The 72,089-nt window shown below is 38.0% G+C and overlaps 4 protein-coding genes, 2 long non-coding RNA genes and 4 pseudogenes across 7 annotated transcripts; 8 read left to right on the top strand and 2 right to left on the bottom strand.

Moving 5' to 3' along the window:
* Nucleotides 1–7,331: 7,331 nt before the first annotated feature.
* On the bottom strand, nt 7,332–8,953 carry LOC103409185 (GLABRA2 expression modulator-like). Of its 2 annotated transcripts, none has more exons than XM_008347993.4 (4): nt 8,680–8,953; nt 8,247–8,348; nt 7,778–8,022; nt 7,332–7,701 (listed from the first exon to the last, which is right to left on the bottom strand). In XM_008347993.4, the coding sequence occupies exons 1-4, from the start codon at nt 8,777–8,779 to the stop codon at nt 7,519–7,521; spliced, it is 630 nt and encodes a 209-aa protein (XP_008346215.3). In that variant the 5' UTR covers nt 8,780–8,953; the 3' UTR covers nt 7,332–7,518. The 2 variants fall into 2 exon arrangements, with proteins under 2 accessions (XP_008346215.3, XP_008346214.3); XM_008347992.4 differs by having other exon boundaries at nt 7,778–8,046; nt 8,680–8,938.
* Nucleotides 8,954–20,226: 11,273 nt separating this feature from the next.
* LOC139196479 (uncharacterized) lies at nt 20,227–20,796 on the top strand (annotated as a pseudogene).
* Nucleotides 20,797–23,086: 2,290 nt separating this feature from the next.
* LOC139196305 (uncharacterized) lies at nt 23,087–23,656 on the top strand. The gene has a single exon (XM_070821996.1). The coding sequence runs from the start codon at nt 23,087–23,089 to the stop codon at nt 23,654–23,656; it is 570 nt and encodes a 189-aa protein (XP_070678097.1).
* Nucleotides 23,657–25,612: 1,956 nt separating this feature from the next.
* On the top strand, nt 25,613–26,182 carry LOC139196478 (uncharacterized; annotated as a pseudogene).
* A 2,283-nt stretch (nt 26,183–28,465) lies between these two features.
* On the top strand, nt 28,466–29,035 carry LOC139195941 (uncharacterized). Its single transcript, XM_070821638.1, has one exon. The coding sequence runs from the start codon at nt 28,466–28,468 to the stop codon at nt 29,033–29,035; it is 570 nt and encodes a 189-aa protein (XP_070677739.1).
* A 2,265-nt stretch (nt 29,036–31,300) lies between these two features.
* Nucleotides 31,301–31,915, top strand: LOC139196191 (uncharacterized; annotated as a pseudogene).
* A 1,519-nt stretch (nt 31,916–33,434) lies between these two features.
* On the top strand, nt 33,435–34,004 carry LOC139195942 (uncharacterized; annotated as a pseudogene).
* A 6,613-nt stretch (nt 34,005–40,617) lies between these two features.
* Nucleotides 40,618–42,188, bottom strand: LOC103435893 (uncharacterized). The gene has a single exon (XM_029102477.2). The coding sequence runs from the start codon at nt 41,734–41,736 to the stop codon at nt 40,804–40,806; it is 933 nt and encodes a 310-aa protein (XP_028958310.2). The 5' UTR covers nt 41,737–42,188; the 3' UTR covers nt 40,618–40,803.
* Nucleotides 42,189–57,018: 14,830 nt separating this feature from the next.
* LOC139196485 (uncharacterized) lies at nt 57,019–62,317 on the top strand. The gene is made up of 4 exons (XR_011581459.1): nt 57,019–57,333; nt 59,768–59,816; nt 61,621–61,979; nt 62,077–62,317. It is a non-coding gene; the product is annotated as an uncharacterized lncRNA (long non-coding RNA).
* Nucleotides 60,544–61,572, top strand: LOC139196486 (uncharacterized). The gene is made up of 2 exons (XR_011581460.1): nt 60,544–60,869; nt 60,965–61,572. It is a non-coding gene; the product is annotated as an uncharacterized lncRNA (long non-coding RNA).
* Nucleotides 62,318–72,089: the final 9,772 nt, after the last annotated feature.

The raw sequence follows: 72,089 nt of genomic DNA on the forward strand, positions 1-72,089 counted from the left end.
AACTAAGTAGCTTGTGAACTTGGAATTCCATGCCCTGAGAGCTTGCTTTAAACCATATAGTGACTTTATCAATTTACAAACATGGTTTGGTTTAGCAGGATTAACAAAACCTAAAGGTTGTTTCATATAAAAATTTTCCAGTAAATCACCATGTAAAAATGTATTTGTAATGTTCAATTGCCTTAGATCCCAATGATTCACTGCAGAAACTGCTAAAATTATCCTCACTATTGTGTGTCTTACCACAGGACTGAAAGTATCCAAGTAATCAATTCCATGCTCTTGATAAAAGCCTTGAACTACTAATCTGGCTTTGTACCTTGATACACTTCCATCTGGATTTTTCTTAATTTTGCAAACCTATTTACTTCCAACTATTGATCTGTCATGTGGTGGGAATACCAACATCCATGTGCACTGTGCACTGAGGGAATCATATTCTTCTTGCATTGCCAATTGCCACTGCGACATACTAACTGCTTTTCGAAATGTTGGTTCTGTAACATCACTGATCTCAGAGATTAATGAACACCCTCTAGTAAATAATTCATCTTCATTTAACTGGAGTGATTGCAATTCAGGAAATGAAGCAATCATAGCTATATAGTTCTTTCTTTCAATAACTCAACTTCTTAGTCTAGTCATAACATAATGAGAAGAACTATTAGGACAAAAATTAGATTCTGGTTCTGAGTGTATAGGAAGAATTACCTCAAGCTGTGATGGGGAATGGACATGCACAATTTGATTTATACCTGAGCGATGATGACTTGGAGATTGATGCTAACTTTGAGATACATATTCCATAGCAATTGAAATACTGTCATTAGGCTCACTATGACTTATATTGGTACTAATATCTGTCACTGACTCAATATTAGTCTATACCCTTGTTTCTTCATTAACCACTTGTCTATCAATACATTCATATCCTTGCCCTCGACCCTATTCACATATTTTAGGTAATTGAATCACAACATGTGATAAAGTTGGCTTAGACACCTCTCTTGTATTACATGAAAATGTACGCTTCTTATTCTTGAAAGGGTAAATGTCCTCATCTTGAATAACATGTCTGGACAATATGAAATTTCTGGACTTCATCTCAAAACATATAACCCCTTTGTATCCTTGAGTAAATCCAAGAAAGACACACTGAACTGACCTTGGTTGCAACTTATTCTCATTGAAAGGCCTGAGTAGAGGATAAACTGCAGTGCTAAATATTTTTAAACTGTGAATGTCAGGATCTTGATTAAACAACACCTGATATGGAGATTTCATCCCAAGTACTCCATAATGCATCCTGTTTCTAAAAAATGCAGCATGTGAACATGCATGGTACCAAAATGACACAGGGACTTATGTTTCAATCACCATTGTCAAAGCTGTTTTTAGTAAGTGTCTATGTTTCATTTCTGCAATACCATTCTGCTGTGGCGTATGTGGACATGATAATTGATGAACAATGCCCTTATTCTGTAGAAATTCCTTAAACACTTTACTTACATACTCTCCTTCACCATCAGATTGAAGACACTTAGTAGCTTGATTAAATTGAGTAGTCACAGAAGCATAAAATTTGACAAATATTGGAAATGCATCTGATTTATTTACCATAGGGAAGATCCATACAAACCTATAATAGTCATCTATAAAGCTGATATAATACCTATAGCCTTCAACTGACATTTGAGGTCATAGATCCCAAACATTAGTGTGAATCTTATCAAACACAGCTTTGGATCTTTCTGATCTTACATTAAATGGTAATTTGTTCATTTTACCTTGAATACAGGCTATACACAATGAAGAGCATTCATCTACATTAACTGGTAACTGATTATTCTGTAACATAGACTTCAATATTTCTTTAGATGGATGTCCCAATCGTTTGTGCCATATAATAACTTTAACCTTTCTTCCCAAAAACACAGCACATCTTCCCAATCTTGCAGCAAATAATTTTGAAAAACACTCACTGGAATATTAAACAGTTCTCCATCATCACTCTTTCCTTGGTACAAAATCAGATGCGTTGCCTTGTCCTATATAAAGAAAATCAAATCATCGTAGATAAACCAACAACCATTGTCTCTACATAACTTCTTTACAAATAACAGATTCATAGTTATCTTTGGCACATGTAATACATTATGTAAAATGAGAGAATTAGAAGATGTTTTAATGACAGATGAACCAATACCTTCACTAATTCCAACAGTGATTTTAGCATCACTAGTATATGGAGTTACTTGACTATATATCTAGATTGGCAATTATGTGGTGGGTGGCACTTGTGTCAACCACCCAAGTGTCTGCAGCTGAAAAATCATGAACAATTGGATTTAGATTGAAACCTGCAAAGATTACTAGAAGTTGTCCTGGATTAAATATATCTTTCTGAACCAATAAGTTGTGCTCGAAAATCTTTTAATGAAATACTAGAATCCCTTGCCAAGATTACTGTTTTAATGACTTCAAACTCTGGTGGCAACCTAGATATTGCATCAATTATGAAATCATTATCAGTGATCTTTTCTCCAGCAGAAACAAGTTGATCTCTAATTCCTTTCACCTTCAACAAGTACTTATCCACCGAATCTGTGCCTTTTTGTATAGTGTGAAACTCAGACTTCAATTGATTCACTTGAACAACAAAGACCGATGCAAATCTTTCTTGAAGACAAACCCAAGCCTCCTGAGATGTTTTACAACCAACAATGTGATCCATCGCCTCATCAGAGAGTGTAGCAATTAGCAAGCTCAACAATGCCAAATCTTTCTTCTCCCATTCTTTGTATTCAACTGTTATTTCCTTTGTAACCCCAGTTTCTGTGCTCATAGAATACTTTGGTGGACATTGAGACTCACCAGTAAAGAACTCAAAAAGATCATAACCTCGTAACACAAATTGAAACTGATAGCTCCACTTTGTAAAATTGTCATCTTGAAGCTTCACAGTTATCATTCCTAAAAGACCTTGAATCTTGACTGAGTTTGCTGCCATTATATCCAATTTTGAAAAATTTTCTCACCAAGATTCCTTAATTCTTCTTCAAATTAACAACTTTTTAGATAGAATTCACAACCAAATAACAACTAAGACAACTTGTATCAATCTTGAAGATAATACTTTTCACCTTTTGGCATTGGCCTTCAACAAGTGTAAAACAAGAAACACAATTATATCAATCCAATCACACTTTGGCATTGGCCTTTAACAAGTGGATAGAAAAAAACTACTTCACAATTCTATCAATTTTGCCAATAACGGCTTCGACCTTGTATTGATCAATCACATAGAAAACTGGCATTTACACAAACACATACAGTGCAATAACTTCAAACATACCCTAAAATCGCCATGAATCTTTAATCGTAGACCCCGGATAGCACATTGCAGACTCCATATCCGTATCAGAAAACCCTGATCCCATAGAACACTTCGCAAGAAACATCAGCAGAAGAAACCACCAAAGATCATCCATTCGAACTACCTTCAGTACTTGCAAGAAACACCAACGGAAGAAATCACCAACGATCATCCTGGGTGATGGATACCATGATAACATATCAATTGTTCTGCCATTGATGAATGCAAGAAAAACAGATATTGCAGAAACCTATGATTGAAGAAATGAAGAGAGTGAGGAGGAATTTTCGATCTCTAATATCTTTTGTATTTGTTTAGAATGAATTGATACAATGAACATTACAATCTTATATAGTAGCTAAACAAACTTAGGCCTTAAGCTAGCTAACAATTACTAACTACCTAGCTAACAACCTATTTGAGGTGGCATAACAAACTAGTTGAGATGGTATGATGTGGCATTATCTTCAACAAACACTTTATTTATCACTATTAAATGAATTTAAATTTCTAGATATGTCTAGTACTAGACATAAATCTCAAAATTTAAATACGTATGGTAGTGAGCCACCACTTGAAGGTGGTAAGACCCTAACCATAACACATATGAAATTCTCTATCTTTGAAGGGTAATTCTAGGGAGATCAAAATTTAAACCAAATTTGTTAACCAAATTATGTGTTACCAATAAGAAATAAACACGTTAATTAACACTTAAATAATAATCCAATCATCAACAACCACATTCACAAAATTTGAATTACCCATCTTTGGATTCTAATGTGTTTCGAAACAGTGGAATTCTATCATCTCGACCCACAGTTCACAAAATTTGACTTCAAAATAGGATCCGAGCAGGGAACCCTCAGTCAAAGGCACCTCGTCTCCGTCGCCTCTCAACTCCATTCCCTTGACACCGTTCTGAGATGATTCTTCGGCAAGAAATATTACTTTTTGAACCGTGCCCTCCAAGCATCTTAAGTTTACTTACCTACTGGGCTCCATCAATGATTTCGTATTTGTATCTGTTAATGGTTACTGTGACTTGTATCTCTGGAGCCCATCAACAATATCTGTACGCAAAATACCGAACTCCAGTTTTATGGAAAGATAAAAAAACTCTACGAATGCAAGTTCCAATTTCGGGTTTGGATTATGTGTCAGCTATACTGATGACTACAGCTTTTATTAGTAGCTAATCTTACTAGGAATTTTGAGACTGGTTTGTATATGGAGATGTTCTCATTGAGAGCGAACTCTTGGATAGGATTTCATGTCCCTGACCAAGAGAGTGATGAATATAGCTTTGTAGATCTCGTCAGTCTTTTCGAATTCATATACAACGAGTCCAAAACATGCATGCCAAATCACAGTTGCCTCAATCCGGACATCACAAAAAAGTCAAAAAATTTACTTTCGAGATATGACTACAGCAAATAATCTTTTAATCCTTAAATTGCCAATACTCCAATCACTCTTCTTCATTAAATGTCGCTTCCTCCGTTTAGTTTATTGCATGTAAAATAACTAAATTTCTGTCCTACATAAGAGGGTTCAAGTTCTTTAAGGAGAATGCTTATGTGTATCGTTTTGTAGGAGAGAATGAATGGAATTTTGGGTCATGAAAGAGTATGAGGTGCGTGAATCTTTTTTTTGTTAAACAATAGATTTGTTAGGTTAGATGTTAGATTAGTCACCGATGGAGTTTGAACACATCCCGTCATGCAAGGGCTCGACTCCTTTCCACCATTGTGATAAAAGGTCCACTCGCAGGTGTGTGAATCTTGGACTATTTGCTGACGTACATGTGCTGACCCATCGGAAATGGAATTTATACGGTGATAAACCCATCTTCATTACTGAAAACGTATTTGTCATAAGCGGATTTCAAAAGGAAATTGATCAGGTTGAATGTGTTAAAAAAGAGAAGCCTGTTTGCAGTCGCTCCTATAGCCTGAATGAGGTGCCGTTAAGTATATTATCTCTGACGCGGTTTGAATTCATCACCCTATGTGTTAGTGTATTTTTGTAAGGAGTTTAGTTTCATTTGTTTCTAACTACCTTGCTTTATGTAGATTTGGTTGTCTTTCTATTCCTGCAATTCTGTTATGAAGACTTCAATTATCCCAATCCTATTTCTTAATTCTACATCCACATCTTTGATCCGATCGAAATAGTATTTGGTTTGTTTATATTTATTTCAATGGTTAGTAATTTTAATTTCACCAGGTGGTTTGCTACTCCCCCGTTTTGGGTGGGGCATACCTTATTAACCTGAGAGCTTAAGGCGTGCTTAATTTGACCTAGAGGTGACAATGAATCAGTCATCCATCGCATAACCAATTACTTTAATGTCTTGTTTAGTTACAAGTCGACGTACTAGAAGTATTTCAGTATATTTTGCTGCAACAGATAACTTGGATTCCAGATGATTAGAAAATCTGCGCTACATATTTAGACCTAGATAGCGCACCTAGCATAAGGTTGCTTGTAAACATTTGGTAGTTTAGGGATTTTGGAGCTTGGATCAAGAATGCTTTAAGACACAAGAAATTCAAAATGGGATCGCATTTCAGCAACTCATCTTTCTTGTCGCCAATAGCTAAGGAGGTGTCGTATGGTGGCTTTTACAGAATCACCTTGTAGAGTTCCAGTAGCAATACCCGAAAATATTGAATCTCATTTTCCACTTGGGTATATAGCTTCGAGAGTTGTAACCCAAGTTCATATTGACAGTATCTTACAGAATTTCATTTGTGGGCAGTGAGTCAAATCTTCATGGTGTTAGATTTGAAGAGTGTTCTTTTAGTTCTTTAGTGCATTTTTTATAAGACCGTTTTATTATTGCCGTTCCTTCTGTTATAAATCGAACAACTGAATTGCTAGCTGACAGTAAAACTAATGTATAACAAATGGCCAAATGGATTGGATGAAATAGACCTAAGCAATACAAAAGGACGCAGTAGTAATTTACAAATTAGGCGTCTGAGTTCCGTTTTGGGCCCATGATACATTATCGAAAAAAGTATGGTGCCCAGTTTAAACTCACTGGTTTGCTATGATATATGATGAATTTTAGCTCCGTTTCGGCTTCCAAAACTACATTTTAAATTTTGTAATAAAAATTGGATCCTTCTATTTAAGTCCGATTAATCTTGTTCTCATTCCCAAAACCCTTGAGCCTTTCTGAGGTTGTTTTTAAGTCTATTTATGCCATTTGGCTCCCAATGTAATGCATCACTTCAGAAATAATCAAGACAACCTCTCGATTTATCCCAATCTCTAGTGGATTCCACAAACCTTTATTCTTGAAGATTTACATTTGTAGTCCTTCTATGCTCGTGCTGCATCAAAGACTGTTTGGCTGATTCGAAATAAAATGGAAGCCACATATAGAATTGTGTTATTTGGGGGTTTCCTCTGCTTGTTTTCAAGGGGTGTTGGTGTAAAAATTAGGAAAAGTGATTTCTACACACATCTTTTCTCACCTTACATATGCCCTTGTATTTCTAATCTTGGGAAAATAATTCCGCACGCGCATTTCTCCTTCTGCAATCCTTGTTTATATATGGTCCCTTGATTCTCCTATATTTTTTTTTTGGTTGAAAAACGGGGCTAAAAGCAAAAGCCCAAACAAACATACTCAATAATAAATCTAGACCTGGACATCCCAAGTTGATTCTCACAGATGAAACTAATTGAACAATAAAGAGGAGTATCAAAATAAAAATGATCTAAATCTAAATCAAGACTATAGGTCGCTAAACTGTCTGCCACAAAGTTCTTTTCTCTATAGACACATCTTTTCTCACCTTACATATGCCCTTGTATTTCTAAAGATACTCTGTTCTTGTGTCTTATGTATAGAGCTTCAACTAACTTTAGGAACGTTAAGTTCTCATAAAAAGTTGAAGAAAATGGCAGATGAGCAAAACCAGATTATGGGAATGTGTACTTAAACTTTAACAGGGGTGGTGTACTTAAACTTTAACAGGGGTGTTACAGTTTTACACTGCAATCTGTTTGAAATAACTCGAGTTACTATCCTTTTGGATCCAACTAATATAGCTAAATTACTTCATACTCATTAGTTTCATAAACAAAAAAATTGGATCCAAGATGGATACCAAACAACCGTTCCTTCAGTTATTCTGAGATAGCCGTGGAGCTTGGCTTAGATTCCTGAGGGCTTTGTCATAGGATATGAACCCCATGAACCAGAATTCATGACCATCCCTTGTGACAATCTGTATATATTTTTCTGAAGGGTTCCATCTGTTTGCTGAAGGATTTACTGTTCTTAACTGATCAAGTGGCACCACCACCTACGTGAGATTAACTAACTTGTTAAACGAATGAAAAACTTAAGAATTCGAATTTTATGTCCACTAGAATATCTACCTTGTAATGCATGAGAGTTGGATTTCCTGGGCACAAATAGTAAGAGAAATCGCTGCAGAAGGCTATTCGTTTATCGGAGATGTACATCATCCCAATCACAGGTCCATGAGAAGTTGATAGATGGCAAGCATATGAATGTAAGAGCTTTTCTCCTGTCACTCTTTCAAATGTCTGCTGAAACACTTTTTCTTCTCCTCCGGCAGTAAGCACCTTTGTTCCGGTACTTAGCCTTGCCATCATTGCTTCTGTGAAACTCGGGCACATTCTCACTGTCATGAGAAAATTCCAAAATTTGTTTGATATAGGCTACTCGTATGATATACGAAACGAAGATCGATTAAGATCAATTAATTCAAAATTTCTGTAGGCTCTACCAAGAAAGAAAACTTAACAAATTGGCATTTTTCTTCTATTGAACTTTATAGCAAGGGAGAAATTAACATAGGAATTCATTTAGAGAGAAACTCACGGTGGTTCCAGACATTGTCCGCCTTGGCCTCTGCTCTTTTGGTGGCAACTTCAACCCTTTTACCGCACTGGCACAATGCCTCAACCATATTTGCCAACGGATCTGCAACAGAAAGTAATAAAAAATAAAAATAAAAACGATCATCCGAACATATCTGCCTGAGACTAAATGAAATAACGTAAATACAAAAAAAAATTATCCCCCCATATATCAAACTATAATTGAAAAGGTTTTTACATGTAAGAAGTCAAGTAGCATCTAAATTTAAAATTTAGTACTTTTATAAGCATGGATAAAACTAGAGCACAAAAGTTTCCCACAAGAAATTTCTTTAACAGTTAAATTAAGGCTAACTAATGATCATTATTATAATCGAAGGATTGATTCTTAAGAGAACTGCGTAAAGAAACAAGGGAACAACGGAAACACTAACGCTGGGTAGAAGAATTCGATGTGGCCGGAGCAGGAGAATAATGGACATAAGGATTGTTTGCCTGGGCTGTGCCTTGAGTTTCAGAGGGACGACTATCCATGTCCGTTGTTGCAAGAGTAGAGAGTAGAAAATGGCGGACTCGATCAGGTTTATATTTATCTGGTTTTTTTTTTTTTTTTTTTGGTTTATATGATAAGGGTCTGTCTCGGTGTACAAGAAGAAAAAAGAGAGAAAAGAAATGCCGATGAATGGTTAGGAAAAGGTGATGAAGACCTCTAGACGCCGTCGCACTTAAAAGCAACAAATCATATACCAACATATGTCTAGCAAAGGTTGGATATTGTTTCATATATTCTTTTCCGTTTTCGTTTATGATAGACGCACTCCAAATATATAAATTTGTTGAGATTCTTCAAAAGTCTATATATTACATTTATCGAGAAGTAAATATGGATGTAGATGAATTTGCAAAAATTAAGCAAATAAAATGGCTTAAATTAATCCTACCGATCTAATAATAATAATCCTTTTGTTGAGCATGCTGTGAACACGGAAAATTCCTGAAACGAAAGAGACAGGAACACGGAAAATTCCTGAAACGAAAGAGACAAGAACAACGTGCACAAACAAATATTTGTATTTTTGATGATTTTGGGTTACAATCTCTCTCTATTTTGATCCTCTGATTCGATCTCCGTAAAGTGTGTATTTGTGGATGTGTGATTGATCCAAAGGGCCGTTGGGCTTGATCTAAGAATGAACGTTCTTCAAGGGCCGTGGACTTGATCTTGAAGGTGGATTTGAGCGGATCTTCAAAGGGGCTTTTGGGCTTGATCTTTGAAGAACAGTGATGAACGGATCTCCAAGGACTTTTGGGCTTGATCTTGAAGAACAGTGATGAACGGATCTTCAAGGGCTTTTGTGCTTGATCTTGAAGAACGGTTGGATGTGTGGATTTTTCGACGTTGTTGATCCAAAGGGCCGTTGGGGCTTGATCTTGGATGAACGGATGATGAACGATGGTGCTTTCTTCAAGGGCCGTCGGGGTTTGATCTTGAATTGGTGGATGGTTGATCCAAGGGCCGTTGGGGCTTGATCTTGGAAGAACAATGAACGAAGAACGAAGAACGAAGAACACTTTCTTCAAGGGCCGTCGGGGCTTGATCTTGAATTGGTGGATGATTGTTGATCCAAAGGGCCGTTGGGGCTTGATCTTAGGATGAACGATGAACGAAGAACGCTTTCTTGATTCTTCGGGAACCTGGATGCTTGAGAGCTTCGGAGTTTCAGAGCTTCAGAGCTTCAAGGTGTAATATGAATTGGTTTCCCAAATGAATGAAATGGGCTTGTATTTATAGAATTTTCCAAGGCCTAATTTTGAATATAATATTCCAGATGAAATAAGTCGTTTCTGCCAGGTGTTGACACGTGTCCTATTTGATGACTTTTCCAACTCATTTCAATTTTCGTTGAGTCACACGCTACGTGTAAAATTTATGTAATACATGAGCGTTGACACTTTGATTTACCGGTCAACATTTATTTACCGAAATTTCGATGTCTACAAATGCCCCCACTTCAAGGCACGTCGTATACATGTGCTTGTCACGTGTAGGAGATGCGTTTTGAAGTCCCTTACTGTAGATGTCGATCCAAGGGCCGTCGAGGCTTGATCTTGAATTGGGCTGGAGATTTCTTCAAGGGCCGTTGAGACTTGATCTTGATTTGGGCTTGAGATTTCTTCAAGGGCCGTTGAGGCTTGTTCTTGAACTTTTGTTTGAAATTTCTTCAAGGGCCGTCGAGACTTGATCTTGAAGGTTGAAATTGGACCACAAGGAGCTTCATGTGGTAGATGATCTTTGGCTTTGGTAGTGGGTGAATCGGCACGTATTTTGTTGCGCTTGTTGACTTTCCACAGCTTTGATCTTGAACTGGGTTGAAGGATTTTCTGGATTCCTCCAATTGTTGATTTTCCACAGCTTATTCTTGAACTAGGTTTTGATTCAAGGGTGGTAGACACTTAATCTTGAATCGGACTTGTGATTTCCTCAAGGGCCGTCGAGGCTTGATTCTTGAAGGTTGACTCGAACACATGGCAAGCAGGCACGAGGTAAAGGTGACAACCTGTTTCTTTGTTCAATCTTTCTAATTCACACCTGAGCAGTTTGGTCAACGGCATGATCTTCAAGATTGATGAACTCTTCTTCCAGTTGGTGACTTGATCTTTAAGGATTCGATTCAAGGGTGGTGAATCAGCACGTGCAGCTCACAACGCCTAGTAAGCCGTTTGAGGGTCAAAACAAGCTCACCGTCCTCAGGCAGATGAGGCATCTTCTCGAGTTCTTCATCTCAGACTCTTTCTGCTGAGTTGACTGTGCATGCTGCATTCTTCTCTGCTTGTTTCTTCAGGCAGATGTGGCAGCTTCTCGAGTTCCTCAGTTCGGACTCCTTCTGCTGAGTTGATTGTGCAGACTGCATTCTTCTCTGCTTGTTCCTTCCGCACCTTGTCTCCACATGCTGCAAGGTATCATTTTCACTTGCCTTATCTGTTCCCCAAGCAGATGTGGCAGCTTCTTTGAAAGTACAGCAGCATTGGAAGGCGAGTACTCGAGAGCAGTGCTAGGTAGGCAATCAGGGAAGGGTTCCAAGCAGTCGGTTCCTTACCCGAGTTTGAGTGGAAGTTCCGGCATATTATTTTCTTTATCCTTGTCTTTGTAGGTAAGAACAAGGACAAAGGAAAGGACAGGGAGAGCGCATGATATGAGATACTCTTGCTTTCTACCCTGGTGATATGAGATACTTTTGCTTTGGAGTCATTGGCTTGCAGAGGTACCCCAAGGAATAAGGAACATTGAATGACTCGAGAGGCTTCGTAGGGAAAGCATTTTTTGGAGATGAAGAAAGGCTCTGTATGTCTGCCTTGCTATGGAAGGCGAAGGTAGACAATTATAGGAAGTTCTTTGATACTTGTAGAGGTACTATTCTTTCACTCGTGTCGGCAACCAATGCGTGATTGATCTATGTGGCTTCACGTGCTTTCTTCTTTATCAGAAATCTTCGACAAATTGTCCGTAATTTCCGCCAACCTGAGTGTGCATGTGACAGCTGTTGACGCGGCTGAAGAAGACTGGCGCTTCTTCGATAACTGGGATCGGCGCTTCGACAAATTACCTGTGATTTCCGCAAAGCTGAGTTTGCGTGTGATGGGTGCTGACGTGTCTGGAAAAGACTGGCGTCTCTTCGATATCTGGGATTGTCTCTTCGATTTTTTGAATTGGCCTCTTCGAATTCTGAGCTTGCCTCTTCGATCTCTGAAATCCCGTTGAATGCTGATTTTTATAGAGGCACGCAGTTCGTTTCAAAGCACACTTGAATTTTCGCTTGCAGAAACTCCCTTCTTGCACTTCTAAGATCTTGATCTGTCTGACCTCTTCTTTCTTCAACACCTTTGAAAATGTCTGGACCCTCTGACCGTCGTTTTGACTTGAATCTTGGTGAAGAGGCAGTCCCGTCTTTTCCAGATAACATATGGCGTCCATCCTTCATATCCCCTACTGTTGGGGATTCGGTGATGAAGAATGATATGACCGCTGCGGTGGTGGCCCGGAACCTTGCCACCCCTAAAGATAACAGACTAATTTCCAGGCGGTCTGATGAGTTGGCTGTTAAGGAGTCTCTGGCTCTCAGTGTGCAGTGTGCAGGTTCTGTGTCTAATATGGCCCAACGCCTATTTGCTCGAACCCGTCAAGTTGAATCTTTGGCGGCTGAAGTGATGAGTCTCAAACAGGAGATCAGAGGGCTCAAGCATGAGAATAAACAGTTGCACAAGCTTGCACACAACTATGCCACAAACATGAAGAGGAAAATTGACCAGATGCAGGAATCTGATGGTCAGATTTTACTTGATCATCGGAGGTTTGTGGGTTTGTTCCAGCAGCATTTACCTTCGTCTTCTGGGGCTGTACCGACTACTGAGGCTTCAAACAGCCAACCTCCGACGCCTTCTCTTCCTAGAGCTCTGCCGAGTTGTGAGGCACCACCTGATCGTCCTTGAATATCCCCTCTTGTAAATTTGATTTGATTTGATTTTTTTTTAATTTATGTATAATGCAAATTTATGTAAAATTTCCAGAAAAATAAATAAAATGACCTTCTATTTCTCTCTATGCATTTGTTTTTTTTTTTTTTTTTCCTTTTCTTTGTTTTTTTCTTTTTCTTTTGGTGATGGATGCACCAAGTTCCATCATTTTTTTTATTATTTATCAACACCAGAAACTTTTGATCTGCCATGGGGCTGTACCCCATCTTTGATCCACCATTCCTCTTTTTTCACGTGGTGCCAGATGCACCACCACCTCTTTTTTTTTTTTTTTTTTTTTTTTTTTTAATTGTATTTCTTTCTGTATAAATTAGGATGCTTGGCGGAGGGATTTGTAGGGAAGGAGCAAGGAGGACGGAGAAGATGAGCCACTGCAACCTGCAGTTCTTTCCGGTTCTTTTCAGACATGCGTACGAGCGAGGGAGTTCCACCACCGCATCTTCCAACTCTTCTGTAGTACTGAAGCTCCAGCAAGATCCGCAAGGCTCAGACAAGATCCACACAAGCCTTGATTTTTAACGGTGGTGACAGCACCTTGCTCTCTCTCCAATCAAAATCCTCAGGCAAAGTCGAGAGACATGGAGCCTCGGTTACGTCGGCGGGCAGTTTCAAATGCTGCTTTCTTTATATCTTCAAACTGACCACTGCTGCCATTCTCTTGTTTCGAGCCTCCTCAAATTTGATGATGGTCTGTACTGGCGCGCCCTACTGCATCGCCTGGTTCATTGCCTCGGGATCGCGGATTGCGCTGCCCTTGGGCTGGAGGATTGATGGAGACAACGGAATGAAGAAGACGAGGTGCTGACTGCTGAGTTCTTGTTGAGCAGAGAGAGAAGGTTGAGATCAAATATTCATCCATTGAACCCATTATATGCACCTGCCTTCCTTTTCGTCCCCCAAGTACCGATCTTTCCGTCCAGATGAGCGCGGTAGAGGAGGACGATGATGATCGAGGCGGCGTTGTCGCTGTCGCGTAGCAGGAGGTTGCACAGGTGTGAGGTTGGGTAAGGGATCAGGCGCCGGTGAGGGAAGTGACGGAGGTGAGGATTGCTTCGGCGAAGAGGTTGTAGCTGAGGTCGAGCGTTCTGAGTTTGCTGAACTGGTCCAGACTTGCCGGAATCTGACCGGAGATGAAGTTACGGCTGACGACGAGGAACCAGAGGCTCTTTAGCTGGGAGATTGACTGGGGCAGAGCGCCGAAGATCCGACCCGGAACGATTGATAGCTCGGCCGGTGCAGAAAGCCTGCCGATTGTGTAGTTCCTTCACGGGCCATGATTGCTCTATGAGCAGGCTGCACATTATATTTAGATCTCACCTGTTCTGGTTCAAACTGAGATGGGTTATTGTCATTTTTTCTCATGGCGCATTCCGAGCGGTACTTCAATAGCCTTAGACAAAAAATCTGCAAGTTCTGCCAAGATGTGTGCATCCGAGTCCCATAGTCCAGGACCACATGATCTTTAGCAATACCAGTCACTCCGAGCTTCAGTCCACATTGTGGGTTTGTATGGTTTGTTGGGAGAAAAATAATCGCAATAAAAACCATTGCAAGTGTTTATCACTGGATCAGGGGCATCATCTTCCTTGCATTCATGTGTTTTGGGAACTATGTATCCCTTGCTATGTAAGCTATGGTCCTCATGAGTTTCAGGTTCCAGACGATTGGTTGTCTCATGAAATGAAATTGTGCAATGATCATTATCAGAACTCTTGAACCTTATATCCAATTGCTTTGAAGTTTCTCCAGCGAAATCAACTGAACCATTCTGGTCAACAATAGTAACTTTCTCCTCTGCACGTTTGCTCCCCTCAAGTAGCAATGGCCTTGAATCATTAAAATTGGACAATCTTTTCCCCGCAAGTCCTTTAGAGCTTCAACCTTGATTCTCCCCACACTATTAAAGCACAATAGATGTTCATGTTCTATTTTCCTTTTGAGTGCGAAAATGGTGGCGTTGGGGTCGATGGTGACGGCGATGTAGGTGCCGAGGTTGGTGTCGACGAACACCGTGGCCTCCACCGCATCGGAGACCAAACTCGAGTTCTGCTTCCCCATTGATTTCGACCCAGTAACTTCCTATGAGTTAAACTTTGAAAACGCAGGAAACCCACATACCAGTTTGTCTACATAGGTATTTCAATGGCGACAACAGAAGGTGAGTGGAGGACATGGCAGCTTGGCTTTAGAGAGCAAATCAGGTGGGTAGTTCTGACGGAACTGTATCGTCGACGATGGAGACTCGGCGGCAGCTGCGGCCGCGGAAGCACCCATTGGGAAAAAAGGACTTGATGGTGTCTGCAATGGCGTCCGAGTCGAGCGACGGTGGGAGGAAAGTCGAGTTGCTATTTGGGTTCTGAGCAAATTGCTGCTCCGAAACTCCACTCCCCACCATTGTTCTTCGATTAGCAGACCCAATTACGTCCACTGCATCGAAGCAGTGGATGTCGGTGGCGGACGGGTTCTGTGTCTCCATGGCTGGAGCAGCCGCGGTCGTTACAGCGACAGGTCTGTGGAGCGTATGGTAGAGGTTGCTGCTGAGCTGCAGTTGCGTCGCGGGGGAAGATGATGGCTGACAAGAGAAGACGAGAGCAGATCTACCATTTTCTCTGAAGCTTTGCAAATCTATTTGATCCCAGCACCTTTGAACCCTAATCCTGAACCATTGCATCTGAAGGCTTTGTGGAGCTCCGACCGAGAGAAGACGAGAGTATGCGGCGGAACGGTGGAGAAGGAAGGACGATTGTCGAGACCATCGATTCGCTCGGTTTCACATTCCCCGCAGCCATTTTAGCAGAGAGAGTGAGACTTGTGAAGATGGGCTTTGAGAGCTGGGCCCGGTTTTGTAATTGGTGGACAAGGAAGGAGATGGGCTTGGTTTGATTTGGGTTTCTTCTTCTTGGGGGCTGGATTTGGACAATAGGCTTTGGGCTTGGCCAACCTCTTTTTGATGGGCTTACTGCTGCTAGATAGAAGACATATATATATATATGTATAAGGAATTTTTTTTTTTGTAAATACATAAACATATGTATTCATCATTTTTTTTAATAAAATTGACTTTCTTTAATAAAACATTTATTTATATTTTGATGTGACTGAACTCGAAATTTTGAATGCTCGAGCTGCCTACGTACCCTTCCAAAGAAAGAGATCAAGTCAAAACGTAGTTCAAATAGAGAGATTTTTTTTGTTATTTTCTTTTTGTGCCGTTTGTAGTTTCAACTCGTGCAGGCAAAGAGCGTTGGCGTCGTTTGCAGTTTCAACTCGTGCAGACAAAGAGCATTTGGTGCCGTGTTGCAGTTTCAGCTCGTGCAGGCAAGGAGCTTTGGGTTGTCGCATTTTATGCTCGTGCAGACCAGGAGCGTTGGTGTTGCCTTTTATGCTCGTGCAGACCAGGAGCATTGTGCCATGCAGTTTAGGCTCGTGCAGGCGAGGAGCATTTGTGAATTTTGTCAAGCAATCCGGGAGAGGCGTTCCTCACAATTTTCATAGCAAGGAGCTTTGACCGCGTGATTGAAGAAGTCTTCGGGCAAGAAGTTGCGCATTGTGATGGCAACGGACGATTTTTGTGTCGCAATTTCATCATCTTCAACACGTTCACGTTGCTTTGAAGGTTGACAAGAGCTGCTTTGCCCCCTTTCCGATTGGCGGACTTGTGGAGGAGACGTATGCTTCTTGTGAAATTTCTTAGGAGTGACTTGAGTCCATCCTTCTACTTTGCTTGTCTTGGAGGATGCCCCCAGCGGTTGAGGTGAAAACTTTGAGTCGGAAGAGCCAGAAGTGAAGGTGGTACAGTTTGACTCCCCCACATCGTCAAGATCTAGCTCGATGATTCCTTTCTGAGCCATCTTCATTATGAGATCTTTCAGCACAAAACACTTTTCTGTCGGATGACTGATGAAGCGGTGGAATTTACAGTATCTTGGACTGTCAGTACGATTCATCTCTTCCGGATGTCTGCACTCAGGCAAACTGATCACCTTCTTGTCCAACAGGTCATCTAGCATGGCAACCACATCAGAGTCGGGGAATGGATAAGTCTTCTCCTCAAGCTCCTTCAAAGTGCGTCTACGCGTCTCTTGATCACGAAAGGCTTCGGTTTGAATCGCCTTGCCTCGTGTGGATATTTTGACGGGAGATGTGTTGATCGTCATCGCTTCCTTGGTGGGTTTCCATGCAGCCTTTTCCACCTTTGTCCCAAGAGCTTTGTCGTTCTTGTAGTCGGCGATCGGTTCTTTCTTCCCATGATGGGCGATGCTCAACTCCATGTCATGGGCGCGAGTGGCCAATTCCTCGAAGGTCCGCGGTTTAATGCCTTGAAGGATGTATTGCAAACCCCATTGCATGCCTTGGATGCACATCTCGATTGAAGAGGTTTCCGAGAGCCTGTCTTTACAGTCGAGGCTTAGAGTGCGCCATCTGTTGATGTAGTCAATGACTGGCTTATCCTTCCACTGCTTTGTGCTCGTTAGCTCTAGCATGCTCACAGTGCGGCGGGTGCTGTAGAAGCGGTTGAGAAATTCCAGCTCCAATTGCTCCCAGCTGTTGATGGACTCAGGCTCTAGGTCCGTGTACCACTCAAAGGCGTTCCCTTTCAGCGAGCGCACAAACTGCTTGGCAAGGTAGTCCCTTTCGGTTCCTGCGTTGTTGCAAGTTTCAACAAAGTGGGCAACGTGTTGTTTCGGGTTTCCCTTTCCATCGAATTGCATGAACTTTGGCGGTTGATAACCCCTCAGCATCCTTAAGGCGTCGATCTTCTTTGAATACGGCTTTGAGTACAACCCGGAGGTATTTGAGCTCCCTTCGTACTGTGCCTTGATGGTGTTGGTGATCATCTCTTGCAGCTGCTGGATAGAAAGAGATCCCATGAGTGCCGCTGCTTGTTCTGGCTCCGGCTTCATATCGATATTCTCCACCGGAGGCTCCTCTTCTGGGTTAGGGTTATCGCCGTCCTGTGGCTCCAGTCGGCTGACAAATGCAGCGATTTGCAAGTCTTTTTCTTCCACAGTTCGGGTTAGCCTTGCGATTGCTTCATTCATTTGAGCCAGCTGCTCATCGATTGAAGTTGCTCCAATGGTCATGACTTGCATGGCTGAACTGTCGCTTGAATCGGCATCGGAGAGCATGGATTCAGAGTCTTTCCTTGGGCTTTCCCCCCTTGGTGCCCTTAGTGAGGCTAAGGTGATCAAAGGCTCGTGCCTTGGGTGTTTTTGTTCCCTTGGCAGAGTTGATGCAGAGGTGAAAGAGGCTGCAGAAGTAGCCCTTGCCATGCTTCGAGTCGTGATGCCCAAAGTGACACCAGTTGTGACGAGGACGCTTTTGTTCTTTGCGCCGGTTGCAGGAACAGTTTGAGCCCTCCTTGATGCCATTAATTTTTTTGAAGTGCGCTTGAATTTCTTGAACGGAGAAAGAGATGAGAGGCAGAGATTGTCCCACTGGGCGTGCCAATTTGTGAACACGGAAAATTCCTGAAACGAAAGAGACAAGAACAACGTGCACAAACAAATATTTGTATTTTTGATGATTTTGGGTTACAATCTCTCTCTATTTTGATCATCTGATTCGATCTCCGTAAAGTGTGTATTTGTGGATGTGTGATTGATCCAAAGGGCCGTTGGGCTTGATCTAAGGATGAACGTTCTTCAAGGGCCGTGGACTTGATCTTGAAGGTGGATTTGAGCGGATCTTCAAAGGGGCTTTTGGGCTTGATCTTTGAAGAACAGTGATGAACGGATCTCCAAGGGCTTTTGGGCTTGATCTTGAAGAACAGTGATGAACGGATCTTCAAGGGCTTTTGGGCTTGATCTTGAAGAACGGTTAGATGTGTGGATTTGTCGACGTTGTTGATCCAAAGGGCCGTTAGGGCTTGATCTTGGATGAACGGATGATGAACGATGGTGCTTTCTTCAAGGGCCGTCGGGGCTTGATCTTGAATTGGTGGATGGTTGATCCAAGGGCCGTCAGGGCTTGATCTTGGAAGAACAATGAACGAAGAACGAAGAACGAAGAATACTTTCTTCAAGGGCCGTCGGGGCTTGATCTTGAATTGGTGGATGATTGTTGATCTAAAGGGCCGTTGGGGCTTGATCTTAGGATGAACGATGAACGAAGAACGCTTTCTTGATTCTTCGGGAACCTGGATGCTTGAGAGCTTCGGAGTTTCAGAGCTTCAGAGCTTCAAGGTGTAATATGAATTGGTTTCCCAAATGAATGAAATGGGCTTGTATTTATAGAATTTTCCAAGGCCTAATTTTGAATATAATATTCCAGATGAAATAAGTCGTTTCTGCCAGGTGTTGACACGTGTCCTATTTGATGACTTTTCCAACTCATTTCAATTTTCGTTGAGTCACACGCTACGTGTAAAATTTATGTAATACATGAGCGTTGACACTTTGATTTACCGGTCAACATTTATTTACCGAAATTTCGATGTCTACACATGCTTCACTTTGTGTCATGTTCTAGAAAGGAGGAGCAGGTTTCGGTTCAAAACAAATTAAACTAGAATAGGTTTGGTGTTTTGCATCCAATGCGATGTGTTCGTCTCTCTTTGCGATAGTTTTGCAATGTTTTCAATAAATTGTAATACTTTATAATTTATTTATATTCATATTTTGCATTTTAAGTTTCTCCATTACAAGTATAGTTTGTTTATTTATTTATTTATTTTAAGTATCAACATGAACCTATTTATAGGTCATTTAATATATTTAATAAAGGTAAAAAAAAAAACAAAAAAAACCCTAGTCCAACAGCTAGGAACCTAACCGTTGAATGTTAGGTTTGAATGTTATACCCACAACCCCTAGGTTGGATAAACTTTCTGGAGGTCGAACGAGGCACTGGACTTCCGGGTAAGGGATCCATGTCCCCACGTCCGTAGGCCGCCTATCGTAACTGCGGTTAATAGGGCACGAGCCTCCCAAGCTGCTAATTGAACATAACGAAATGGGCCAAAAGATACTCCTCAATTACTATCAACTTGAATTTTTTAGATTCTTCTAACATCATATATATTGATAAGTAAATATGGATGGAGATGAATTTGTCAAAAAAAAAAAAAAAAACAAACAAACAAACAAATGAAATGGCTAAACTAATCCTTGCAATGGAATTAAAAAAAAACTTTTCATAAGCATGCATCACTTTTGGTTATGTTGGACCTTCCATAAAGGATGAGTTGGTTCATTAAACTAGAATAGGTTTGGTGGTTTGCATCTAGTGTATTATTAGTTAGTACGTAAGAGAAAAAACAAAAACTAAAGGACCAGAAAACTAAACACGTCAAAAGAAATGGGTTTCTTTACCTTCCGTGCTCCAAAATTTAGTCCCATACCCCCTCCTGGGTTGTTTATAAAATGATCTCCATTCACCATTGCTTAAACCAAACAAATAATTTATAATCACTTTACCATCAATTTAAGAAACATACACCTTGAGCAATGGACTCCTCAATCGGATATGCAACTTTCATTGCATCCTTGCTCTTATGTGTCTCATCGTCTCCAACACCATTTGCAAATGCAAGAGTGTCTTCATTAATTAGAAGTGTTTGCAAGCAAACCCAAGACCAATTCGGCTACAACTACAAGCAATGCGTAAAATTTCTTTGGAAAGATATTCCAACTTGATCAGCATCTAATCTCAAAGATCTTGACACAACCATTCTTAAATTAGCACTAACAAAAGCATAACAAAGCAAAGCTTACTTTGTCAATGAGCGCAACACCACCGGCAACAATATTGTTAAGGGCTCCGTAGCAATAAAACTATGTGCAGATGCATATGATTTTGTGATAGACGGTTTCGCTTTCTCAGTGTGAGGGGTCAAAGATAATGACAAATCGGTCTCCCAAATACCCACATAAGTACAAGACGAAATGGTTTGTTGCGAAAAAGCATTGATCTCTACCAAAATTGAACTTCCTTATTCAGTATCTTCGACAAACTTCTTGACCATGTTATACAGGGATGTTGCATTCCTCATTACTTCCCAGTTATTCCATATCTAGAAAAAATACGTGAACAATGTATTAAATTCATTATGCATTACTTAAATACTAAATAATATACATATAATTACTATATATTTAATTATTACAAGAAGAGAAAAGAATGAAAAATTAATGTAAGAAAACAAAAAGCTGTTTTAATATTGAATCCTTCTGTTTTGCTATTTTGGTTGTCCATACTACACATATACCCAGTTATACTACACGTTGAATTCTTAAGAACACAATATGCTATGCACGTTTAATCTTGACAGCATCAGTGGAAACTTTCGAACTATAATTCTTTGTTGATTATTCAATTTTGAAAAGATGAAGGAAGGAACGCATGGCAGTGTGCATATATAACCAGGATAGCATTTCAAATGACCGCAGTCACATTGATAATAATACAATTACACTTTTGACTTTTGAGGTTTGGATTTTCTTTTGCCCACTTTTCTACCGCTTTCAGCTTTTAATGAGTTATGGGTATACAATCACACAAAGAAAAAGCCAATTGGCAAGAAAGAGATCTAAAGTCTACTTCGTCGTGCACCCTTCCGTTGATAGGATACATGGGTCAAAGGGAAGACTTGAGTTCAAAGATGAAGTTGGCTAGGTAATTGAATTGCCGCGGTGCTGTGGTGATCTTGACCTTCATCTCTATCCATGCAAGGGAGACAAAATTTGTTATTGGAAATTTCAACAACTCAAAAAAAAGGACCGTGCACCACCACACCACTTTTAACTCAAGGTCCGGTGCCAATATGCTGACTCTTCTACAAGCAAAGGGTAGTACTTTCCACCATTGGAAAATTGGTGGTTGCATTCCAGCAAGTCGTATTCCACTTTTAGATACTAGTAAAACCTTAATATCAATCACATTGGTTGTAGCAAAAACAAATTGATAACTTTCAATATGGGCGTCGACTTCAATCGTGGAATACATTAGGTTTCTATAAGCCCTCACTACAGTTTGTACAAAATTAAAACTTAAGAGCTAGTTGATAACCAATTCGTTTTAAGTTTTTAATTTTATTTTTAATTATATAGATTGATGAAAAATATGTGATCTGTAGGTCAATGAAGATAGGCGAAGGATAGATGGTGAAAGCAATGTGAATCGATGTTCTAAAAAACGGTCTAGACAGCTTGCCAACATCATGATTAATTACCAGACGATTAGAAAATCAGATATTGCATCTACGTGGGTTGAGGTGGAATATGGGTTTCTTTAGTGTTTTTTTATTGACTTTGAGTCATGACTCACCCTTTCCCAGACAGAGAAAAGGAAACCAAGAATACGATGTGGTCGTCTCTCTTTGCGATAATTCTTTGATGATTTCAATAAATTGTAGTACTTTATAATTTATTTATATTTTGCATTTTAAGTTTCCCTATTACAAGTATATTTTTATTTATTTTTTTAAATATATAATATACATTTATTTATATGTCATATAATAAATTTAATTAAGATAAAAAAAAATCCTAGGCCACCAATTAGGACCCTACCCGCCACTCGATAACTACCTAGCGATGTTTAAAACATTGGTGTGAATGGAGTATGTCTAGGAATCAAACAATAAATTTCTTGATTATGCTCCCTCAACTGATTTCCAGATTGCCCTTTTGATTATTCCTTCGAATGGTGTAAAGCCCAGGGTTGAATATGTTATAACTAACAACCCTTAGATTGGATAAACTTTTTGGAGGCCAGACGAGGCACTGGACTTCCGGGTCAGGGGTCCATGTCCCCACGCTCGTAGGCCGCTTATCGTAACCTTGCTTAATAGGTCTCGGTCCTCCTAAGCTGCTAACTGAACACGATGAAATGGGCTAAAAAAATCTCCTCTAATACTATCAATTTGAATTTTTTAGATTCTTCTAGCATTATATATATTGATAAATAAATATGGATGTAACTGAATTTGTAAAAAAAACAAATGAAATGACTTAAATAAATTTTTGCGATCTAATAAAAAAAATCCTTTTGATAAGCATGCATCACTTTTGGTTATGTTGGAGTTTCTATATAAATGAGGAGTTGGTTAATTAAACTAGAATAGGTTAGGTGGTTTGCATCCAGTGTGTTATCAATAAGTACATTAGACGAAAAACAAAAACTAAGGAACAGAAAACTAAACATGTCAAAAGAAATGGGTTTTTTTTACCTCCTGCGCTCCTAAATTTAGACCCATACCCCCTCCTTGCGTTGTTTATAATATGATCTCCGTTCACCCATTGCTTAAACCAAACATATAATTTACAATCACTTTAGCATCAATTTAAGAAACATACACCTTGAGCAATGGACTTCTCAATCGGATATGCAACTTTCATTGCATCCTTGCTCTTATGTGTCTCATCGTCTCCAACACCATTTGCAAATGCAAGAGCGTCTTCATTAATTAGAAGTGTTTGCAAGCAAACCCAAGACCAATTTGGCTACAACTACAAGCGATGCGTAAAATCTCTTTGGAAAGATATCCCAACTCGATCAGCATCTAATCTCAAAGATCTTGACACAACCATTCTTAAATTAGCACTAACAAATGCACAAGAAAGCAAAGCTTACTTTGTCAATGCGCGCAACACCACCGGCAACAATATTTTTAAGAGCTCCGGAGCAGTAAAACAATGTGCAGATTCATATGATTTTGCGGTAGATGGTTTCACTTTCTCAATGCGAGGGATAAAAGATAATGACAAATCGGTCTCCCAAATACTCACACAAGTACAAGATGAAATAGTTCGTTGCGAAAAAGCATTGACCTCTACCGAAATTGAAATTCCTTATTTAGTATCTTCAACAAACTTCTTGACCATGTTATATAGGGATGTTGCGTTCCTCATTACTTCCCAACTATTCCATATCTAGAAAAGATAAGTGATCAATGTATTAAATTCAGTATGGATTACTTAAATAATAAATAATATACATATAATTACTGTATATTTAATTTGTAAAAGTAAAGAAAAGAATGAAAAATTAATGTAAGAAAACAAAAAACTGCTTTAATATTGAATCCTTCTGTGTTGCTATTTTGGTTGTCCATACTACACACATACATAGATATACTACACTTGAATTCTTAAGAACACAATATGCTATGCATGTTTAATCTTGACAACATCATTGGAAACTTTCAAACTATAATTCTTTGTTGATTATTCAAATTTGAAAAGATGAAGAAAAGAACGCATGGTAATGTGGATATATAACCCGAATAGAATTTCAAATGACCGCACAACATGGCAATGTGGATATATAACCAGAATAGCATTTCAAAAGATGAAGAAAATAACGCATGGCAATGTGAATCAGTGCTCTAAAAAGCAGTCTAGACAGTTGCCAACACCACGATTAATAACTAGACGGTTGAAAAATCAGGTATGGCATCTACGTGAGTCTAGGCGGCATAGGTGTTTCCTTCGTTTTTTTTTTAATTGACTTTGAGTCTTGACTCACCCTTTCCTTGACAGAAAAAAGGAAAACTTGCGGTCGTCTCTGTTTGCGATAGTTCTTTGATGCTTTCAATAAATTGTAGAACTTTATAATTTATTTATATTTTGCATTTTAAGTTTCCCCGTCCCAAGTGTGTGTGTGTGTATATATATATATGCACACACACTTTTGTATGTCATATAATAAATTTAATTAAGATTTAAAAAAAAATCCTAGGCCACCAGTTAAGACCCTACCAACCACTTGATAACGACCTAGCGATGTTTAAAACATTGGTGTGAACGAAGTATGTTTGGAAATCAAAAACAAAATTTCTTGATTATGCTCCCTTAGCTGATTTACGGATCGCCCTTTTGATTATTTCTTCGAATGGTGTAAAGCCCAGGTTTCAATGTTATAACCCACAACCCTTAGGTTGGATAAACTTTCCTAAGGCTGGACGAGGGGCTGGATCTCAGTCCACCTAAGCTGCTAACCGAACACCACGGATCTCAGCTGGATCAATGGGTTGGGAAGCTGGGTCATCACTATTACCAGGTGTATCTCCTGGAAACTACGGAACAACCAAATAGTGTAAAACATTTAAGTCATCCCCAACAATTGCGTAAAAATAAAATCATCCGATTCTTAGTAAGTAGGATCAACAAACCCACCTCAACTCTTTGTCTCAGTACAAGATATCTTCCATGCATTCTTTTGCCTCCAACATGAACAATCATATCACATTGCAAACAGAGGGAACTTCCATCTATCTCGCAATAAAAGAAAGCTACACGTAGTTTCCAAGAAGATAGAATGAGCGTCGTTATTTTTCTTTTCTTTCTTTCCAACAACATTAAGAAATTTATCAGCAGGGAATAGATAGAATCGAAAAATAGCCCTGCATACCAGGTGCATTTTCACAAATGAGACTCCTCTAATACTATCAATTTGAATTTTTTAGATTCTTCTAACTACATATATATTGATAAATAAATATGGATGTAAATGACTTTGTAAAAAAACAAAAGAAATGGCTTCAACTAATCCTTGCGATTTAATAAAAAAATTCCTTTTGATAAGCATGCATCACTTTTGGTTATGTTGGGGTTTCTAGAAATGAGGAGTTGTTAATTAGACTAGAATAGGTAGGTGGTTTGCATCCAGTGTGTTATTAGTTAGTACGTTGAAGAAAGAAAACAAACTAAAGGACCATCAAACTAAACACGTCAAAAGAAATGGGTTTCTTTCCCTCCAACACTCCTTAATTTAGACCCACACCCCCTCCTTGAGTTGTTTATAATATGATCTCCGTTCATCCATTGCTTCTACCAAACAAATAATTTATAATCACTTTAGCATCAATTTAAGAAACCTACACCTTGAGCAATGGACTCCTCAATCGGATATGCAACTTTCATTGCATCCTTGCTCTTATGTTTCTCATCGTCTCCAACACCATTTGCAAATGCAAGAGCGTCTTCATTAATTAGAAGTGTTTGCAAGCAAACCCAAGACCAATTCGGCTACAACTACAAGCGATGAGTAAAATCTCTTTGGAAAGATATCCCAACTCAATCAGCATCTAATCTCTAAGATCTTGACACAACCATTCTTAAATTAGCACTAACAAATGCACAAGAAAGCAAATCTTTCTTTGTCAATGCGCTCAACACCACCGGCTACAATATTGTTAAGGGCTCCGAAGCAGTAAAACAATGTGCAGATTCATATGATTTTGCGGTAGACGGTTTCGCTTTCGCAGTGCGCGGGATCAAAGATAATGACAAATCAGTCTCCCAAATACTCACACAAGTACAAGACAAAATTGTTCGTTGCGAAAAAGCATTGACCTCTACCGAAATTGAACTTCCTTATTTAGTATCTTCGACAAATTTCTTGACCATGTTAAATAGGGATGTTGCATTCCTCATTACTTCCTAGCTATTCCATATCTAGAAAAGATACGTGAAAATGTATTAAATTCAGAATGCAATACTTAAATACTAAATAATATACATATAATTACTGTATATTTAATTTGTAAAACGAAAGAAAAGAATGAAACATTAATGTAAGAAAACAAAAAGTTGTTTTGATAATGAATCCTTCCGTGTTGCTATTTTGGTTGTCCATACTATACACATACCCAAATATACTACACGTTGAATTCTTAAGAACACAATATGCTATGCATGTTTAATCTTGACAACATCAGTGGAAACTTTCAAACTATAATTCTTTGTTGATTATTCAAATTTGAAAAAAATGAATAAAAGAACGAATGGCAATGTACATATATAACTAAATAGCATTTCAAACGACCAAACAACATGGAGTCACATTGATACTGATACAATTACACTTTCGAGTTTTGAGGTTTGGATTTTCTTTTTGTACACCTTTCTACTGCTTTTCACTTTCAATGAGTTTTAGGTATACAATCACACGAAGAAAAGGCCAATTGGCAAGAAAGAGATCTAAAGTCTGCTTCGTTGTACACCCTTCCGTTGATAGGTCAAAGGGAAGACTTAAGTTCAGATACAAAGTTGGCTCGGTAATTGAATTGTCGCGGTGCTGTGGGAATCTTGTCCTTCATCTTTATCCGTGCAAAAAAGAGGGAATTTGTTGATGGGGTTTTGAACAACTAAAAAAAAAAAAAAGGGACTGCGCACCACCATACCACTTCCAACTCAAGGTCCGATGCCAATATACTTACTTTTCTAGAAGCAAAGGGTAGTACTTTCCACGATTGGAAAATTGGTGGGTGCATTCCAGCAAGTCGTGTTCCACTTTTAGAGACTAGTGAAACCTTAATATCAATCACATCCGTTGCAGAAAAAACAAATTGATAACCTTCAATATGGGCTTCAACTTCGACAGTGGAATACATTAGGTTTCTATAAGCCCTCACTACATTTGGGTACAGAATTGAAACTTAAGAGCTAGTTTGATAACCAATTCATTTCAATTTTTTTTTTAATTATATAGATGGATGAAAAATATGTAATCTGAAGATCAATGAAGATAGGCGAAGGATAGATGGTGAAAACAGTGTGAATCAGTGTCCTAAAAAGTGGTCTATACAACTGACCAACACCATGATTAATAACTAGATGGTTGGAAAATCAGGTATGGCAACTACGTGAGTCTAGGAGGAATAGGTGTTTCCTTTGTTTTTTTAATTGACTTTGAGTCTTGACTCACCCTTTCACTGACAGAAAAAAAGGAAACGAAGAATACGAAGTGGTCGTCTCTCTTTGCGATAGTTCTTTGATGTTTTCAATAAATTGTAGAACTTTATAATTTATTTATATTCTGCATTTTAAGTTTGCCCATTCCAAGTGTATATATATATATATATATACACACACACACACTTATTTGTATTGTATATAATAAATTTAATTAAGATAAAATCAAAAATCCTAGGCCACCAATTAAGACCCTACCCACCACTCAATAACAACCTAGCGATGTTTAAAACATTGGTGTGAAAGGATTATGTCTGGAAATCAAAAATAAAATTTCTTGATTATGCTCCCTCAGCTGATTCATGGGTTGCCCTTTTGATTATTCCTTTGAATGGTGTAAAGCCCAAGTTAGAATGTTATAACCCACAACCCTTAGCTTGGATAAACTTTCCGAAGGCTGGACGAGGCACTGGACTTTTGGGTTAGGGGTCTATGTCCCCACGCCCGTAGGCCGCTTATCATAATCTCACTTAATAGGGCTCAGTCCACCTAAGCTGCTAACCGAACATGACGGAATAGGCTAAAAGAGACTCCTCTAATACTATCAATTTGAAATTTTTAGATTCTTGTAACATCGTATATATTGATAAATAAATATGGATGAAAAGGACTTTGTAAAAAAAACAAATGAAATGACTTAAATTAATCCTTGCGATCTAATAAAAAAAATCCTTTCGATAAGCATGCATCACTTTTGGTTATGTTGGTGTTTCTAGAAATGAGGAGTTAGTTAATTAAACAAGAATAGGTAGGTGGTTTGCATCCAGTGTGTTATCAGTTAGTATGTTGAAGAAAGAAAAAAAACTAAAGGACCAGAAAACTATACACGTCAAAAGAAATGGGTTTATTTGCCTCCAACGCTCCTTAATTTAGACCCATACCCCTCCTTGAGTTGTTTATAATATGATCTCCGTTCATCCATTGCTTATACCAAACAAATATTTTATAATCACTTTAACAACAATTTACGAAACACTCACCTTGAGCAATGGACTCCTCAATCGGATATGCAACTTTCATTGCATCCTTGCTCTTATGTCTCTCATCGTCTCCAACACCATTTGCAAATGCAAGAGCGTCTTCATTAATTAGAAGTGTTTGCAAGCAAACCCAAGACCAATTCGGCTACAACTACAAGCGATGTGTAAAATCTCTTTGGAAAGATATCCCAACTCGATCAGCATCTAATCTCAAAGATCTTGACACTACCATTCTTAAATTAGCACTAACAAATGCACAACAAAGCAAAGCTTTCTTTGTCAATGCACTCAACACCACCGGCAACAATATTGTTAAGGGCTCTGGAGCAGTAAAACAATGTGCAAATTCATATGATTTTGCGGTAGATGGTTTTGCTTTCTCAGTGCGAGGGATCAAAGATAATGACAAATCGGTCTCCCAAATACTCACACAAGTGCAAGACGAAATTGTTCGTTGCGAAAAAGCATTGACCTCTACCGAAATTGAACTTCCTTATTTAGTATCTTCGACGAACTTCTTGACCATGTTATATAGGGATGTTGCATTCCTCATTACTTCCCAGCTATTCCATATCTAGAAAAGATACGTGAACTATTAAATTCAGTATGCAATACTTAAATACAAAAAAATAGACATATCATTGCTGTATATTTAATTTGTAAAAGAAAAGAAAAGAATGAAAACTTAATGTAAGAAAACAAAAAGCTGTTTTAAAATTGAATCCTTCTGTGTTGATATTTTGGTTGTGTATACTACACACATACCCATATATACTACACGCTGAATTCTTAAGAACACAATATGTTATGCATGTTTAATCTTGACAGCATCAGTGGAAACTTTCAAACTATAATTCTTTGTTAATTATTCAAATTTGAAAAAATGAATAAAAGAACGTATGGCAATGTGCATATATAACCAAAATAATATTTCAAATGACCACACAACATGGAGTCACATTGATACTGATACAATTACACTTTTGAGTTTTGAGGTTTGGATTTTCTTTTTCTGCACTTTTCTACTGCTTTTCGCTTTCAATGAGTTTTAGGTATACAATCACACGAAGAAAAAGCCAATTGGCAAGAAAGAGATCCAAAGTCTGGTTCGTTATGCACCCTTCCGTTGATAGGATACAAGGGTCAAAAGGAAGGCTTGAGTTCAGAGACAAAGTTGGCTCGGTAATTGAATTGTCATGGTGCTGTGGGAGTCTTGTCCTTCATCTTTATCTATGCAAAAAAGAGAGAATTTGTTGATTGGATTTTGAACAACTCACAAAAAAAAAAAAAAAAAGAAGGACCGTGCACCAACATACCAGTTCCAACTCAAGGTTCGATGCCAATATGTTAACTCTTCTAGGAGCAAAGGGTAGTACTTTCCACTTGGAAATTTGGTGGGTGCATTCCAGCAAGTCGTGTTCCACTTTTAGAGACTAGTGAAACCTGAATATCTTTCACATCCGTTGTAGCAAAAACAAATTGATAACCTTCAATATGGGCTTCGACTTTGACTGTGGAATACATTTTGGTACAAAATTAAATCTTAAGAGCTAGTTTGACAACCGATTCATTTTACGTTTTTAATTTTATTTTTAATTATATAGATGGATGAAAAATATGTGATATGAAGATCAATGAAGATAGGTGAAGGATAGATGGTGAAAACAATGTGAATCGGTGTTCTAAAAAGTGGTCTAGACAACTGACTAATAACTAGACGGTTGGAAAATCTGGTATGGCATCTACGTGAGTCTAGGCGGAATAGGTGTTTCCTTTATTTTTTTAATTGACTTTGAGTCTTGACTCACCCTTTCCCAGACAGAAAAAAGGAAACGAAGAATACGATGTGGTCTTCTCTCTTTGCGATAATTCTTTGATGTTTTCAATAAATTGTAGAACTTTAGAACTTATTTATATTTTGCATTTTAAGTTTCTGCATTACAAGTATAGATTTTTATTTTTAAATATATATACATATATATACACACACACACACTTATTTGTATGTCATATAATAAATTTAATTAAGATAAAAAAAATACTAGGCCACCAATTAAGACCCTACCTACCGCTCGATAACGACCTAGCGATATTTAAAACATTGGTGTGAATGGATTATGTCTAGAAATCAAAAACAAAATTTCTTGATTATGCTCCCTCAACTGATTTACGGATTGCCCTTTTGATTATTCCTTTGAATGGTGTAAAGCCTCAGTTAGAATGTTATAACCCACAGCCCTTAGGTTGGATAAACTTTCCAAAGGCCGGACGAGGCGCTGGACTTCTGCGTCCCCACACCCGTAGGACGCTTATCGTAACCTCGCTTAATAGGGCTCAGTCCACCTAAGCTACTTACCGAACATGACGGAATAGGCTAAAAGAGACTCCTCTAATACTATCAATTTGAATTTTGTAGATTCTTGTAACATCGTATATATTGATAAATAAATATGGATGAAAAGGACTTTGTAAAAAAACAAATGAAATGACTTAAATTAATCCTAGCGATCTAATAAAAAAAAATCCTTTTGATAACCATCCATCACTTTTGGTTATGTTGGGGTTTCTAGAAATGAGGAGTTGGTTAATTAAACTAGAATAGGTAGTTGGTTTGAATCCAGTGTGTTATCAGTTAGTACGTTGAAGAAAGAAAAAAACCTAAAGGACCAGAAAACTAAACACGTCAAAAGAAATGGGTTACTTTGCCACCAATGCTCCTTAATTTAGACCCATACCCACTCCTTGAGTTGTTAATAATATGATCTCCATTCATCCATTGCTTATACCAAATAAATAATTTATAATCACTTTAGCATCAATTTAAGAAACATACACCTTGAGCAATGGACTCCTCAATCGGATATGCAACTTTCATTGCATCCTTGCTCTTATGTCTCTCATCGTCTCCAACACCATTTGCAAATGCAATAGCGTCTTCATTAATTAGAAGTGTTTGCAAGCAAACCCAAGACCAATTCGGCTACAACTACAAGCGATGTGTAAAATCTCTTTGGAAAGATATCCCAACTTGATCGGCATTTAATCTCAAAGATCTTGACACAACCATTCTTAAATTAGCACTAACAAATGCACAAGAAAGCAAAGCTTTCTTTGTCAATGCGCGCAACACCACCGGCAACAATATTGTTAAGGACTCCGGAGCAGTAAAATAATGTGCAGATTTATATGATTTTGCGGTAGACGGTTTTGCTTTCTCAGTGCGAGGGATCAAAGATAATGACAAATCAGTCTCCCAAATACTCTTACAAGTACAAGACGAAATTGTTCGTTGCGAAAAAAAATTGACCTCTACTGAAATTGAACTTCCTTATTTAGTATCTTCGACAAATTTCTTGACCATGTTATATAGGGATGTTGCATTCCTCATTACTTCCCAGCTATTCCATATCTCGAAAAGATATGTGAACAATGTGTTAAATTCAGTATGCATTACTTAAATACTAAATAATATACATATAATTACTGTAGATTTAATTTGTAAAAGGAAAGAAAATAATGAAAAATTAATGTAAGAAAACAGAAGGCTGTTTTAATATTGAATCCTTCCGTGTTCCTATTTTGTTTGTCCCTACTACAAACATACCCAGATTAACTACATGTTGAATTCTTAAGAACACAATATGCTATGCATGTTTAATCTTGACAACATCAGTGGAAACTTTCAAACTATAATTCTTTGTTGATTATTCAAATTTGAAAAAAAAATGAATAAAAGAACGTATGGCAATGTGCATATAATCCTCACCTTAATATCTATCACATCCGTTGGAGCAAAAACAAATTGATAACTTTCAATATGGGCTTCAACTTCTACCCTGGAATACATTAGGTTTCTATAATCCTCAATACTTTTTGGTACAAAATTAGAACTTAAGAGCTAGTTTGATAACCAATTCATTTCAAGTCTTTAATTTTATTTTTACTTATATAGATGGATGAAAAATATGTGATCTGAAGATCAATGAAGATAGGCGAAGGATAGATGGTGAAATCAATGTGAATTGGTGTTATAAAAAGTGGTCTAGACAGCTAACCAACATCACAATTAATAACTAGACGGTTGGAAAATCTGGTATGGCATCTACGTGAGTCTAGGCATAATAGGTGTCATATAATCAATTTAATTAAGAAGAAAAAAAAATCCTAGACCACAAATTAAGACCCTACACGCCGCTTGATAACGACCTAGCATTGTTTAAAACAATGGTGTGAATGGAGTATGTCTGGAAATCAAAAGCAAAATTTCTTGATTATGCTCCCTCAGCTGGTTTACGGATCACCCTCTTGATTATTCCTTCGAATGGTGTAAAACCCAGGTTTGAATGTTATTACCCACAGCCCTTAGGTTGGATAAACTTTCCTGAGGCCGGACGAGGCGTTGGACTTGTGGGTCAGGGGTCCATGTCCCCACGCCCGTAGGCCGCTTATCGTAACCTTGCTTAATAGGGCTTAGTCCACCTAAGCTGTTAACCGAACACGATAAAATAGGCTAAAAGAGACTCCTCTAATACTATCAATTTGAATCTTTTAGATTCTTCTAACACCATATATATTGATAAATAAATATGGATGTAAATGACTTTGTAAAAAAACAAACGAAATGACTTAAATTAATCCTTTCGATCTAATAAAAAAATCATTTTGATAAGCATGCATCACTTTTGGTTATGTTGGGGTTTCTAGAAATGAGGAGTTGGTTAATTAAACTAGAATAGGTAAGTGGTTTGCATCCAGTGTGTTATCAGTTAGTATGTTGAAGAAAGAAAAAAAAACTAAAGGACCAGAAAACTATACACGTCAAAAGAAATGGGTTTATTTGCCTCCAACGCTCCTTAATTTAGACCCATACCCCTCCTTGAGTTGTTTATAATATGATCTCCGTTCATCCATTGCTTATACCAAACAAATATTTTATAATCACTTTAACAACAATTTACGAAACACACACCTTGAGCAATGGACTCCTCAATCGGATATGCAACTTTCATTGCATCCTTGCTCTTATGTCTCTCATCGTCTCCAACACCATTTGCAAATGCAAGAGCGTCTTCATTAATTAGAAGTGTTTGCAAGCAAACCCAAGACCAATTCGGCTACAACTACAAGCGATGTGTAAAATCTCTTTGGAAAGATATCCCAACTCGATCAGCATCTAATCTCAAAGATCTTGACACTACCATTCTTAAATTAGCACTAACAAATGCACAACAAAGCAAAGCTTTCTTTGTCAATGCACTCAACACCACCGGCAACAATATTGTTAAGGGCTCTGGAGCAGTAAAACAATGTGCAAATTCATATGATTTTGCGGTAGATGGTTTTGCTTTCTCAGTGCGAGGGATCAAAGATAATGACAAATCGGTCTCCTAAATACTCACACAAGTGCAAGACGAAATTGTTCGTTGCGAAAAAGCATTGACCTCTACCGAAATTGAACTTCCTTATTTAGTATCTTCGACGAACTTCTTGACCATGTTATATAGGGATGTTGCATTCCTCATTACTTCCCAGCTATTTCATATCTAGATAAGATGCGGAACAATGTATAAAATTCAGTATGCATTACTTAAATACTACATAATATACATATAATTACAGTATATTTAATTTGTAAAATGAAAGAAAAGAATGAAAAATTAATGTAAGAAAACAAAAAGCTGTTTTAATATTGAATCCTTTCGTGTTGCTATTTTGGTTGTCCATACTACACACATAGCCAGATATACTAAGAAAAGGGTTCTATCACCATAAGAACATAAAGGATTCAATTGAGTAGAAGACTTTCCCTTGGACGATTATTGCAGACTAGGGTTTTCTCGTTCATCCAACTCAATGTCGTCTTCAGTATCCTCAAAAGCTTTACATGATTGTATAGCATTAACCTTGTACATATATATACATATAATGACGCAATGGTATGTGGTTAACACGACACACATATACATATTGACCAAAAATGAAATAAAAAAAGTACAACAAAAGCTTATCCAGAATATCAAACTATTGTCTCTTTTCTTTCTTATCTGCTCTTCCCTTCCACAGTTTGTATAATTTACACATGATTTGGATTGTTAAACGACTCCACGCTCTAAATAACATTTCGGACCACCCACAAGAGTCAAACTTAAGATCTCCCACTTATTAAGTGTAGGAAAGTATTTTACTAAAAAGTGATGCTAAGTGTCAACAATTGAAATAGTTAAATCTTTTGAATTTTAAATGTTTACAGTACTTATGTAAGTGCATGGTGTTACACCAAATCCTATCGTGTAAAAATGCATAATCTTCTTGCCAATTATTCCTTGTGTTATTGTTGTTCGTGGTTTTCAAAGCGTTGGACTTTCTAGAAAGGAGGTGGGTTTCAATTCAAACAAACTAATTGGAAGAATAGGTCAGAAAACTAATACAAAAGGAACATAAAACAAAACACGTCAAAAGAAATAGTTTTCCCCACATTCTCCACGCCTAAATTTAGACCCATACGATCCTCGAATTATTTATAAATATGATCTCCATTCTTCCATAGTTTAAACCAAGCAAATAACTTGTAATCACTTTAACATCAACTTAAAAAACATACACCTTGAGCAATGGACTCCTAAGTCGGTTATGTAGCGCTCATTACATCCTTGCTCTTATGTCTCTCATTGTCTCCAACAACATTTGCAAATGCAAAAGCATCTTCATCAATTAGAAGTGTTTGCAAGCAAACCCAAGATCAATTCGGCTACAACTACAATCAATGCGTTAAATCTCCTTGGAAAGATATTCCAACTTTATCAGCATCTAATCTCAAAGATCTTGATACATCCATTCTTAAATTAGCACAAATAAATGCACAACAAAGCAAAACTTTCTTTGTCAATGCACTCAACACCACCAGCAACAATATTGTTAAGGGCTCCGGAGCAGTAAAACAATATGTGCAGATTCATAAGATTTTGCTAACACACCACAACCCGAAATGTCCACCTAGACTCTGAATCGAGCTGTGTTGGCCAACACCAAGATGGTGATGAAGTCATAAAGTGCAGTGATGTGGAAAATGTGAATAAATTTAAACCTACATGTGATATCAGAGCATAAGTAAAATACAGTAAAGTAGGATGAGAATTATACCATTGAAGGTAATCTCCAATACCAAGATTTGCCAAGAATTCTTGTCGACACGAAAGCTCGGCACTAAACCTGGAAGGGTGAAAAATAAAGGGTAGTGGGCCTAAAAATAAAGTTCTATAAAAACCTTTTTGAAAACATTATAACCCCTTGCCGTAAAACAAGTATAGTTTCCAAAATATACATACTATGTATACTATGAAAATACTTACCATAGCCTACAATATCTCAATAATTCAATACATCACAAAATTCATAAATAGGCATATAACTTCCAGTAATCACTATATCTCGCAGAAATAAACATATCACATCGAGTGCTCATCGACATATGCTGACATACAAGTTCATGAGAGATATTTTGATATGAACATGACTGGGTGTAATAATGATTTACACTCTAGTACTACAATTACATGAAGAATGGCGCTATGTGCAACACATACGAGTCCTAATTGCCTATGGCAATCTAGGATAGGACTGCACCTACAATGGATCCAAAGTGAGTGTACGGTGCGATGTGAACATACATGTGAAAGACTAGCCCTGGCCCGGGCGAGCACTAACACCAGTTTAGCATACGATAAGCAGATAACGTAAATAGAATCATACAACAGTAAATCGATAATTCATGTCACCATAATACTATTCATGGCCATATTAAGGCATCACGTCAAAGTATGCATAAATGTGCACCCTGTAGAATTTATGGAAATTTCATAAATTTCGTTAATACTCTGATTCTTCAAAACATTAGTCTAAACTAAGCGCATTTTAGAATTTTTTTTATCAATTACGTAAATGGAAACTAAATAAATATATAATATTAAAGAAACAAAGACTCACTCACAAATCATGTCGTCAAGTCGAACCTGCCTCGTGACATCGAGAGTCCTCGCGTTGTGTTTCACCTAGAAACAAAATTATTTACCTAAATATGTAACATACTAATGTATAAACGTGTTTTTGTACAAAGTACGGCTAATAAAGGAACTATTTTAAAATGGCTGAATTTCGAAAAACGGATGGTAGATTCGAGTTCGACACGTCGAGAAACCTAAGAAGGGACCTCGAGTTCCTCCACGCGCCACTGTATGCGCTGCCACAAGATGGTTGCACTAACAGCCACGCACTGCACGCGCCACTCGCAATGGCTACCCACGCGCTTAATGCACCTTCTTTAAGAAATCTGCAGTTTTTGCAGATTGCAGGGCTGACTTCCATAGCTCATTTTAAGCTTGATTTTCAACCAAATTTGATGATTTAAAAATCAATGTGAAGCTAGAAATGTAGGGAACAAAACCATACCAAAGTGAGGCCAAGTTGACATTATTGTTGGCCAGAAAAATGGCCTAAAGGTGGCTGGTTAGTCATCGAAAAACTAGGGAAAAATCCTCCCAGTCGTGTTCTGCATTAAATTGTCCCCCAAACTCAATTTTAAGGTTACAACAATATAGGAGATTCAAAATAAGAAGGTGTTTGGGCCCAAAATATCAGTTTGGGTCGAGTATAGAATTATTCTTGGCCCATAAGGCCTTACGACAGGGTTATCAGGGATCGTTTAGTTCTGGATCGGTTAGGTCGTGGGCTTCCAAACCTGGGTCGGTTAAGTCATGCTGCAAAACGAGTCGAATCCTGGTGCAATGAGGAGTCTCGGCAAGATTAATAACCCGAAAGTGAATCCGGCTCAATAAAGGACTAGGTTCACAATTATAGTGAAAATAGGACTGGTCGAGTTAGTGTTTGATCAGGAGAAGAAGTCCTAATCCGGGTAGGTTTTTAACTCGACCTTGAAGGTATCTGGTGCTATAAATAGAGGAGGTTGTACATCGTTCGAAGCCCCTCCAATTCAACACACAACTGCCCTACGCAAACTCTCTCAATTACTTTGAGATTTTTATTTTCTCTTTTCGCTGACACATCTTCCGTTGGCATCAACAGCACTGTGAAAGCAACCGGTGATATCTTAAGTCGGCATAGATAGCTCTATCGCCGTAGAATCAGCCGATCTCGCAACATCTTCCGTTGGCATCAACAACACTGCGGCGAGGACGGTTGGTTACCTATCCAAGTCTCGGTCGAGAAGGATTTCCGAATCCTTATTGATTGAGGTCATCTCATTAGCCTTCTCGGCGAAGTGAGGTGTTACAATTTACTGAGCTCGGCGCATTGCATGCCAAGTTATTTTATGATTGGATACTCTCAAGTGGGATTTAGAGTTCGGCATTCAGACGGCTGAACCACGTTCACTATTAAGACTTATATTCGCTTTGAGTATTTGTGCCCTTACACTTTGGCGTCGATTCGGCTTAGTTTACTCTGACGAATAACATCACTGTGACCGAATTCGACGACGACGATTCGTGAACTTCGTAAGAATAGTAGCATTGTCTTCAGGTTCGAGAACCCAAGAGGTCGATACGTGTTCCTTCCTCGGTCGCAATCGCAAGACGTAGAAGTTAGCTGTGCACCCAACGCAACATCAATAAATTTACTCCTTGGCCGAGCTTGGTCGACGAGTTGGCACGCCCGGCATTCATCGAATGACGTAGTTAGCTTATAGATTACTCGGCCTGCGCGCCATGTAGGCTTGGTAGTTTTTAGGGTTAACAGAAGGATTTGAGGGTCTCAAGGCTCACCATGGTCGGAGAAATAAGTGAATAGTGATAAAAGTCACTATGCAGGTCCATTTTTCCACTTGGGTGTTCTGAGCAAACTGGGTACAAGAGTGGTGGTCTTTCGCGAGGTTGATGGTGATGATATGGTTGTGGTTTAGTCGTAAGGTTCGCCGAAGTACGGTGAAGTGGTGGTGGTGTTGCTCGGCTCCATTGTTTTTACAGAGAGAAGAAAGGGATACTTTGAGGGAAAGAGAGAAGAGAGAGAGAGAGAGAAATGAGAATTGAAAAAGAGAGAGGTCCAGGAGATTAGGGGACACGGGATGGGGAGAGAATGGGAAATTACCAAAATGCTCTTCACGTTCATAGTTCCGTAAAATTTTAACTGTAACTCCAAATTCGCTTCCGTTTGCACCTACGCGTTGGTACCGTTGAGTAATTTAAGAATACGATAAAATAATAGCTCATATGCGTCACTAAAAGATGGTCAACTAAAGTCAACAATCTCGCCTCTAGGGCATTTTCGTCAATTCATTATTTTAAAATTAATAAATTCGTAAAACTAGAGACAAGTTGTCACATTTGTGGTAGACAGTTTCGCTTTCTCAATGTGAGGGATCAAAGATAATGATCAATCAGTCTCCTAAATACTCACATAAGTACAAGATGAAATTGTTTGTTGCTAAAAAAGCATTGACCTCCACCAAAATTGAAGTTCCTTATTTAGTATCTTTGACAAACTTTTGACCATGTTGTGTAGGGATGTTGCATTCCAAATTACTTCTCAATTATGAAATATTTGGAAAATAATACGTGAAATTATATTAAACTTAGAATTATCTACGTACTGAATAATACACACACATATATATATATATAATTTGTAAAAGAAAAGAAATGAATGTAAGAAATCTAAAAGGTGTTTTAATATCTTATCCTTCTGTGTGTTTGCCCTTTTGGCACATACCTAGATAAAAACACGTCGAATTTTGAGCTCTTGACAGCATCATCATATACAGATGTATGAAGCTACCAGGTGTTTCACCGCAAGGCGTCAAGGACACCGTGGAGTCAGGGACTCTGAATGATACTGGCACGATTGCACTTTTTAGTTTCGGTTGCCTTTTTATCCACTTTTTCTTGGACTTTATGTTTTTTTGGGTTTTTTTTTTTTTTTTAGAAGAGGAATGACATTCCAAGGCAGAAGCCGAAAAAAAAAAAAATTGGCAAACTAACCTTTTAATATACGATTCAACTTCAGGCGGTAGAAGTAGAACACTTTAGTTTTCTCCAAGGCCTCAACAACTTGTGATACAAAATTTAAAATTAAGGTTTTGTTTGGTAACATTTCATTATAGTTTTTAGTTTTAATTTGTTAAGTTATAGATTCGAAAGAAGTATATATTTTCTCTAGTGAAGAATGAAGAAGGGCGAATGACAAATAATAGAAGAATTGTGAACGAAATTGTATGAAAATGACACACAAAATAAACAAAAACTAAGAACCAAAAAAATAAAAACTTTTAAAATTTGTGATCACTTTCAAGCTTTTTGTTTTTTTGATATTCTCCGTCACTTCTTCCTCATCCTTCCACAGATGTAAGAACTTGGGTGTATCTTTTTCAAAGTTACGATCATTAGTTGATGAAAACTTCAAAAAACCAAATCTACGTGCTTCTTGTTTGGACGGAGATTGATGCATTGACTTTGCAACTTGAACATATGCAAGGTCTAAAATATCGATAATATCCTAATATTTCTATCGAAATTTCTGTGTTTTTGGACTACCAATATTTCCGATATTATCGATATTTTATACCTTGAATATATGTCAATGGTTTCACCAACTTCATAAGCCCCACATAGGAGTGAGAAATAGTTTGCCTTATCTATTTCCTTTCCAAAAATCAATTAAAAATTAAAAATCTTATCCAAATGTTGTCTCGACTAAGCATTTTAGACGAAATTATTTGAACGTTTCTGTTTAATAATAAATTAATTATAATACTCAACTTTTTCTCTGCATAATACATTATTAATTTATACAACAGGCATAATTAAATAAAAACATCAAAATAGAAGTTAATTCATTCTTTTTTATAAGTTGATTTTGTTGTCTCCCTTCAAATTTTTAATCGTCACTCGTAATTCACGTAAATTTGCTGCACCACTCCACGCTGGCAATTGCATTTCAGGCCAACTGTCCCAACAATCTCCAAATGTTATCCTCACCCGCAGGCCGTCACCATCACCTCTCGCGAAAACGACTTGTGCCACCTGCCATCCTCATCACATCAATTATCCTTTCTGGATAAAATTCCAGTCAAAATAATCACCCCCTCAAACCTCCACTACTTACAGTGCGTCCTCATCCCACAACCGTTGGATTTAACGACAAATTATAAACATGGAAACCAACCGTCTAGATTTGTTCGAATTTACGAAGTTGGTTGTACATCCAAGATGCGGCGTCAAGTACAGTTTGTGCATTTGCCGCGTTTTACAATGCAAAACAAAAGTAAAATAAAATCTCATTATATATAATTTAATTTATTAACCCGATGATTTGATCTAATTATTCCAAAATCGTCAAATTAAGTACGCACATAGAGCCGGCCGTTCACGGTGGAGTCGGAAACCGCGTCGTCAAACCCAACACAGCGGCATTTGGCGCCAGACACTGGAGCAAAAATGGCCGAGTCTGTCGAGAAGGTTCTCTCCGTCAATGGATTGACGGTCCGTTTGTACGGACCGAACCACTTGTTCTGCACATAACGGTTCTTCCGCCACGGAGGCACGGAGAGATCTGTGCTCTTCAACGATCTCTTTGCCGCGTCGCACGTGACCCGAACTATACGCTTCAGGTCCTCCGAGCTGCCAACGAAGTTTCTGGGCAGAAGTTGCAGCAGCCGCGAGTACTGGCTCGACGGCCGAGCGATTTCGAACTGGGCGGCGAAGTCGAGGTCCACGAAGTACCGGCTCTGCCACATGGAGGAGCCCGATTGGACAGGAACGACGTCGATGAACTCGTAGCTCCCGGAGGTGATGTTGCCGGAGGAGGTCCATTTCGTCTTGCAGATCGCCGCATTGTGTCCCAATCCCCTCAGAAACGACATCACGCTCCGCCGCAGAGCCGACTTGCTGCTGCCGCCGCCGTTGGATCTCAAACACGCGAACGCCTCCTCCGCCTGGGAGACGTGAGAACGGAGCAGCTTCAGGTACGGGTCCGCATTTCCCGAAACGGCCACGGACCTAAGGACGGAGTCGATCGCGTCCGCGTCGGAGGCCGAGTCGACTCGGTCCGAGTCGGACTCGTTGTCGGGAAAACCAGCGGTGGACGACTCGTCGTCTTGGAGGAAGCGGTGGACGAGCTCGGAGAGGCAGGGGGAGTTGTAGTGGCCGGAGTGCTCGCTTCCGCTGCTGACATCACTGAGTCCGGAGCTGTATCCGCCGACTAGTCGCGCTTTCACCCGATCGTCGAGCGGGTAAGTGACCCTCTTCGATCTGGTTCTAACAAAACCAGCCATTATTGATTAAACAGTTAATCGAACTCGAAACCTCGGAAGAGCGATTAACTTGCTATCGAAAAGTATGAGCAGGGGAGTTCGGGAGAAACTGAATAGGTGGGACGAATTTATAGGGGTGGAAAAATGGGAAGCGTTTGGAAGGAATAAAAATGGGATATTCGGTTTTAAAGTGGTTGGTAACTTAGTGTTGGGGAGAGAGAGAGAGGATATCCGAGGGGGAGTGGTACAGGTGGCGGCATATCCAGTGGCACCTAGGGTGGTTTATTCGAGTGTGTGACGCGGAGGGTGTAGCCGCTGAAACTAGTGACCGCCTTGTGGTTAAGGATGGTTATGGTGGGGTAGGGGGTTGTCGCCCACGAGACTGGCACGTGATTGAATGGGTGTCTGGAGTTAACTACTCCTCTTGGTTCGTGTTTGGAATGTGGGATTCTGGATGGATAAGTATTAGAAAGATGCCAAAGGATCATCTCTCTAACATTTCATATATGTTGGTCTGGGTCCAAGTCATTTATTGAGGTTTGAACTAGAGAGGACGCGTTCCATGCTAAATTAGTGTACTTAATACATTACAGGTTTGGCTTACAATTTTTACTTTTTAATGTAATATATCGTTGTATAAAATAATTATTATTTTATACATTGGAACGTAAGTTACGTTAGCACAATTTTAAGAATAAGTAAACACTAAAAGAATACACACTTGTAAATGTCTGATGCTGTGTAGTTGTAAACAAACAACCCATATTTAGATTGCATTACGCTAGTCTCCAAATGTGTGTGTCTGTGTGTGTGTGTAGTCTGTTTACGAAAGAGTAGAACAAATGTGTTTGAAGCCGGGAATCAAATTACCAGGCCCATAGATCGCTCTGTCCCTCATTCCTTAATAAGTCATATATGCTCAAAGTTTGATGACTTGACATGATGAAATTGGGATACTAAACCGGACAATTTCAATTCCAAAATATCACCGATAACAAATCTCCATTTGTTTAAGGGAGTTTCTATGAATTTAGATAAACTGAGTTTCAATCACTGATGTTTTGTTTAAACAATGTTGTTATTTCTATTTTTCTTATCACGTAACTCAATGTAACGATATTGTAAAGTAGGTGCTATTTAGTGAAGCAATTGGTGGGAAGGGTGGGAGTGAAGTAGGTAGTGAGATATATTTATGGGTTGGGGTTTTATATTTTAAATATTTTCAATTGGATTATGATAAAACAAAACTATTAGCTACATGATCCCAATAAAACTAGGTGTGTGTGTATTTATATATATTTTACAATTCTTAGGGCTGGTTTGGTATTGCTGTGCTTTGAAAAAAAACTGCTGTGTGAATAAACGGCTATACTGTAAGAATAAGCGGCTGTGAAATAAATCAGCAGAGTGTTTGGTAAACTTTTTTGTAAATGTGCTTTTGGAAAAAAAAAAAGGAGTCTGATAGTGGGTCTTTTCATTAAAGGAGCACTGTAGCTCCGTGTGCTTTGAAAAAAAACCAGTTTTCCAAAGCTGCAAATAGCAGCTTCAGCTTTTTCCTTTTATTTTAGCTTATTCTCACAGCAGCTTCCAAAATAAGCCTTTTTTTTTTCAGTTTACCAAACACCTAAAACCCTCACAGTTTTTTTTCATGAGTGCTTTTTTTTTAAGCACCTCACTCCCAAACCACCCCTTACTCTCTTGTGGTTGTGGGGCATTGGAATTATTCCAAGGGTTTAAACCATTATATTCTTTGTGGCTAAGCTCAGGAAATTGAAAATTCGGACCCGTATGTCTCATCCAACCTAATTCTTAATATTATCAGTTTATCTGAAATTCGAGCTTGGTGTGGATTACTTTTGAAGGACGAATCATGTCGACATAAACGTTGTGTCAATCTTCTTCTTAAACATAAATTATGTCTCTTGGTGAGTGGAAAGGGTAAGAATTTAGATCATGAGTTTAATAATTCAATTGGTCATCTTGAACCAACCTTTTTCTGTGGGAACTTTCCTCGACCTCCAAGTAACAGTTTTGCTTGACTGGTTGAGGAAAATGTATTCACAGTTCAATCCATTAGGATAAGGGCTTAAGGCTAATAAAGTTGATTAACTAGCAAATTTTTTATCAAAATTAGTTAGCAACTAAATAATTGTTTACCCCATCAAGAAAATGCTATTTACAGCATATTCCCAAACGCTATGAAAATGCCAACATTGATATCATTTCAGGAATGCTATGACACGTTCACTTCTATTTTGCCCTGGACTGACATATATAGTCTTTTTTTTTTAGTACATCGATATTTTTACATTAAGAAGAGGAGGAGTTCGGCTAAGCCACACAATGGGTAGCCTAATTGGGTATCAAATTCACCATGCAAGAGATTCGAACCTAAGACCTTTCACTTCCAAGTGAAAAGGAATACCAACAAACCGTAGTACTGAGTGACAATTGACATAGCTTTTTAGTGCTATTATATCAACACAATATTATTTATACTCAAAATTAATAATTTGGACTAAATCACACAATGTATATCAAGATAGTCCATTCATCGTAAATTAAGTACAACTATTATAACATGTTCAAACGCTATCTACGTGACATTGTGGTGTATAGTACTATAGTGCCAATTGAAACAGATTGATGCTAGCGAGAACAAACCATATTTTGTACATGCTGTGGTAGTTGATAGCTGAATTCCTTACTCAGTCATTAAAAAATGAGCTTAACCATCAACTACCGTATTATGTTATTTAAAAATAAAAAATAAAAAAAAATCTAAATCTAATCTCATTAGCATTTTCTATTAAAATAGGGTTCCATTCTATAAAGGATCTGCATGCATTAAAAAAACAGTATAGCGTTGGCATTTTGCATTTCGCGCCGGAATATTCTACGAGAAATAAAGATCACTGTGAATTTGTTGGCCCCACATTAAAAAAAGTACTGTAGTACATGTACAGTTTTGTCCAAAATATGTCGACATGATTTCGACACCATTGCTTAAAACCTTAATTCTCATGGAGTGAAGAAATAAGTTACTCTTGCTTCTACGCGTGCGTGCTTCCAATGCACAATCTCAATGTGAAAAAAAATAACAAAAAACCAACTTTCTTTAGTATTTACAAGTACTTAGAATTCATTGGAAAGAATTTTTAAAAAGATTGGAAGCATTTTAGAGAAAATAATTTTGGATTTTAAAAGAACTCGAAGTGTTTTTTTACAAGAAACAATAGTTATGTGATTTTTACAAGAAGCATTTAAGTGTTTTTTTGAGGATTTAATTATATTGTAATTAAGAATTGGTTTAAAAAATATTTTCACGAAAAACAGTTTCAACCATTCTAAAAATACTTCAAGCGAGCCTTAGTGTCAATATATATATAGTCATAGTCATTAGATTTGATATGTAATCTTTGATCACTTAGTTTAAGCCTTTAAATAAATTTCAAAGTGAAATAAGTACATGTAGATACTAAAACAAAAAGGGTAACGCTAAGGAAACTAAATTTGTACATAAAATTTTTAAATTAAATGATGTGTCACCTATAGGTATGAGCACATTTGTCGACGCTTAAGTAATAATCCAATAATAACAACCACATCATTTTATTTGCAAATTTTATTTAAAAAATTTGATCACCTTAACATTATCCAAACAAAAATCGTGCTTTCACTTATCATAAAGCGCAAAGCCTAATTTTTGCACCAATTTTTTTTTCTTACATAGTTGTAGCACTTAGTTTAACAAGTTCATGTTTCTCTATTAGGTTAAAGACTAATGGCATTGTTTGATTCGATTACATATAAAATAAAAAGTGAAGTCATAGTGTTGAGGAAGCCAGTCTATGCATGAGGTCGAAAAAAGCTTGGAAGTGTAGTGACATGATGAAGGATGATTGTGTCGGGATTCCCTCCTTATAGTGGAGTCCTTTGGCTATGTGTAGCGACTTTCCGATGTTTCCATATCTGAAAAGATAAAGTGAAGAGACATGTATTATGTTTCATCTACTAAACTTACTTTTACTATTATATAATACCTTTTACAAAATTATTATTCACACTTTAAAATTTAGGATAACGTTCATTTTACTATTTTAAAGTATCGTGGTTTTCAAATTTTTATATATTAAGTTTTTATTTTTTATCCCAGTCTATACCTAAAGTTATATTTTCTCCTAGAACAAATTTCTGTTAGGTTGACCGTTAGTAACTCCGTTAAAGTGTGATGTGATTTTCACGTGGATGATGATTGTGCATCCACATGTTAATGTGGCTCCACGTGGTTACAAAAATTAATTGTTGTAAGTACTGTAAAATGGAGAGAGTGAAATGTGAATGTGTCACTGCTTCAATGTATCAAATCAACAATGGAGAGTCAAATGAATGGTTATGGACAGCTTCTCTTGGGGATGTGTTTGGGCCCAAAGTAATTTAGCTAAGTTTGAATTGATGAGGTACGCTTGAAGGCCAAGGGTGGATTCGGCTAAGTCTTGGTTCAATAAGGAGTCTTAAAAGTTAAAGATGGCATAAGAATGTTCATAATATTATGAGGAACAAGGGACAAATTGTATGCCAAAAGATGGATAGGTTTAGAATCCCAGGTCTGGTAGGAGTAATTGAGTTAATCCAGACAAGAAGATAATTCGTTCAAAATATGTCGAGGAGCTTTAGTTCGAGTGGACTCTACCTCGGCACTAGGTAAAAGCTGCCACTATAAATAGAAGATGATGTGCAACGTTCAGACCCTCTTCAAATCAACACACAAATCGGCCCTACGCAAACTCTCACTGTATGTGAAACCATCTCATCTTTGAGAAAAACACAGACCTTTCTAACTTTGTCAAGCACATCTTCAGTTAGGTTTAACAACACTTTGGTTGGCAACCGCCGACACTTGAGTTAGGACTAACAGCACGGGAGCCGTAAAATCAGGCGACCGAGGAACACCTTTAGTTAAGTTTAACAACACTGCTTTGAGACTGACTGGTTATTTATCCAAGTCTCAGTCAACAAGGAATCTTAGAGTCCTTGTTGGGATAGGTCACTTCATTAAAAGCTAAAACTATGAGTGGATATTCACAAGTATATTTCAGAGTTCGGTATTTTGACTGCTGAACCACATTTACAATCAAGACACTTATCTCTTTTGAGTACTTGTGTTTGCATGGTCTGGTACTGATTCGACGCACTTATATGTTGAAAGTATGCCCACAAAACCACTCATTTGATGTAATAACTTTTGGAATACTTATTGTATTAAACTTTTATAAGTTTAATAAAGGGCGAATCTTATTGTTAATCACTATTTATTGTATTATGTGTTTAAGCAATAAGGGAATCCAAGGAATGTATTTGATATAAGAGATAAGTGATTTAAGTAAGTTAGATTATCGAGACCTTTCTCTTATGTTCATTCCTAAAACGTTCCTAGCCATATGATTGCCAATTGGGCATTGACAATCCGTTAAGGCTAGTATGTGTTATGTCGACTCAAGCGTGAGTATGACTAGTCTCAAGTCATTTAGTGTTGGACACTAAGACAAACACATAGGTGCTTGAAAGAGTAATCAAGTACACTGAGCAACGATCAAAAGAGAGTTCGAACATACATGTCATGTAAGAACTCAATAGTTGCAATATGCAAAGTAGTCATTTGACCTGAGGCATCATAGATGTCTAATGGTTAGGTCCTTGATCTTTGATCATGTCAAAGGCATTCCATTGGAGTGTCCACGACATTGTTGGGGTCAAGCTATCTAGTCATGTAGGCATATGAATGCACAACAAGGGATCTCTAACCTTCCATGGTGGTAGGAGAATACTCTAAGATATGATTCGAGAGTCTTTGGCCAAAGCATATGAATATGACTTAGGAAGTTTGTTCCAAATCTTATTCAATTGAATTATATAGAGAAGTATCACATTGGATAGTAGTCATGAAACAAACTATCACTCAAACAATGTGATTAAGAGTATTGTATTAGAGAAGGACCGTATTGCATTGTAGTTGTAACTGGATAGGTTCTCCAACCACTTCTACTTAGCTTGGGTAACCATGACATGCTGCTAGGTGTCACTCATGGTTTGTGGAAGCCCTAAAGATTAGCAAACACTAATTTTGAGGGAGAATTGAAATGTGGTTTCAATTCACAATCGATCGTTAAGAGTAACAATCGCCCACTACCTCGCTAAATGGAACCTAATGGATCGTACACCGAGTAAGGATGAAAGTGAAGAAATCAAATGAAATGGATATGCAATTAAGTGGTTTAATTGAAAAATGGTCAAAGTTAATTAAATAGTTAATTAATTATATGAAATGTTCGTATTGGGCTTTTAAGTTGGTTTTGGGCTTCGGGGCCCAAAAGCGTTTTGGTCCACAAGGCCCATTATGTTTAAGTTGTATGACAACCAAAACAAAATGGGCAATTAGCCCAATAACAAAGGGAAGGCCGGCCATTAGGGTGAATGATGCAAACTTGGATTAATTACAAGTTTGCCACTCACTTGTAATGAAGTATAAAAGCAACTTTATAGCTTTATGTTCATTAGGGTTTTCTTGATGGAAAAGAGGTGAAATTTTTTCTCTCTTTTTATCTATAGAGGCCGGCCACTTAGAGGAGTTTTAGCTAGCAATCTATTCTTCTCTAAGTCATCCATTTCATCTTCACACTACATCCTTGGTGTGGAGACTTAGAGACATCAAGCTTTTGGTGTTTTGGAGATTCTATCCTCAAATCCTCAAAGGAAGATCCAAGAAGCAAGGAGGTGACTTGAAGGCCCTCCACTTGGGTGAATCCCTTGTGTAATCAAGGATGAGCTTCAAGGGTAAAGAAACTCTAAATTTTTCCTTCTCTTTAATGTTGTTAAAGAGTTTATTGGTTCACCATATACTAGGCTTTGAAAGTCATGGGTTTTATGAATTGTTTTTTAATGCATGCCTACTTTAATGTGTTAATAGTTTGCATATGTATTCAAATGTTCTTACTTATTCTTAGTTAGGACAAAATTTTTCCTTCATTATATTTGCATAAATATAATTATAGTAGCCAAGCCTGGTGCCGACGATTCATGAACTTCGAAGAAACTAGCAACCTTGTCTTCAGGCTCTAGAACCCAGAGGCCGATACGAGTTCCTTCTTGGGCCGCAGTCCCAAGACACAAAAGTCAGCAACGCGTTTGATATCACCACCACATTCGTTCACTCACTGACCGAGCTCATGTTGTGCTATGATAGCACCAAGCCTTATGGAACCAACTCAAGCTAACCCACAAGAAATATATCAAATGGAATGCAAGAACAAAATATAAAAGACACCAAGATTTTAACGAGGCCCTTCAACAGTCAGTGTAACTGGAGTACGTCCTCGGAGCAGTAGGAGCTCACCCAATAATCCACTGTCAACCAAATGGGAGTTTACAAAGTGTTGGCAAGCTTACAACCCAAAAACCCCAATACAACCAATAGCTCTCACACACCAAAGAAACAAATAGAGAAAGAAATATTGTGAATAGTTTCTTCTCTGTACAAAGCTCAAAGCTATTATAACAACAACTACCTTGGTGGGTGATTACTAACCAAAGAGAAGAGCACCTTCTTCTTTTTTTCTGCTCTCAGTTTTCTGTTTTCTACAGCTGCCTTTGCTCTCTCAAAGATGGGCTTCTAAAACAGAAAATGGTGTACTCTACCTCTCTCACTTCCGTATGCTCACATTCATCCATCATAAGACACCCAATAAACAAAACCAATAATAAGGCTACTTGCTAGCCTTTACCTCTTTTTCTACAAACATCATCATAACCTTTTTTTTCTTTTCAACAAACATAATGATGTTGTCTTCCTTATTTTGTTTATTTTATTTAGCCAAAAGTTGGCCACTTGGCCACTAATTCAACAATTCAGTCGTCGAGTTGTCATGCCCCACATTCAACCGAATGATGTAATTAGTTCAATAGCTATTCAGCATGCGCACCATGTAGGTTAAGTAGTTTTTAGAATCAACAGGATGACAAAATAATTTGTTGCTCGAGATAATTGAGGACCTACAACAATAACGTTTATATATATATATATGAACACAAGCTATACACTCAACTACATATAACTTCGAAACCTTCGCGTCTGAATACAAAGTTCTTTCATAGGAAAACTTGTTCGATCGAAGCGTGTCTGCACACCATTTTTAAGCATGATTTTGCTCTCCAAAGATGATACCCCAGCGTGCTGGATATCAGGTAATCAGGTTATGGACAATGTCTTTGCTTTTAAAACCTGTTCTTTGGAATTAAGTAGCTTGTCATCGTTGTTGATAAAAAGTTCAGATTCTATAGAAATTTGTTCGAACTTCCTTGTACGAGATTTGGATATTGGGAGAGGTTTCCAATCTGAAAGGTTCATTAAGTTGGTTCTCACCGTTGCTGCAAGAAGGACTGTAATGTTCGCAGGGCATAAAGGGGGAGGTCATAAGTGTCTATACAGTAAAATTTGATTTTCGATGACTATAATCTCGTGGAATCGTCTTGCCCGCCTTTAGTTGTGATGTCACAACGACGATACCTTTCCTTTGGGCGAATAATTAATGATATTCGCTCATTCCTCCAAGCTTTTTTTCTCAACCCAAACTCAGTCTTGTTCGACGAGAAGCAAATTAGGCAGCACATAAAATTGCAAGAGCAGGACTTGGGGTGCAATAGGAGGTGGCTTAGTTTGAGGAATCACCGGATACAGTAGCAGAAATCTTGATTGAGGATAGTTCTATTGAATTATTACATTTATCTACTATGATGTAATGGTGGCCTCTTTTTCCTTGAGTCCAGTTTGAGAGTCCGGAGAATGGTTTTTTTTTTTTTTAGGGGTTCACTCCTTTAACATTCTATCCTCTTGTACATTTTATCGATATTTCTAGGGTGGGAAAAAAATATTCCAAATTACCCGAACTTGACCGAAAAATCTCGAAAAGTTTGGTAACCCACCGAAAAAATCTCAATATTTTCGGTATGGGAATTGGGAGCTGGTTGCCAAAGTGTTTGGTAATCCCGAACCAATATATATGTATGTGTGTGTGTCTATATATATATGTTGCAGTCATATTTAGAATAGGAATGTGATTGTGTAAATCTTAGTAGATCTAGGAATATCTCTTATATTCCTATTAGGAGTTGATTACCTATTAAAAGTTGTAATCATAAAAGGTTAAGGTTTTTACCTATCATACTACTATAAATAAAGGCACAATGGGGTGATACAACACACACCTCACAATTAAATCTCTCTTCTCCCTCTTGCTACCATTGGCCCCTTCTCTCTCTAATCCCTTAGATAGCTCAGTTAAATAGGCCTACAACACATTATCAGCACGCTCTTGCCAAAAGCTGAGGAATTGACGGATCGTAGGAGGAGACTATCTTCCACAAAATTCAAAGGCTCTTCTTTGTTTTCTGCTAATCAGGTACGCTTAAAATAAAGGAAGATATTTGAAATGTCCACGAAGCATGAAAACATTCCCCAAAAAGCATGAACCCCTCTATGTTTATATTTTGCTTTCCTAAACCCTATATATATATATATATATATATGTTTCATGCATTGCGTTGGGCACTGTGTGACACCACCATTACACTGTTGGGTTTTTTGGCTCAAAATTAGGATGATGCAATAAATTAGGTTTGTGTTACCTATTTGGTTTTGGTATCCTATTTGGGTTTGGTTTTGACTTCTTAGTTAGTTTCCTTGGTGGAGAGATTTTGTTAATTACCTATTTGTGGGTTTGGATTTATTTCCTATTAGGATTCCTATTGTAACCTAAGTCATATGCACTATAAATAGGACCTTAGGGTTAGTGTATTTAGTGTGGCTCATTCGTGTGGCAATTTGGTGAGAGTCAATTTGTGAATTTGTGAGTTAGAGAGCAATTTGGGAGAATCTTCTCCGTTAGGTTTGGGTTCTCTACTCGTTTGGTTTAGGGTTTGTAATTTGTGGGATTTGGGTTGTGAGAGTTTAAACACTTTTTTGTAATCTCCGTTTGTTTAGTGAAATTCCTCATCGTGCTTTGCATGTGGAGTAGGCTTTACGCTGAACCACGTAAATCTCTTGTGTCAGTTTGAGATTGTTTGTTTTAGCTTTCACCTACTACGTTGATATTTGGTACTTTGTTATAATTCGCTTCCGTTTGCGCATAAAAGTACAACAAGTGGTATCAGAGCCCAGGTTTCGGCTTGGGCTTTGTTTGGCAGTCACTATGAAGCCTTCTGTGTCATCGGTGAAAGTTGATATTGAAAAGTTCGACGGCAATGACTTTGGTATTTGGCAATTGAAGATGCATGCTTTATTAGTTCAACAAGGGCTTTTGAAAACGCTAAAGGGTGTGAAGGCTTTGCCGGATTCGTGGACTGATGAAGAAAAAGAAGACGTTATGGAACGGGCACTTGGAGCAATCTTCCTGACTTTATCGAATGAAGTCTTGCGTGAAGTTGGTAGCATCAAATCTGCACCGGAGTTGTGGATAAAATTGGAGAGCTTGTATATGAACAAATCCCTTGCTAAACGGTTGTATTTGAAGAAAAGTTTGCATACTCTTCGTATGGATGAAGGTACGTCAATTAATAAGCATGTTGATGAATTCAATAAACTTATGATGGATTTGAAAAGTGTGGACAACCAAATTAGTGATGAGGATTATGCGATAACTTTGTTGTGTTCTTTATCTCCTTCGTATGAACACTTTGTCGATACCATGCTATTTGGTAGAGAAAGTCTTAGTTTGGAAGATGTTAAAGTCCCTTTGAATTCTAAAGAGCTAAAGAATAAAATGTCTGACACACAAGATGGAGCTTTGGTAGTTCAAGGAAGGAATAAGGAAAGGAGCAAACTTGGAAAGAACACTTGTAGCTATTGTTATAAGGATGGTAATTGGAAAGTAGATTGCCCTAAACTCAAGGGCAAAAATAAGTTGTTTGATAAATCTTTTGCTAGTGTTGATGCAAACATTGCAGAAGATCGTTGTTCTGAACTCCTCTCAAGGTTATGTGAAGAGGTGGAGCTTGGTACTCAAGCTCTTTGGGTGGAGTGCAATTCGCACTTTTTGTTCGTATGTTCAAGCTTTTACTTGGATTTTGTTTTGTATTTGTTAGTTTCCATAATGGAATTTGTTGGAGAAGGCGTTGGAGGAAATTTCAAGTTTGAAGACTTTTGGATTTTTTGAGTCTAGGTGGAGATCAGTTTTGAAAGAATTTGGTGCACGTTTGCGTTTGTATTTTGGTATCCCAAAATTTGGAAGTTTGCTAATTTCTCGCCGAGGTGGAGATTGTTGGGTTTTTTGGCTCAAAATTAGGATGATGCAATAAATTAGGTTTGTGTTACCTATTTGGTTTTGGTATCCTATTTGGGTTTGGTTTTGACTTCTTAGTTAGTTTCCTTGGTGGAGAGATTTTGTTAATTACCTATTTGTGGGTTTGGATTTATTTCCTATTAGGATTCCTATTGTAACCTAAGTCCTATGCACTATAAATAGGACCTTAGGGTTAGTGTATTTAGTGTGGCTCATTCGTGTGGCAATTTGGTGAGAGTCAATTTGTGAATTTGTGAGTTAGAGAGCAATTTGGGAGAATCTTCTCCGTTAGGTTTGGGTTCTCTACTCGTTTGGTTTAGGGTTTGTAATTTGTGGGATTTGGGTTGTGAGAGTTTAAACACTTTTTTGTAATCTCCGTTTGTTTAGTGAAATTCCTCATCGTGTTTCGCCTGTGGAGTAGGCTTTACGCCGAACCACGTAAATCTCTTGTGTCAGTTTGAGATTGTTTGTTTTAGCTTTCACCTACGACGTTGATATTTGGTACTTTGTTATAATTCGCTTCCGTTTGCGCATAAAAGTACAACATACACCCCTACCGTGGCACCATCGAACCATCACTGACCTAAAGCCCAATCATATGGACCACATGGCATCAGCTTTTTGGCTTGCTGCACTAACGCAGACATCCTGTAATACCCTAATAAATTTAAAATATATGAAAATGTAGAAAAATTTATCGATAAGTGGAAAATGCCCCTCGTTGATTAAATGTAATTTTACGAGGACATATTTTATCGTATTTCTTGACATATATGGATAGAGTTCGATCCTAAGAGAGTATAGGAAAAAATCGTTCGTGAAATGGAGTTATAACGAAGAAGTTATAAATGAGCAAAGTCAGGGGTGAAATGGTAATTTGACCATAATATGGATTTCTCCAGATAATTTTGGTGAAGCCACGTGGAGGGCTGGGAGAGAAAGGAATGGGCATTGCCCAATTAGAAACCAAGCTAGGGAGGGAAAGGACAGAACCAGAAAAAAAAAAAAAAAAAGGAAGGGAACCGGGTTTCCTCAACTCGCGTGACCCGACCCAATATTCAAAATCCCGACACCGATTCTGGCATCCTTCTAGTGAACTGGGCATCGCCATGACCACCAAACGACTCCACGTCGTCCTAGCTTCCAATTCCACCCAAGCTGGATGGCGGTGGGTGACCATTTCACGATGAACCAACCCCGTCTTCTCCAGCGAGTTCAAGGGCACCCACAGCGTTTTCTGCCATTTCTGAAGCCAACTCCAACCACCACCACTATCAATGGACTCCTTGTGAACCCAGGATTATGTCCCAAGCTTTGGTTGGGACGTTGGAGCTTAGAAATTGTCGAATCGAAAAGAACCCATTTCAAGGGTTTCCGATGATCCCTACCGAATTTGAGGTGTTTCCCGGCCAAATTGGATTTCGACCTAGGTATGAAAATTACTCCCCTTGTTAAGATCTTCATTTTTATAAATTTTAAGAATTTTTAGAAGTAGTTGAAAGTCGGGACGGTTGACTGCGACGCACGGCGGCGGGTGGCTAGATGACTGTCAATACTATTTTTGGGCTAAATTAAATGTCCTGAGTTCAATTTTGATATTCGTATGATGTAAGTTGATCATTTGAACCTAAATTCACTACGATAGGTTTCTTGGTCAATATATGAATCGACGATCTAACCGTTGGATCGTCACCAAACTTTGATACATTAAAATACATAATATTTGAGTTCTCACTTTTCTCCTTAGTCTATGAGTTTTTCCCCATGCCTTGGATTTTACCATAGCAAGGTTTGTGAGTTTTACTACCAATGCATACTTTTTTTTATATTTGAGACTCGCGTTCACCCGTTGTGCCGATGACTTCATCAACTATTCTACCTTATCTGTTGAAGATATGATGCAATGGTTTGTTTGAGTATTTATACACTCAAGGGGGAGTGTTACAATCATATTTAGAATAGGAATGTGACTGTGTAAATCCTAGTAGATCTAGGAATATCTCTTATATTCCTATTAGGAGTTGATTACCTATTAAGAGTTGTAATCCTAAAAGGGTAAGGTTTTTACCTATCCTACTATTATAAATAAAGGCACAATGGGGTGATACAACACACACCTCACAATTAAATATCTCTCTTCTCCCTCTTGCTAACGTCGCCTCCTCTCTTTCTAATCCCTTAGATAGCTTAGTTAAATAGGCCTATAACAATATTATATTTATTAGCATAAATAAGCATTGATTCGATTGATTAAATCTCAACCGTTGGTAAACAACTCACTCTCTCTCATCACTCAAATTAGGTCTGTAGACTCTGCACGCTGTCTCTCTCTCACTTAGACCCCTTGAATCTCTCTGCACTCTCTCATTTCCTCCTCCGCTATGTCATAAGTCAACAGACTTAATACTCTCTCCAATCTCTTAAATTGTCTCCACACTCTCTACTATCCCCCTCCATCAATAAATTCAACACATCAGCTGTCGAGTCATCGACCACCACACCTCCATGAGTCCTCCATATTCCAGATCTAAACTTCCATAGTTCCACCTCCATCTCCCACCACAACCTCTAATGAAGGCTTATTTGATCTGAACGGTACCAAGATTCACAAAATTATTGTACCTTGATTTGGATTTGGATTTGGATTATGAAATTGTGAGTTAAGGTTTTGAACTTTCAATTTGGGGATTTAGAATTAAAATTAGGATTACTTCTTGGTATCTTTGTATTTGGTTTCAATTTTTCTACTTTTGAATTTTGATTGAGGTCTTTCTTCAATCTCTGTATTGTTGACTCTTTGGTTTTTTAGGGGTTGTCTACAAATTTGGGATTTGGGGACTATAAATTTGTTATTTGGGGATGAATTCATATGATTTCTGTGGATTGCATTCTTTCCCGATCTCGAACCGAAAAAATTAAACAACTTCGGGAATACCGAAAGTTCAGTTCGGTTTTGGGTTTTGGAATCTCATCCCAAAAAGGATCAGTTTGGAATTCGGGATTTGGGTTTTGGTTCTGAATCCTGACCCGAACCAACCCTGGACATTTCAATGAATATTGTACTTTTTCATATAAAAAAATTAAAGTAAAAGACAAATTAGATTTGAACGCTTAAACTTTACAAAATAAAAGACCAACTTTCCATATGTATTTTTGTAAGATAAATTAAAATATAAAAAATAATTACCCATTCCTATGAGCCCGTTACAAGTTCCAATTACGCACTCCGAAGGCCTATTGAAACCTGTTCTACCGTAACCTACGAATGGACTTAAGCCCAATCCAATCTGTCAACCTCGATCAATTCTGTACCATCCAAACAGCCGGACTCAAAGCCAATCCAATCAATCAAACTCTAATCCCATACAGCCCACAAAACGGACCCTTACAAGTCCTACCCTAAGCTTTTGAAGGCTTTTCTTAGGCCATATTCATTGAAATACGAAAGGAAACGCTACGGGAGAGCCGATAAGGGTTTAAGTCATGGCGACACTCACTTCAAGCGTCATGGGTTCCTTAGTAGTGATTTGTTTTAATACATATAATATTATCTGCCACTTAATTCTACGGTCTAGTGACATTTCTTTTCACTTATAATAGAGAGGTCTTAGGTTCGATTCTTGCCAAAAGAGAATTTAAACCACATTATTGTTAATTCATTGTGAGGCTAAACCCTCCCCCTCATCTTAGTGAAGATAATATCGTTTGTTCACAAAAAAAAAAAAAAAACATACAATATTATCTATACTATGGTATGAGGACAATGTGTTAAGTCTCATAATGGGTTAGCCATAATAATTTGTTTCGAATTCGCTTTTGTTGAGAATTGAAACTAAGATCTCTTTTATAAGTAAAGAGGAATACTACTAAACAGTAGTACTAAGTGGTCCTTAAGCAGTGATTTCATCCTTCAGATGTAGTGTCAGCGTGTCAGGTTTATAGACGATGTCCGTACCGTCTTTACTTTTAGGGCACGTTTGTTTGACAGGATTCGCTGGGACTGGACTGGACTAGACTATAGTCCAGTGTTTGGTGGGTACCGGGATTAGCTTTAATGAGCTTAGGTGGGATTCGCTAGGACTAAGGGGGGGCTTAGCCGTTCTTCACGAGGGATCCCAAATTCGGGCGGACTCGTAAGCCAGAGAAACCGCGTCTTCCCACATCTCACATCCCACATCGTCCTCATCTCTGCGTCTGCCCTCGTCGTCGTCCTTGCCGTGCTCCCACATCGTCCTCACGCTCATCGTCGTCCTTGCATCTGGTCGCTGTCATCTGCCTCTAGTCGGTAAGCTTCGAATCTTGGATTTTTTTTCGTCGATTTGTGTGGATTTGTTTGTGATATTAACTGAGGTTTATTTGATTTTGTTGTTTTGGGTTTGAGAAATTCATAATATACAAGTGGATTTGCAATTGAACAAATTAGGGTTTTGTTATTTAGGTGAAATTGAGATTAGAATTTGGGGTTTTCATAAGATGAAATTGAGATTAGTCTCAGGTGTGTGCTCTCTGTGTGTGTGTTTGTGTGTACTGAAAAAAAATTTGTCTGTGTGTTTGTGTGTGTGTGAGTGTGTTTGTGTGTGTGTGTGTGTATGTAATCTGTGTAACCTGTGTAATATCTGTGTGTGTGTGAGTTGTGTGTGTAAAATGTGTGTGTAATCTATCCGTGTGTGTGTGTGTAACCTGTGTTATTTGCAGTGTGTGTGTGAGTTGTGTGTGTAAAATGTGTGTGTAATATGTCCGTGTGTGTGTGTGTAATCTGTTTTTGTGTGTATGTGTGTGTAAAATGTGTGTGTGAGTTGTGTGTGTGAGTGTGAGTGTGAGTGTAAGTGTTTGTGTGTGTGTGTGTGTGTTTGTGTGTGAGTGTGAGTGTAAGTGTGAGTGTGAGTGTGTGTGCAGTGTGTGTGTGTATCCAGTGTGTGTGTGTGTGTGCAGTGTGTGTGTGAGTGTGTATGCAGTTTGTGTGTGTGTGTGTGCAGTGTGTGTGTGAGTGTGTATGCAGTGTGTGAGTGTGAGTGTGTGTGAGTGTGAGTGTGTGTGCAGTGTGTGTGTGTATGTAGTGTGTGTGTGTGTGCAGTTTGTGTGTGTGTGCAGTTTGTGTGTGTATGCAGTGTGTGTGTGTGTGCAGTTTGTGTGTGTGTGCAATTTGTGTGTGTATGCAGTGTGTGTGTGCAGTTTGTGTGTGTGTGTATGTGTGTGTCCAGTGTGTGTGTGTGTGTGTGACTGTGTTCAGTGTGTATGCAGTGTGTGTGTGCAGTTTGTGTGTGTGTGTGTATGTATGTAGTATGTATGCAGTGTGTGTGTGTATGTATGCAGTATGTATGCAGTGTGTGTGTAAGTGTGAGTGTGAGTGTGAGTGTGAGTGTGAGTGTAAGTGTGCAGTGTGTGTGTGTGTGTTTGTGTGTGAGTGTAAGTGTAAGTGTGAGTGTGAGTGTGTGTGAGTGTGAGTGTGTGTGCAGTGTGTGTGTGTATGCAGTGTGTGTGTGTGTGTGTGCAGTGTGTGTGTGAGTGTGTATGCAGTTTGTGTGTGTGTGTGCAGTGTGTGTGTGAGTGTGTATGCAGTGTGTGCAGTGTGTGTGTGTCTATGCAGTGTGTGCAGTGTGTGTGTGTGTGTATGTATGCAGTATGTATGCAGTGTGTGTGTGTGTGTGTGCGTGTGTGTGTGTGTGAGTGTGAGTGTGTGTGCAGTGTGTGTGTGTGTATGTAGTGTGTGTGTGTGTGCAGTTTGTGTGTGTGTGCAGTTTGTGTGTGTATGCAGTGTGTGTGTGTGCAGTTTGTGTGTGTGTGCAATTTGTGTGTGTATGCAGTGTGTGTGTGCAGTTTGTGTGTGTGTGTATATATGCAGTGTGTGTATGTGTGTGTCCAGTGTGTGTGTGTGTGTGACTGTGTTTAGTGTGTGAGTGTGAGTGTGTGTGTGTGTATGCAGTGTGTGTGTGTGTGCAGTGTGTGTGTGAGTGTGTATGCAGTTTGTGTGTGTGTGTGCAGTTTGTGTGTGAGTGTGTATGCAGTGTGTGTGTGTCTATGCAGTGTGTGCAGTGTGTGTGTGTCTATGCAGTGTGTGCAGTGTGTGTGTGTGTGCGCAGTGTGTGTGTGTGTATATATGCAGTGTGTGAGTGTGAGTGTGTGTGTGTGCAGTGTGTGTGTAAGTGTGAGTGTGTGTGTATGTATGCAGTGTGTGTGTGTATGTATGTAGTATGTATGCAGTGTATGTGTATGTATGCAGTATGTATGCAGTGTGTGTAAGTGTGAGTGTGTGTGTATGTATGCAGTGTGTGTGTATATATGCAGTGTGTGTGTGTGTATGCAGCATGTATGCAGTGTGTGTGTGTGTGTGCAGTGTGTGAGTGTGAGTGTGTGTGTGTGCAGTGTGTATGCAGGGTGTGTGTGTAGTGTATGCAGTGTGTGTGTAAGTGTAGTGTATGTAGTGTGTGTGTGTGTTTGTGTACTGTGTATGCAGTGTGTATGTATGCAGGGTGTATGCAGGGTGTATGCAGTGTGTGTATGTATGTATGCACTGTGTGTGTACTTGCAGGGTGTGTGTGTAGTGTATGCAGTGTATGTGTGTAGTGTATGTAGTGTGTGTAGTGTATGCAGTGTATGTAGTGTGTGTATGTATGTACTGTGTTTGCAGTGTGTATGTATGTACTGTGTATACAATGTGAATGTTTTGTATTGTGTGGGGTTGATGCTGAATTGCAATTTGTTGTGGTTGTTGGTTGCAGAGAAGAGGAGCATAAACGGAAGGCTAAGGCTAAGGCTACTGCATTACAGGTGTCCTTTAATTTCCCTTTTCACATGCAATGCCTAGCAATGATAGCAATCCTCATACTAGTGTTCTTAGACACATGTTTATAGATGTATAAGAGTAGAACATTTTGAATATGATGCCTCGGGTTAATGAAAACTTTTTTTTTTCAACGCCATATGTATATTTGTTGCCTCGGGTTAATGATTTAGTTAATTTGTTTTTTTTTTTTTTTTTGTTTGGATAGATATGGATCGAAGGAAGCTTTTATTGATCTTATTGTTAGAGATGTCTTATTTGGAAACAATTTGTATTTGTACGATTCTTGTGGTGATGATGCTACGTGGCAAACAGAGACATGTTGAACGACCCACATTGACTAACCGTTCACTTATTAGACGAGAGATTAGTTTGTGTTATCTGAATGGTATAATAGGGAATACTGATACTGAATGTGTTAACGAATTGAGAATGGATAGAAGGACTTTTGGCATATTATGCGACTTACTTCGTCAAGATGGGAGGGTAAAAACTGATGGTTTGGTGTCTGTAGAGGAACAGGTGTGTATGACTTTACAAATATTAGCACATCATACTAAGAATCGTAGTGTTGGCGGTAGATTTTATAGGTCGGGAGAGACTATAAGTAGGTATTTCAATAGCGTATTGCAAGGAATTTTGCGATTACAAGGTTTCCTACTAAAAGTCCCACAGCCTGTGCCTATTGATTCTACAGATGCTAGGTGGCGATGTTTTAAGGTATGATGAGAAATATTTTTCATTTTCCTTAAGCTTTAACTCTTCATTCCCTTTGTATAAATTAACAAAAAGTTTTTTATTTTTTATTTTTAAGAATTGCTGGGGAGCATTGGATGGAACACACATTGATGTGCATGTACCTGAAATTGACAAACCAAGATACCGAACAAGAAAGGGTCGAGTCGCAACTAATGTGTTAGGTGTGTGTTCAGGAGATATGCAGTTCATATATGTGTTTCCGGGGTGGGAGGGTTCCGCATCAGACTCTAGAGTGCTACATGATGCAATTAGTAGGCCTAATGGTTTTAAGGTACCAGCGGGTAAGATTATTACTTAGTCTCAACTTTCTAAGTTAGGTTTAGTTCTGTTTGTCAACTACAAAACACTAATAAGGTCTGTTTTTTTTTTTCATTAGGTTGTTATTACCTTGTAGATGGTGGTTATACAAATGGTGAAGGATTCCTTGCACCCTATAGAGGAATACCTTATCATTTATCTGAATGGGAGGGACGAACACCTTCTAATAAGGAAGAATATTTTAACATGAAGCATTCTAAGGCAAGGAATGTAATTGAACGCTGTTTTGGCTTGCTAAAAGGAAGGTGGTCGATACTAAGGAGTCCATCTTTCTATCCGATAAGGACACAAGGTCGAATAATTACCGCTTGTTGCCTACTACACAATCTTATTAGGCAAGAGATGTTAGTAGATCCAATGGAGAATTTGCCAATAATAGAAGATGGACAAAATACAGAAGAAGGTGAATATGTTGGTAGTGTTCAATCATCGGACCAGTGGACTGCAATGAGGAATGATATGGCTGAGGAAATGTATAATGAGTGGAGAGCAATTAGGAACCAGCAACCGAACTAGCTATATGTTTTAATGATAACATTTTATTTTAGTATTCCTTTTTATCATGCATTTGTTAGATATTAGCACAATGATTGGATGGTATGCAAATTAATTGGATATTATGCAAGTTGATTGGATATTATGCAAGTTGATTGGATATTATGCAAATTGATTATTTGTATGGTATTTTCCTTCATTAAAATATTTTTTGTTTAGGTATGGATAACGAAAATATTTTGAATGCTACTCAAGAGCCAAAAGGAAGAAGGCGTAAATGGGAAGCATTTGAGGAAGAAGTATTACTAGGAGTTCTTGAGGATTTTGTTGCTCGGAAGCAACGGTGTGACACCGGTGCTTTCAAACAAGGTACTTTGGTTGAAATAGCAAAAGCTGTCAATGTTTTATGTCCTCATTCAAATATAAAGGCAAATCCACATATTGAGTCCAAGTTGAAGAAATGGAAAAAAACATATAGTATGGTCGTTGACATGATAAACACAAGTGGATTTGCATGGAATGATGTCAAAAAGTGCGTTGAAGTTGACAGTGATGACGCATGGCAAACTTATGTGCAGGTTCATATCCTATTTTATTTATGCATTAGTTATATTCTTGCTCCTATATTTGTTACGCATGCTAAATTTTAGTTTTGCTATGTTGATATAATCTTAGAGAAATAAAGAAGCCGATGGATGGAGAAGCAAACCTTTTCCACTGTTTGATAGATTTGCATATATATTTGGAAAAGATCGGGCTACGGGTAATGTAGCCGAAACCCCTGCTCAAATGGTGGAGGAACAAAGTCATGATCATGTTGGTGAAAGTGATATTGGAGGTGATAATTTTGTTTCTTCAATGAACCAACAAAGCCAACAAAGCACCCCATCTGAAAATAGCCAAAGAAAGAGGAAAAGAGCTGTGGGAAGTTCAAGTGATGGAACCGAGGCAATTATCAGTGGACTGAAAGATTTTTATGTTGAAAGTGGGAAGAAGATGCAAATGGTAACTGAAGCTTTAGTTCAAGGTACTGCAGATCATACTGACATAGCTAATGAACTTGAAGCAATGGGTCTCTCTCCTATGGATCAAATTGATGCATTGTCTCTTATTTTGGATAAACCAAAAAATGTGGGAGTGTTCAGGGCAATCAAACCGGAACTCAAGAAAGTGTTCGTCCAAAGACTTTTAAGAGACAACGCAAGCGGATGAGGATTTTGGCTAATGTTAACATGGATGTATTTTATTAACGTTAACATGGATGTATTTTATTAATCATACAGTCTTATGTTATGACTTATAACTTAGCTTTGCACTAGTATTTTGGCTTATGTTTACTAGCCATTTTGTAAATTATGGAGATCTATTTTGGCTAATGTTAACTAATGTTAACTAGGATTTTCTAAATTATGGAGATCTTATGTACTTGTATTTGTTGAAGTTGCATGTATTGGCCACTATTATTTTTCTTCTGTTGGGTGATAGAGTTTAAATCAAGCTACATTTGCAAATTAAACCCAATTCTATTAGCAGGTAATAGAAACAAAACAATTGTCAATTTTTTTTAAGATTCATAATATACATGGCAAAAATATGCTCCAATTAACCCATATCATGAGATTTGTAGCATTACTCTATTACACAATGACAAAAATTTGTAGTCCTAGTCTAAGCAAACACAAATCTGGTGAACAGTACTGTTTTTCTTATCCTGCTTCTTAGTCCGAGACTGCACCAAACGCTTCACTAAGTTAGTCCAGTCTAAGCCAGTCCAGCTTAGTCCCGGCAGCTAGTCCAGTCCGAGACAGTCCGGCGCAACAAACGCACCCTTAAGGGTAAGACTTCGGCACTACGTAGCATTGGAGTGGATGCTATGACTTTTTTTGGTTAAATTGGCATGTTGAAGATTGTCCACGCTCCCACGAGCTCCTCCGCTTCGCCATCTACGAGCTCCAGCGCTCGTGGTGACGAATTGGTCAGTACTTTGCTTTTGGATACCAATCGGAATTATGCCCCAAGTTTCAACCCCCGTTTGAAGAATCCGACTCCAAGCCCTAATTCGTCGTGTAGTTGTTTAATTAGGCCATCAAATTTCGTGATTTCATGGTGGGTCTGAAAAAATGAAGCAAAACAATCTTCTTTACTTTCTTCAGCGGTTAGATTAAACCTAATTGATCCTACCCATCCATACTACGTTGTTTTTAAAGCTACGTAGTATTGAAGAATTTTAGTTTTCAAAGCTTTTGTCCTTTGGGAATTAAATTACAGTTGTGATCGTTGTTGATAAGTGCTTCGGAATCTGTAGATATTCATTCGAACTTCCAAAAACTCTCTGTCACCGGCCCCTGCTTTATAATTATTGGTCTCTTTCGTCTCTCCTTTATGTTTACTTTGTTTTGGTGTATAGTTATTGTCGTGAAACGTTGTAATAGTCATGATAGTCGTCATGTTTTTGGCTCATGCACACAATAAACACAAGATTTTAGATTAATTATCACCTTCATTATGGGCTGGGTTGAAGCTAGAAGCCATGGAAGATGTCGGATTTCGTTAGAATCAAGTTTAGCCAGTAGGACACTATGAGTTTAGCTTGTGTGGTGCTATGGCTTTCGGATGTCCAAAAGATATGGAGCAATGACATGATTTCTATTATTTGTTTTTGTTTAATAATTTTCAGGAATTGTCATGGAGTTTGGTTTTAATTTGTCTCTTTAGGAGAGTTTGCTAGTTTGATTGCCCTTTATAGGAGAGTTGCTTATTACAATCTTCATTTTGGTGTGTTACGTCTCTTATGGATCTATGTGTGACGAGTGGAGCTGTTTGATTTGCTTAGACCCATGAGCATCGTATTCCTTGTCCCAATATGATTTAAGATTTTTAATCTCACACATGATCACCGTCTATCACGAGGTTTAACGGTTTTATTGATCTGTGTAACCTTACGGTTCTCGATGAACTCGCCTTTCGACGAGTACTTGTAGTCTACTCATTACTTTGTGATTGGTGATACTTTATTGTAAGAACTTTAAATCTAGTTTGCAAGGGCCTTGTTAGGGTCAAGTTCTTCATTATATGTATTTTTAATGCAATTTTTCAATGAATGAAATACCATACTGTTCTTAAAAAAAAAGGATTACAAATCACATGATGATACGGTCGATCATGGGTTTATTGAATTTATTCAATCATCGAATAATTTCATGTTAGATCGTGTTGTGATAGAGTCAAATTCGAATGAGAAATTATCCAAGTCATCCCATGGGAATGGTATCAAGAAAATAAAATAAAAATCATTCGTTAATTTCAAATATCTTTAAATAATAAAACATATATAAGTGAAAGTCAGCGCTAATTCAAATCAAATCCAAACCTGTTCTTGCATTTAGTCTGAAAAACTATTGGGTTGATCAAGTAACACAAGGCTCTCCACAAAAGAATCCATGAAGAAGTAGCTGCGGTGCCTATCAATTTGAAAAGCATTAATTTGTTTGGTCATAGGATTCACCGATCTCATTCCCCAGTACGTTGAGAGCACTACTTCACCGTTCTTTCTAAAACCCACTGACCTATAAATAGTTCCTTCCAAACATATACTAAATAAGTTAGTTCATGATTCCAGGACACCATACTCTTTCATCACCCACAGACTAACAGTACTGCAATCTAGTTGAAGATCATTCACAAAAAGGGCAAGATACACCTTGTATCTTGAAATAAATTGACTGCTGTGTTGCACAACTTCGGGTAGTATTATTACACCAAAAAATTCACTGCACATATCAAATGACAGGATGAAATGGTTCATATTTTTCTGTAACTGACTCCAATGCAAAGCATCATTGACCAAAGCAGGTGGCCAGCCACAAGGCGAAAAGACAACGGAAAATCGAGGCAACACGCTTGGATGAAAAATACTAATATCAGCACTAAGGCTTCTCCAAGAAGCCCTGACTAGTGACCAAATCTCCATTCCACGTGAAGTCAGACCAGTCATCACACTTCTCAAAAGCTTATAGTCATTTGAATGCGAATCATACCCAAACGCATAATATGTTCGATTATAACGCGAAAAGGGAATAGTGGGTTTAGGCACAACCAAAAGCTTTCTAATGGAAGGGTTCCATATTACTATGTTAGAGCCTGACGATGTCGCTGGATTCAATGCATATGAGCCCGTTACAAGTTCCGAGCACCTTATATGGAATGCCGTTACCATGAGTATGTATGTTTTTGTAACCTATGGATTCATAAGTTCGGTATACGTACTCAGTGCATATGATGTAGGCACAGCGAGTAAAGGGTGGGATCATAACTCTGTACAATAAGAAGTCCACCTTCGTTGGGGTTTTCGTTGTTGAGTTGGATTGCGCGTCTGCAGCTGATCAGATGGTTGTAAATGAAGGCAGAGCTCTTGGTCCTGAAACTCCATGATTTGCATACTACGCTGAATCTCATTAAAGATTTGACTGGCAACCTTAAGAGGATTTGGTGTACGATTTCTTCGGGATAGTAGTGCAGTGACTTTGATTGATCAAATCTTTTTTGTTTTTTTTTCTTTCCAATGGGAGAGTGAAGAGTTAAGAGTCTGCAGCAACCACGATTCGATCTTTTGAAAGCAATTAGAGAAAACCCTTGGAGGAATATATATTATAAGAGCGGACAACACATGCATCATGGCCAAAGATCGATTTGTCTCCGGTGCTTGATTGAGCCATATACGAAAATTGTTGGATTCGAGCTTGATCCTAATCGCAAGAGAAATGTTTTGGGAAGCATCAGAAGGGCTGGTGGTAGTAGACGGAGCCATTGAAACAAGCTTGGAAACGCAGGAAAGTGATTTACCCTCGTTGAATTCTATAGGATCTGTAGGACCTGTATTTATATACTGAGTGAGGATAATTACATGATTGTTATCTTATCGTCTATCACGGCTAGCCAATCCCTTAAACATGGTTGACTTCACAATTAGACGACTTCCAAAACAATCATATACGTTAGCTCATTGGAGGGGAAGGGGGAGGTGGAGTGAGCCCAATACGCAAATCCTCGATCGTGAGTAGCACGTGCAACTAGCAAAGCCCATTCATCTTCACTTGTAAATTGAAAGTCAAGTTCGACTTACTTAAATCACCAGCTCAGTGTCTTCATTGAATGCAAGTGATTTGTAACTCAGTTGGTTAAGAGTATCGTCTATGCATTAGAGGTTCTATGTTCGAATCTCTTTCCACGCAACCTTCTCTCCCCTCTGCTATTCCGTTTTTCCCACCCCTCCACGATTTCGTTTCTCTTCCCCACTCGATGGCTCTCAACGCTTCTTTCTTTCTTCCTTTCTCAACTCCTCCCTCCGCCATTTTGTGAGCAGACATGGGCATGGCTTTGGAACCTCCCACCCAGATTCGGTCCCTTGCCTCATCCCGAAGTCAGGCTTGATTCATAATTTTGGGTGGAACTCGTGGTTGTTGGTGGGTCGAATCTATCTCCATCCGCTTGATTTCATGGTGGCGACATCTCTCCCTGACCTACTGTGTGGCTAAGCTACCTTAAGCGCCCAGATATGTGGCGGCTCTGCTTACTTGCCTCATGGAAGCTACGAATCTCACTAGTGTGGTGAAGTTGCAGGTGGTCTTGCCTAGAGTGTCCTAGTCCTCCACTGAGTTTAGGGGATCAGTGGATTTTATTCTCGGAACAGTGTAGATTTTGTTTGTGCCGCGTTTGGCCGGATGATATGGTCTCGCCCTTGAGCGATAGCTTGATATGGTCTTGTCTTCGAGCGATGATTTTGTGGTCTCGTCTTTCAACAATGACTTTATGTAATCTCACTCTTCATCGATGGCGTTGTGTGACCTCCCTCATCAGCGAAGGTCGGTGTGTGCACTGGTATAGGTTTATTTCGTCTATCCTTCTTGCGAAAAATTTGTAGTAGTCTTCTTGGTGTTTTTAATTAATTGCTTGTTTGTGCAAATTCATTCTACATCAATGTGTTTGTCACTTGAGCAATGTACCCAATTGACACCCTTGTATTAATTTGTTTGTGATGATCAATAAATACCACTATCGTTTCTTGTCAAGATACAAAATGTGTCCAGTTCAGATTGATGAATGAGGTTCTTTTCTTCAATTGAGCTCTTGAAATATTTCGTTCTTACAAAATTTATAATTGTAGAGATGTTCTTTCTAATTTACTAAAAAAAAAGGGGGGATATAACTATTTTTGTTTTTAGCAGGTAAGCACTATTGAAATTTGGAGTGTCCCAATGGGCAATTGCTTGACTTGGCTTGATAATTAAATTTAAAAACTGATAAGTTGATTCATTTTGTCCTGATTTTGGCTTGACATCGAACAAAGCCAGCCCATGCTTACCTTACCATATCATAAAGTCACCAACTGATCTGAATTATAAAGACGAAATAATAAAGGGAAATTTTATTTAAACCTAAATAACATCTCTCTATACCCAACTTAAACTTTAAATGTGAATTGTCATTTTTACTCTATTGCATAATTACCATAAAGTATAAGATGAAGTTAACAATAAAACTAAAATTTATGAATAAACAAACCCACACCCTATAATTAAACCCTGTCATCACTCCTTATTTATCCTACATTCATTCCCACAAAACCCCTAATAGCTCTTATAATAAAAACAAAGCTTTAAGAAAAAGATCAAATTAGGAAATCTTTCTACTTCACTGGTCTCTGCTGGGTTGGGTTTTCAAAAATCCATTTAGAAATTTGAAACTTTAGGAAAAAGATCGAATAAAAATTCATTGAAGCAATTGATAGAAAGAAAAAAAAAATTTAAAAAGAAAGAAAAAAAAAAAAAGCAGAAATCTCTATTTTTAAAGAGCTAAAAATTCAAAGAAATTTTAAACCCATAGAACCGTAGATCTTCCAGCTCTCAAAATGACATTAAGTTGTAAGAATTCAAAATTTTAAAGGAGGACCTTTTGAAGTTTTGTTGTGGGTTTGATTTCTGAAATAATTTGGGGTTGCCTTGCCTGTACATATAGATATTGGGCATGAGGCAGTGCTACATTGATAGGTTGTGCAAAATTGAAGGCAGAGGTTTTGCATTGTAGATAAATGGGTGTATAGCTAAATTTACAAATTGAATTGGATTTGTGAGGATAGTTTAGGTAATAAATTTGGGTTTAAAGAGATATTGGTATCTTAATTAAAAGTAATATGGGTGTAAAAAGTAAGTTGAGTGTAGAAAAAGGTTATATTTGTTCAAATAAAATTTCCCAATTGTATATGCTAAGCTTAAAATAAATATGAAAAGAAAAGATTTTATATAATTATAGTAGAGAATATTAAATTTACCGGGTAAAGCTAGGTGATGCCAGCCTCGAGTGTATATATATTACCAAATGGAGCGGAGCGACTATCTACTGATGATGGTAGAAATTATGAGGACAACAATCAAGACTATAATCATTGTGATCATTGGGAGTGCAAATATCATACCATAAGTTATAAACAGATAAGAAGAAGATAAAAGATTGATCGGTATTTACATTGAATTTGAGATATTCAATGAACTGACTGTGATTAAGAATTTTATGTCATTCAAAATCAATGGTTATGAAAATATTCTTCATAATGAAAATAATGAATTAAAATTAATGATGCAGATATATTTTGAAAATAAGTTTATTAAACTTTGAAATGGAGACTTACAATTTGCCTACTGGCAATTACAGTTAATGAAAATGGGGATGGAGCTCGCATGCATCCTTGACATGATAATTAAAAGTGTTTACAAATTTGAGCTGAGATAATGTGAGTGTTGAATATTGTCTTCTGTTCTGTTGTATGAGAATACGTAGAAGTTTCAGCCTCCTGAGAATGGGTTTTGAATTGTGATGATATAGGCTGGAGATGGATGGAATGATTGAGCTCGAGAATCTTGTTGTCTTTGGAGACGATTGAAGCTGAAGCGGGAATCCCAGTTGTGCATGTGGTCTGAGCTGTAAAAGTTGGAGAAATGATTTTCTTTTTATTGTGGAATCATGAGGCTGCTTCTGAAATGATGGATGAATAGTAAAAGTGGTTTTACTATTCATGAATAGTAACTTGTCTGAATGATTGCTGCTATTGCAGATGCTGTCTTCTGTGAAGGATCACATGGCTGATATTGTAGAATTTACATGGGTAAAAAACTTGAAATGATTACAGATCATTACATATTTGAATTCTACAATTCGAACAGGTCTTGGGAATCCTGATAATCCGCCCATTTGGCCTTCTACTTACTGGCAGGTTGTTGAGAGGATGCGTCTGAAGATTCGGAATCTAAGTCTTCAGTATGGAGCATGGCTGCTTTTGCTAGTAATTGTTGGGCAAGGTCCTTGAATTGGGACAATTTTCTTTCTTTTTCGAACTCGACTTGGATGACTTAAAAGTGCCTTTAAGAGATGAAGAGGGACTAATGTCTGAAAATGATTGTTCTGGAACTGTTGGCAATGCCATTTTTTGCTAGACTGGTTGTGTCAGAATGGCTTGAACTTGAGTTTGAATGACGGGAAATTCAGAGAGAACGAGGTTGATGATCTTCTGGTGATTGAACTTGTCCCACCACTTGATTGCTCTTTGTTGATAGACTTTGCCAGTTTCAACTTCATAATTCCACTTCATTATCTACGGGATTTTGTATTTGGCCATGAACAAAGGAAGAAGGGTGATGTAGAGGTTGAATCTGCTTCTATCAAATTTCTTTTAGAAATTATCCAATAAAACTTGCATAAGATCCTCGGGAAGGAGGCTGGCCGTTGGGCCATGAGATGACCATCATCTAGGAAACCATGCTGGGAAATTCAATGTGAAACTTTTACCCCATTCTGTTTTTGTAAGGAATTTTTCAATGTGAAGGGAATGGTAGAGAATTTTATTAGCATAAGTTGTACTAAAAATTGGCTTAATAGCAATGGATTCAATCTCACTGAGAATGGCTTGATAATATTTGAGGGTTTTATGTGGTGCATTTGGAAGGTAATGGAAATTGGCCGGGAATACCGTTTTGGCTATTTTGGCTGGTGTTTGTTCTTGGGAGATATTGGGAGGTATGCTGAAAAGGTATTCCTTGGGTGATTTATTGACGTATGGAGATGTTTTAGTATAACTAATTGATAGGCTTGATGATGATGGGTAGTGGGATGAATAAGGATCATATTGACTGACTAATGCCGTTTGGTAGTTTGGGCTTGGTGTTTGGTAGTTTGGTCGGAAACTTCCTAATGTAGATCCTAAAGGAGTGAATCGGTTGGTCATGGCTAAGGCCGATGAAGAATCTGGGTTGGATTCTTGTTTTGGTGGTGATAAGGTAGATGGAAGCCTTCTTTGATTAGGCTTTTGTCCTGACATTCTTCTCCTGCAAAAATTCTCTGTTTAGGAAATTAGGAATGCAATTATGGCTACCTTGAATGTATTCAATATCAAAATAAAAAATACTTAGTCTGGCTTGCCATCGTGCAAAAATCTGTTTTGATGCAATGTTTTGAACATCTTTTTGTAAAACGTGTTTTGCAGATTTGCAATTAACTCGGACTAAAAATTATGGATTTAGTAAATCATCTTAAAATTTGCTAATGCATAATACAATAGATAGTATTTCTTTCTTAATAGCACTATAATTATTTTATGTGGGATTCCATACTCCTGAATGGAAACGAACAATTTGTTCAAAAGATCTGGAGGAAATTAACTGTTTGAGGATACCTCCATAACCAATATCAGATGCATCGGTTTCAACTATTTGAAATGAGTTGGGAGTTGGAATGCCAAGACAAGGCAATGTCTTAACATGTGAATTGATTTGTTTAACAATTGATTTGTTTAACATGTGAATAAGGATCATATTGACTGACTAATGCCAAAAACATGATTTCATGTCAAATTTGGAAAAGAAAACTGCTTGAGAAAGCTTTTTTATCAAATCTCTTTTGTTGGGAATGGGATACCGAATCCATTCTAAAACTTCATTCAAAGGTTTGTAGTTAATAACTAATCAGGGAGTCCCTCTTTTGAATTTTGGGTTTTTCTGAACATAAAATGCAAGGCATGACCATGGTGATTTACTTTTTCTAATTATTCCTTTATGAAGAAGTTATTGGATCTCTGTTTTGCAGAATTCCATGACTTCTTGACTCATTTAGATGGGTCTGGCTTTAGTTGAAATTTTTTATTCATTAAACTCCTTTATGTAAGGAAGTTTAACAATGTGTTGTTTACAATGTCAAAATGCATTGGGAATATTAGAACATATATCATTAATAAGTTTCTTTTGAAAATTATTAATAGTTTCTAACAAAGATTTATTTGTTAGCTGTTCTTCAATTCGTTTGTGATTAATTTCTTCTTTTAAGAAATTAATATGTGGTTATTTATTAGTAATTATACTAATGGTTTTTGAAATATTATTTTTCTGTAAATGTCTTAATTTTTTTAGATCTGTTTCCAGGCAGAACTTAAATGTGACTTTATGTCCTAAAACTCTGGTGGTAATCCTATTATGATGAACCTTAAAAGGATATATAAGTGCTATGAAAGGGAGACCTAATATGACTGGATCTGAAATGTTTTTTATTAAAACAAATGGGGTTTTAAAACAAATATTGTTTTGACAAACTTGTGCTTTAGGTATTTCATATTATAATTGCATTAGTGATTGGTTAGCAGCACTAAG

This window comes from Malus domestica, chromosome 05, assembly GCF_042453785.1.
Source record: "Malus domestica chromosome 05, GDT2T_hap1".
Lineage (NCBI taxonomy): Eukaryota > Viridiplantae > Streptophyta > Magnoliopsida > Rosales > Rosaceae > Malus > Malus domestica.

Excerpts from the sequence above, each read along its gene's own strand:
- LOC103409185 (XM_008347992.4), bottom strand. The coding sequence starts at position 8,779 with ATGGATAGTCGTCCCTCTGAAACTCAAGGCACAGCCCAGGCAAACAAT. Across the intron at positions 8,349-8,679 it reads ATCGAATTCTTCTACCCAGC|ATCCGTTGGCAAATATGGTT; the intron begins GTTAGTGTTTCC and ends TTTCTGTTGCAG. Across the intron at positions 8,047-8,246 it reads GGACAATGTCTGGAACCACC|TGAGAATGTGCCCGAGTTTC; the intron begins GTGAGTTTCTCT and ends TTCTCATGACAG.
- LOC139196305 (XM_070821996.1), top strand. The coding sequence starts at position 23,087 with ATGGACTTCTCAATCGGATATGCAACTTTCATTGCATCCTTGCTCTTA.
- LOC139195941 (XM_070821638.1), top strand. The coding sequence starts at position 28,466 with ATGGACTCCTCAATCGGATATGCAACTTTCATTGCATCCTTGCTCTTA.
- LOC103435893 (XM_029102477.2), bottom strand. The coding sequence starts at position 41,736 with ATGGCTGGTTTTGTTAGAACCAGATCGAAGAGGGTCACTTACCCGCTC.